Below are 72,089 nucleotides of genomic sequence, written 5' to 3'. Positions count from 1 at the left end.
TGAGTCATAATCTAAATTAGACTCATTGAACACATGAATCAACTTGAGTCCAACTCAATTAGCCCAATTAGGATTACTTTTAATCCAATTTGATTCATCACATGAATCTAATCCTCTTGGTTCATCATATGAACTTAATCTTCATCTAATTGTCCTTAGTGTGTGACCCTATAGGTTCTTGTAACGTTGGCAATGCCCCTGAACCCATTTAGGAGAATAAGTAATGAGCGATATCTAGCAACACATCATTACTACCCAAGTTACAAGAATGTTGAGATCCAACATCACCTTGTGACTACTAATTGTGACTCCTCACAAAATATGACAAGTGTCATTCTATCCTAGACATCTAGATTGATCAATGTGAGGCATAGACCGTGTTATCCTCTGACCAATTTAAATCTTGATCACCAAGTAGACTCACTAAATCAAATGAGCTCAATATCTCATATTGACTCATTTGGGCATGACCATGCACTTCGTGGTCTCACTCTATCAAGAATATCGATGTCGCTCCCGTCATATAGGAGGGATAGATCCCATCTACATCACTCACATCCCTCTGCATAATTCGTTACATACCCAGTAATCGCCTTTATAGTCCACCCAGTTACGGGTGACGTTTGACGAAACCAAAGTACATAACTTCTTATGTAGGGAACCATGGTGACTTTAGGTTCAAGGACTAGTAGTCATACTAATAGCCACATGAGAAAGTATATGACACTCATATAACGATCCATGATACTTTCTCATGGCGGGTCATTCAGTATACATTCTCCAATGCATACCCATGTGTCAACTTGATATCTCTATATCCATGACTTGTGAGATCAAGTCATCGAGTTGACCTACATGCTAGTCTCATCACATTAACATTGTCCCTGAATGTTAATACTCGACTAAGAATGATTAAGAGTAGTGTTCCCTATATCATCTCACTATCGGTTCAACTAACCGATTGATATAGGTGAGAACCTTCTACTCAAGGACGCTATTATACGTAGTTTATTTGGCACCAATACAAGTAAGTATAATAACCAAAACAAATGCCTTTATTTATATATAAGAATATGATATAATAAGTTCATAATACAATCATCAAATGATTGGCTCTAGGGCTCTAACTAACAATCTCCCACTAGCAATAATGTCAATCAGTGTAGGCTCTAAGCCCCAATGACCTAGTATGACCATCATGCTTCCTCTGTGCCAAAGCCTTTGTCAAGGGATCTGCGATGTTAGCCTCTGTAGGTACTCTGCATATCTTCACATCTCCTCTCTCGATAATCTCTCGAATGAGATGGAAGCGCCGTAGTATGTGTTTGGTCCGCTGATGTGAGCGAGGCTCTTTCGCCTGTGCTATAGCTCCATTGTTGTCACAATAGAGCTCAATAGGGTCAGCGATACTGGGAACCACCCCAAGTTTAGTGATGAACTTGCAGATCCAAACTGCCTCCTTTGCTGCCTCTGATGCAGCAATGTACTCGGCCTCTGTCGTAGAATCAGCTACTGTGTCCTGCTTCAAACTCTTCCAGCTCACAACACCACCATTAATGCAAAATACGAACCCTGACTACGATCGATAATCATCCTGATCGGTCTGAAAACTAGCATCACTGTAACCCTTTATTGCTAGCTCGTCATCGCCTCCATATATCAAGAAATATTCTTTAGTCCTACTTAAGTACTTAAGAATATTCTTGACCGCTATCCAGTGACTTTCACCTGAATCTGACTGGTATCTGCTCGTCATGCTCAAAGCATACGAGACATCAGGTCGAGTACATAGCATGGCGTACATGATAGATCCTATGGCTGAGGCATAAGAGATCTGATCCATGCGGTCTCTCTCCTCTCTAGAAGAGGGACCTTGAGTCTTCGAAAGACTCACGCTATGTGACATCGGCAGAAATCCCTTCTTGGAGTTCTGCATGGCAAACCGAAGGAGTACCTTGTCAATATATGTACTCTGACTTAGGCCAAGCAATCTCTTAGATCTATTTCTATAGATCTGTATTCCTAGAATACGGGATGCCTCACCTAAGTCCTTCATTGAGAAGCAACTTCCTAGACAGGTCTTGATAGATTGAAGCAAAGGGATGTCCTTCCCAATGAGTAGTATGTCATCCACATACAATATGAGGAAGACAACTATATCCCCTACAACTTTCTTGTAGACACAAGACTCATCTTCATTCTTGATGAAACCAAACTGTTTAATTGCATCATCGAATCGAAGATTCCAGCTCCAAGAAGCTTGCTTTAGTCCATAAATGGACCTATGCAGCTTGCATACTCTGCTAGTATGCTGTGGATCTACAAAACCCTCAGGTTGTGTCATGTACACATCCTCGAGTAGGTTTCACTTCAGAAATGCGATTTTGACATCCATCTGCCATATCTCATAGTCATGGTAAGCTGCAATAGCAAGCATGATCCGAATGGACTTAAACATCGCTACTGGAGAAAATGTTTCATCATAGTCAATACCATGAATCTGCTTGAAACCTTTAGCTACCAACCGACCCTTATAGATAAGTTCATCCATGTCAGTCTTTCTCTTAAAGACCCACTTACACCCTATGGGTTTTACCCCTTCAGGTGGATCAACAAAAGTCCATACTTGGTTGGTGTACATGGATTCTATTTCGGATCTCATGGCCTCTAGCCATTTCTCAGAATCTGGTCTCATCACAGCTTCTTGATAGGTGGTAGGTTCATCATCTATGAGCACAACGTCATTATGGTCAGACAAGAGAAATGAGTATCTCTCAGGCTGACGACGTACCCTATCAGACCTGCGAAGAGGTATGCCTACTTGAATTGGTTGTTGTTCCTCAACTCTTTGTGGAACAACATCATCCACAATACTTTATTGTTCCAGTTCAACTTCCATCGAGGCTTCAGTGCTATGATCCGCATCTTGAACTTCTTCAAGATTGAACGTACCCTCACTAGTCTTTCTAGAAACAAAGTCCCTTTCTAGAAAGACCCCAGTCTTTGCCACAACTACCTTGTGCTGACTGGGAATGTAGAAGTAATATCCCTTAGTTTCCTTGGGATATCCAATGAAATAGCACTTGTCGGATTTGAGTCCTAATTTGTCTGAGACTTGACGTCTAATGTAAGCTTCACAACCCCAAATCCTCATGAAAGACACCTGGGCATCTCTCCCAGTCCATATCCTATATGGTGTCTTTATCACGGCCTTGGATGGAACTCGGTTGAGTATAAAAGCTGTCGTGTCTAGAGCATAGCCCCAAAGGAATGTCGGAAGATCTGTGTGACTCATCATAGATCGTACCATATCTAATAGGGTACATTTCCTCTTTTCGGATACATCATTCCACTGTGGTGTTCCAGGAGGAGTGAGTTGGGATAGGATCCCACACTCAGCTAGATAGTCACGAAACTCATGGCTAAGGTATTCTCCACCTCGATCTGATCGAAGTATCTTAATACTCTTGCCAAGCTGGTTCTGTACTTCATTCTTGAATTCTTTAAACTTTTCAAAGGATTCTGACTTATGTGTCATTAAGTACACATAACAATATCTACTGAAGTCATCAGTAAATTTGATGAAGTACTTATAACCGCCTCTAGCAGCGACATTGAAAGGGCCACATACATCACTATGTATAAGACCTAACAAGTCAGTCGCTCTCTCACTGTACCCACTAAAGGGAGTCTTGGTCATCTTGCCTAGTAAGCATGACTCGCATGTCTCATAAGATTCAAAATCAAATGAGTCCAGCAAACCATCCTTATGGAGCTGGGATAAGCGCTTGTCATTTATATGACCTAAGCGACAGTGCCAGAGATAGGTTTGATTCAAGTCATTTGACTTGAACCTCTTGGTATTTATGTTATAGATAGGGCTTTCAAGGTCTAGAATGTAGAGTCTGTTCATCAGAGGTGCACTACAATAGAACATATCTTTTAAATAAACAGAACAAGATTTGTCCTTAATTATAAAAGAGAAACCTTTCTTGTCCAAACAAGAAACTGAAATTATGTTCTTAGTTAATGCAGGCACATAACAACAATCATCTAACTCTAATACAAGCCCAGAGGGTATAGATAGAAAATAAGTCCCTACAACAACAGCAGCAACCCGTGCTCTATTGCCTACGCATAGGTCCACCTCGCCCTTCGCCAATGCCCTGCTATTTCTCAACGCCTGCACATTAGTACAAATGTGAGAATCACATCCGGTATCTAATACCCATGATGAAGAAATAGATAGATTGACTTCTATAACATATATACCTGAAGTGGAAGTCTCACTTCGCTTCTTCTTAAGATCTTCCAGGTACACCTTGTAGTTCCTCTTCCCGTGCCCGGTCTGACCGTAATGGAAGCAGGTAGCATCCTTGGTGACCCCTACTTTAGGCTTCAGTGCCTTGCCTTTGCCCTTGGCTTGGGACTTTCCTTTGCCTTTGGGCTTACCCTTGCCCTTGTGTTTCTGAACCATCAGAACAGAGTGGGGCTTTGCCTTCTTAAGGTTTAGCTCAGCAGTTCTTAACATGCTAAGCAGCTCGGGTAGTGACTTGTCAATTTCGTTCATATTGTAGTTTAGAACGAACTAACTATAGCTATCCGGCAAGGATTGCAAGATCAGGTCAGTGGCCAGCTCTTGGCCAAGCGGGAATCCCAACCTCTGTAGGTTTTCTATGTACCCAATCATTTTGAGTACATATGGGCCTACGGGAGCCCCATCTGACATCGTGCACTGAAACAGTGCCCTTGAGATATCAAATCTCTCATGTCTCGCTTGTCCTTGATACAGTTGATGAAGATATTCAACCATATCGTAAGCGCCCATTAACTCGTGTTGCTTCTGAAGCTCAGAGTTCATGGTCGCGAGCATTAGACAGGACACATCTAATGCGTCATCTTGATGCTTCTTGTAAGCATCTTTATCAGCTCGCGGGGCATTGGCAGGAGGAGCCTCCGGAATGGGCTGCTCCAAAACATACAGTTTACGTTCCTGGGTGAGAACTATTCTCAAGTTCCTGTACCAATTCAGGAAATTTGCTCCGTTGAGCTTGTCCTTCTCAAGGACAGAACGCAGGGAGAAGGAGTTCGTATTCGACGTCATGGTTATCTACAACAGAAAAATGCAGAAAATAAATATCATATTCTTTTAAATCATTTAATTAGACCTTTAACTAAATGATGCTCCCACTGAATTCTATAATTCATGTGGGGCAAGATCCACATCATACTAACCCTTGAGTTAGCTTTGGCTAATACGCCCAAGATTTAGTATGATCGGTAGGTAACGATTTACCAATTACATCTCTATGCAACTCTTGTTTATAGGATCATTATCCGCAGTTATATTAAAACTTGAGTTAGCTTTGGCTAATACGCCCAAGAATTAATATAAATGTGATTTATGTCCTATCTTTCCAACCATTGGAAGAATGCCTATAGTTGTACTCGATCCAACCAAGTTAACTAGGAATACTCAATCTAATTGAGTTTGTATTCGCCCATGCGTTGATAAGCGGGACCAAGATTGTCCCTCCGTACTCTACCAAGATAATATGTGTTGCTCTGCTTTGGCAGATTCAACAACACATGTGATCGAGGTAGTGATAGGTATCACGGCACCGTAGGCATTAGAGTTAACGCGATTTAGATCTAATCTAATCGTCGATGTGTATCAAATACATGATAGATCTAATCTACTAGAAAGGGTGCATCATGTACACGATTTAGATCTAATTTAATCGTTATGCACTAATTAATTATTAATCATGCATCACATACACATAAGCAATTAATTAAATTAATTTGTGATTAGTCATGGCCCTACTACGATCTTCTCAAGCCAATGAGAAGATCGGATGGTCAACCTAGGGTCAACAGCTTCTCAAGCTCCTCCCTTTGACCACCTTGTGTTGCTCGCGCCCTCCTCATAACTCCGTCTCGAGTGGACCTTCCACGGCTCCAATTTTGTACATTACAATTTTGAAACTCGAGTTACATTCGAGTCTAAACTAATTTACAACAAGAATATATAATAGCGAAAGGCACGACGCGCAGGTCGCGAATTAAATGTACAACACGCACAACACAAATGACGGCGCGCAGGCCGTAATATGAATTACAACACAAATCCAATCAGATTGGGTCTTTTTGGGCCATGACTATCACAAATTATACATAATTCTAAATTATGTAATTTCCATAAATTTCTGTAATTTTAATACTAATTTTTTACAATTTTTACGAGTAAAATTTTCCGGCGGTCCCGTTTAGCGGTTTTCGGGAGCAATCGTGGAACGAATCCCCTTGCGGGGCTAGGGGCAGCGCCCCTACCCGCGATCTAACCATCGCAAGTGTCCCTTAGCGATCCAATAACGCCTTAGCCCGCTGTCCCAAAAAGATTTGGGGCGAAACCTTGCCGTTTTGGAAAAAACTTCTCGGTAGTCGAAGCCTACAAGTGTCGAGACACTTGTGCTTCGCTTCTACGAGAAAAATACCCATAAAAACTCTAAAAATCATAAAATTACAGAATATCGCAGAACCTATGTTTTTCATAAAAAATCAAATTTATCTCGTACAAGTCTTCGCACGTGGCTCTGATACCACTGTTGGATTTTTCGGGCCACGAAAATCGTTTTTCGCGTCGCGGAAACCCCGAAAGCCCCGCCACCGGATCCGTGCGAAGAATAAAACTTCGAAAACATTACGAGTACGAGTTTACAAACTCTATATCTACTTTAGAATATGAGTTTTACCCTTGATGCGTGCCTTTCGCGAATCCCGCTCGTCCAATGGTGCCGGATCTCAAGATTGTCAAAGTAGACAACCTTCTAGAAGTATCCACACGAACACAAGAAGGAGATGACCAAACTAAAGTATGCTAGCACCTTAGTAGGGTTCGGCAAGATGAGGAGAGGAAGAGCAAGAAGAGAGAGCACTAGGAGGAAGAAGATGAGAGTTACACTTGCAAAATGAAACTTATTCATCCAATAAAGTGGCCGGCCACACTTATGTGGTTTGTAACCTCCATGGGATACCAAGAGTCATAACTCTTGGTAACTCCCATGAGGTGGCACTTCACTTAAGTAACCATGATGATGTGGAGCATCATCATTGGTCCACTTAATTCCAACTCACCAATGAGGTGGCATAAAGTCAAGTCAAACTTGACTCTTCATCTTCCTCTCAAGTCAAGTCAAACTTGACTTAATCTCTCTCATGGTTGATCTAATCCAACCATATAATTCAAGCCAATTTAATATAATGAATCTAATTCATTTAATTAAATTGATTCAATGAGTCATAATCTAAATTAGACTCATTGAACACATGAATCAACTTGAGTCCAACTCAATTAGCCCAATTAGGATTACTCTTAATCCAATTTGATTCATCACATGAATCTAATCCTCTTGGTTCATCATATGAACTTAATCTCCATCTAATTGTCCTTAGTGTGTGACCCTATAGGTTCTTATAACGTTGGCAATGCCCCTAAACCCATTTAGGAGTATAAGTAATGAGCGATATCTGGCACCATATCATTACTACCCAAGTTACAAGAATGTTGAGATCCAACATCACCTTGTGACTACTAATTGTGACTCCTCACAAAATATGACAAGTTTCCTTCTATCCTATGTTGATACAGTCTGACCTGGATGTTGTTTTGCTGTTAACACTGATTTAAGTTTGTATCAGATATTTAACTCAGATTGATTACTAATCTAGGTTGACTTGGTTGACCTGATTGACGAAGTCCTAACTGGGATGTTAGGCAGTTGGAAAGTCCTGGTGAGTGAAGCCAGGCAGATTGGAAATCCTGGTGAGTGAAGCCAGGTGAAAACCCTAGTGAGTGAAGCTAGGTGCAAGTCCTGGTGAGTGAAGCCAGGCAAGGGAAAATCCAGATGGATCAAGGGTGATCGGACATCTGGTATTGAAAAGTCCAAGAAGGAAACTTGGCATGCGAAGTCAGAGAGGGCTCGGTAGCTCGTTCTCTGGACCTGATGGACTCGGAGAGGGCACGGTAGCTCGTTCTCCGGATTAGGTCAGAGAGGGTCCTAAGTGGACATTCCATGGCACATTGGATCGGTCGGTAGACCGATCCAGTGACACATGAATCAGTGGATCGGTCGGCAGACCGATCCAGTGAAACTGAGTTCCATGGATCGGTCTGATGACCGATCAGATGACACTCAGTAGCACACTGAGTGAAATCTGATCGGTCTGCAGACCGATCAGAAAACACTCAGTAGCACACTGAGTGCAATCTGATCGGTCAGGGAGACCGATCAGGAGAAGAGCCTGCAGAAGAGAGAAAGGGGTGGATCGGTCTGTGGACCGATCCACACTCAATCTGATCGGTCCCTACGACCGATCAGAATGACCTCAGACCGATCAGGCTGTTGCCTGATCGGTCCAAGGCACTGAGATCGGTCTGGTGACCGATCCACACACTCTGATTTGTTCGCTGTATCAGCGATTCCTTCACTGCTTTTGATATACCTCATTCATTTATGTGATATAATCCTCTGTGCTGTTAGCTTTTGAGTTTGCAGGTTAACAGGTATCATTCCAAGCCTAATTTCAAATTAAGTTCATAAGAGGAATGCGACAAATGGTCTTTCTGCTGGCTTCAGCGGCGCATGGTGCATTTCAGGCATCAACGGATACTGCTGTGATCTGGCTGCGATCTGCTTGACTCCTGGGGATTGGTTCGAGCTCAGAAGACGCCAGTGATGACTGTGATATCATTGGTGTGAGTTCAGAGAACCAGGTAAGGAGGAAGAGGGATTGGCTGCAGCGCTGATTTGCGCAGCTTTTGACCAGATCGGTGACAGCAGAGATCAGGTTTGAGAAGCAGTAAAAACAGTGAGAGAAGAGAAGAACAATAACAAGAAAGCTTGAAAGAAAAGTGTGTGTTGTTGTGCGAAGTTCTTGAGCTCTCGGGTGAACTGCGATCTCTGTTTCCTTCACTGTTCCTCGCGTGGTTGTAAGCATTTTTCATTCTTCTCTGCCACCGAGCTTTTGTAAGTCTTGTGCTTTAACTTAGATATTTCTTGAGACTTTGTGGGAAGGTTACTCCACCTAGAAGGAGGATCTTTAGCCGGAAGTTATCCGGGGTGCGATCTACCGAAGATCAAGGAGTCGTCCACCTTACGGACACGCCGAGGAGTTGGGGCAAGTTATCCCCGAACCTCGTAAATCCTAGTGTTAGTGTGCTTGTGTTTTTCTTTCCTTTAGTTGTCTAATTCCGCTGTGCTAACAATTATCTGTGTAGAAGTTTTGTTTAAGTTTTTAAAGGGCTATTCACCCCCCCCCCTCTAGCCATCTAAGATCCCAACAAGTGGTATCAGAGCGAGGGGCTCTTTGATTCGGATTAACACCCAAAAGAGCAAACAAGGATGGCTATGAAGGAAGGTTTTAGCACAAATCGACCACCCTACTTCGAAGGAGCAGATTTTCAATATTGGAAGGGTCGCATGGAGTATTACCTCAAGACCGACATTGCCATGTGGTTCTCAGTCAAGGAAGGTTTCACACCACCAAAGGATGAAGAAGGTAAGAAACTCGATTCGTCAAGGTGGTCTACCGAACAACTCCGCAAAGCACAAGCCGATGCCAAGGCTATGGTCACCTTGCAATGTGGAATCGCCAAGGACCAACTCATCAAGGTAGGTCCGTTCTCGAGTGCAAGAGACCTATGGAACAAACTCATCGAGCTCCAAGAGGGAACTCGAGATTCTCGGATTGCCAAGAGGGACCTATTCTTGAATCAGCTCCAAAATCTAACCATGAAGGACAATGAAACGGTAAGTGAACTTCATGGAAGATTCAAGGAGATCATCAACAGTCTACAATCTGTGGACGAACGAGTGGAGAATCGCGATCTAGTAAGGTACGCTCTTAAATCTTTTCCTAGGAATGCCTTGTGGTCATCTATGGTAAATGCCTACAAGGTATCCAAGGATCTTTCCATTGTTAAACTAGATGAATTTTTCTGTGAGATGGAACTTCATGAGCTTGCTAACAAAGGTCAAAAAGAGAAGGGTATTGCTTTATTTGTAGGACCAAAGAGCAAGGATGGAAGAAGGAAGAAGGAAAAGGAGATTTCCTCATCCACCTCTTCCTCCGAATCCGATGATGAAAGTGGATCATCATCAAGTGAGATGGCGAACTTCGTAAGAAGGATTATGAGAAGAAGCCGAAGATACAAAGGAAAAGGTAAAACTAATGATCAAAATTTTGATAAATCTAATGTTATATGTTATGAGTGTAGCAAGAAAGTACACATTCGGAGCGAGTGTCCGAAATTAAAGAGGAAGGAGGAACGAGCCAAAAAGAAGGAGGAAAGAGTCAAGAAGAAGAAGGCTCTCAAGGCCACTTGGGATGAGTCCTCATCAAGCTCATCGGAGGAAGAAGAGAAGATGGAAAAGAGCACACGACAATTAGCACTCATGGCAAGGGAGGTTTCGGACTCCGGAAGTGAGGGAGATTCGAGCGACGCTTCAACCGCGGCTTCATCATCGTCGGATGATGAAGAGGTAACCTCTTCTCATATAGAAAAGTGTTATAAGACTATCACTCACTTATCTACATTGCTTAAAAAGTCAAAAACAGAAAATAAATTGTTAAAAGAAGAAGTAAAAACCTTAAGGACCCTTAGGGAAGATGAGGTCGATGACCTACATCTAGAAGTCCTTGAGGATGAGAACAAGACTTTAAAGGGTGAGGTTGAGAAACTCAAGAAAATGCTTGAGAAGTTCTCAACTAGCTCTAAGACTCTAGACATGATTCTAAATGCCCAAAGGGCAGTCTACAACAAGGCCGGGCTAGGGTATCAACCCAAGGAGTCGAGTTTCATTTCTCTAATGTCTAGAACTCAAAATAGTAGATCACATGTTTCTAGGGCTCATGGAACTAGGAAAGGTATGACCAAGGCATGGGTTCTTAGGTCTTTCATTGTAGAAGCATTAGGTCCCAAGATTTGGGTACCTAAAACCTCTATCTTCCGTGTCTTGTAGGCATTGGTCGAGGGGGAGCATCTATCAACTTGGTTTGTTGATAGTGGATGCTCCAAGCACATGACCGGGGACAAATCACTGTTTACAACCATTCAAAACAAAAGTAGAGGTAATGTGTCTTTTGGTAATAATGGTAGCCTTAAGGTTGTAGGAGTTGGAGACATTCATATATCCGAATGTTTCCATATCAAGAATGTCCTTCTAGTCAAGGGGATGACTTTTAATCTCCTAAGTGTCAGTCAATTGTGTGATACGGGTTACACAATTGAATTTCATTCAAGTCAATGTTTGGTTAAACACATTGACACACTTGACACGGTACTAGTAGGCACAAGGGTTGATAATATTTATCAAGTATCGTTTAAAAGTGATACTAATGCTTTGATTAAGTGTTTCATGTCGAAAGAAGAAGAGTCTTGGCTATGGCATAGAAGGTTGGCACATGTAAACATGAAGAACATCCGGAAGTTGGCCAACCAAGGATTAGTGCGAGACTTACCCAGCATCAAGTACCACAAGACCAAACTATGTGATGCATGTCAAAAGGGTAAGCAAACAAAAGGTGTTCATAAAGGTAAAAGCATTGTAAGTACATCTACTGCTTTAGATTTATTGCACATGGACCTATTTGATTGCAGTAGTGTAATATCATTGAATGGAAGTAGATATTGCTTGGTAATCGTTAATGATTTTACTAGATACACATGGACTTTCTTCTTGAAACATAAGGACCAAACTATAGATATTTTTATCTCTTTTTGTAGAAGAACTGAAAATGAAAAATCGACAACAATTAAAACCATTAGAAGTGATCATGGTGGGGAATTTCAAAATCATAGGTTTTTAGAGTTTTGTCAAGAAAAGGGATATAGGCATGAGTTCTCTACTCCAAGGACCCCACAGCAAAATGGGGTTGTGGAGAGAAAGAACCGAGTCCTACAAGAGGCTGCACGAAGCATGCTCAATGAGTACTCACTACCGAGCTACTTATGGGCTGAAGCTGTGAATACAGCTTGCTATGTGCAAAATCGAGTTTTAATACATAGGTTTTTAGGAAAGACTCCCCATGAACTTTGGTTTGGGAAACCGCCTACAATTAAACATCTTAGGGTGTTTGGTTGTAAGGTGTTTATCTTGAACACCAAGGATCATCTTGGGAAGTTCACGGCTAAGGCTGATCAAGGGATACTGGTCGGGTACTCTCTTACCAGCAAAGCCTATCGAGTCTACAACAATAGGACTAAATTGATTGAAGAGTCCTCTGATGTAGCTTTTGAAGAAATCCCTAACTTAAAGGATCAATCAAAGGTTGTAGGAGAAATTCAATTTGAACTTAGAAATCTAAGTTTGAATGATCAAAATGAAGAACGAGTCGAAGTTGACTCTGATGTTGATGAGCAAAGGCAACAAAGAACTCAATCTGATCCTTTGCCTGATATTGAGTCCTTGCCTGTGCCGAGTGAGACCACTCATGAGGCACCGCCAACACCAAGGCAGTCTAGGTTAGCCACTAGTCATCCCCAAGACCAAATTGTGGGAGACATCCAACAAGGGGTTAGGACTAGGTCATTCTTTAGAAATGAGTCTAATGAAGTCGCATTGATTTCAGAGATTGAACCAAAAATAGTTGATGAGGCATTGCACGATCCTGATTGGATCTTAGCTATGCAAGATGAGTTAGGTCAATTTGAAAGGAGCCAAGTGTGGGACTTAGTTCCTAGACCTAAGAAGACCACCATTATTGGAACTAAATGGGTCTTCAAAAATAAGTTAAATCAAAAGGGGGAAGTTGTAAGAAACAAGGCAAGACTTGTAGCCAAGGGCTATAGTCAAGTCGAAGGTCTCGATTATGATGAGACTTATGCTCCCGTGGCCCGATTAGAGTCCATTCGTTTGATGCTAGCTTTTGCTGCACATAGAGGTTTCAAGCTCTATCAAATGGACGTTAAATCGGCCTTCTTAAACGGATTCATCAAAGAAGAGGTCTATGTTGAACAACCACCGGGGTTGTGAATACCGAAATTCCAAACCACGTGTACAAGCTCAAGAAGGCTCTTTATGGGCTTAAACAAGCACCTTGAGCATGGTACGAAAGGTTGTCAACTTACCTATTAGAAAAGGGCTTTGTAAGAGGCCAAATAGACCCAACACTATTTCTGCGTAGAGATGGTGAAAACATTTTTGTAGCCCAAGTGTATGTCGATGACATAATTTGTGGCTCAAATAACAAGGGCTATTTGAATGAATTCATTTCTCACATGGAAAGTGAGTTTGAGATGAGTCTAGTAGGAGAGTTGACATTCTTCCTCGGACTTGAAATCAAACAAACTCGAGATGGAATTTATGTCCATCAGACAAAATACACTCAAGAGATGCTTAGAAAATTCAATATGAGTGACTCTAAGGAAGTGTCCACTCCAATGGCGACAAACACTCGCCTTGACAATGATGAGAGTGGAAAACCAATTGATCTAACGCAATATAGAAGCATGATTGGTAGTCTTCTATATCTCACAGCTAGTCGACCGGACATACTCTTTGCTGTGGGCATGTGCGCTAGGTATCAAGTCTGTGCCAAGGAATCTCACTTGATTGCAGTTAAGAGAATTCTGAGATACCTTAAAGGCACAATTAGAGTAGGTCTTTGGTACCCACGTACTGAGTCTTTTGACTTGATAGGTTATACCGACTCCGATTATGCTGGGTGCAAATTGGATCGGAAAAATACTAGTGGGGGCTGCCAATTTTTAGGTTCATCTTTAGTTAGTTGGTCGAGTCGGAAGCAACATTGTGTTGCTTTCTCCATGACCGAGGCCGAATATATTGCCATGGGAGAGAGTGTATCACAGTTGTTGTGGATGATACACACCCTAGAGGATTATGGACTTTCTTATAAGGGTGTACAAGTGCTATGTGACAACATTAGCACGATCAACCTAACTAAAAATCCAGTCCATCATTCGAGGACCAAACACATTGAAGTGCGTCATCACTTCATAAGAGATCACGTAGCTAGGGGAGATATTGCACTCACATATGTTGAGTCAAAGTCAAATATAGCTGATATTTTCACCAAACCCCTTCCGGAGAATGAATTTAGTCATTTAAGGAGGGAGTTGGGAATGTGTTTGGCTCCTTAGGTCCTTAGGACTTCATCATGATCAATAAGGACAAATTAAAATGACAAGAGAAATTGGGAATGATTTTGGACAACTTGGGAACATCTCACACAAACTATAAGGTTTAACAAAATATTTTTGTTTGCTAGAAATGGGGTGAGATGCTAGGATCAACCAAATTATTCAAAATGTATCATGCATCCCTTGAATAATTAGGTTGAAGAGATATAGATTGAGTATGGGGAAGACCTTTACACAATTCATGTGTAATTGGTTCCTAGATCTTACTCATATATTCCAACCAAGGAATCTTGGTTGGACCTATGTCTAGAAATTCTCTAACCTTGTTGTGTTGATTGATACCATTGCTTGATACCTTCCTGTTTGAATTTAGGACAAGTTGGTAAAATAAAAAAAATATTTTGACAAACTTGGAACTACTCATAACAAGGAGATATTTTGAACCGATAGCCTGGGTACTTGTTTCACTATAAATCATAGTTTCAACAAACAAGCAAACAAAGTAAACTTATTCAGCACATCTGTTATGATGTGTCTGAAAAAGTTTCGAGCCCTAATAATTCCAAACCATTAGAGCTCATCATTAGAAAATATTCATTGGTATCACTGAATCTGTTCTGTGGGCTCTCCGGATCCTAGGTTCTGAACTTGGAAGCTGTTAAACCAAAATTTCAGAGCTTTTGATAAGAATTTCAGAGGCTGAAATCGTTGACAATCAGACACTGATCGGTCCAGGGACCGATCAGGATGATATCTGATCGGTCTCTACGACCGATCAGGGGTTACTGATCGACCTCTGATCGGTCCAGGGACCGATCAGGAGGCTCCCTGATCGGTCTCCACGACCGATCAGGAGGATATGGCACGCGAGGCTCCCTGATCGGTCTCAACGACCGATCCGGGAATTCCCTGACCGATCAGGACGTTCCCTGATCGGTCAGGATTTCTCCTGATCGGACAGCCGTCCGATTTTCTGATCTTCTGACCCTCTTTTTTTTTAACTTCTCCCCATCCCTCACTCTCTCATTTCACGCCGAAACCCTAGCCGAACCCCTCCTCAGTCCCGACTCTTCTCTTCATCCTCTCCGAAAACCTCAAATGGCGCCCAGGTAACTCTCCTTCTTCCCGAGATTTGTTCATTCTTAGCATTTTAGCTTCTTTTCACAGTTTCTCTATGTGTGTTGTCTCGGTTCTCTCTGTGTGGCTCCCGTGGACTCCCATTTGCCCCGACCGTGTCCAAATCTTTATCTATTTAGGAAGAAAGCAGCCGGTGAGGGTTCTTCTAAGTCCCCAGCTGAGAAATCCAAGTCCCGTGCACCCTCTCGACCCCAACCAGCTAGTTCCAGTAGATTCCCAAACCGCCAGTTTGAGCTAGCATTTCAACAGAGGACATTCAAGCTGCTTCCATGTCGATCTGTGGATCGAAAGTGGATGGATGAATTTTGTCCCTCTGTATCCGAAACCCTAGCCTATTATAAACTTGATTCGGTAGTCTGCCTAGAAAGGGACATCAATCTTGACCTAATATCTGAATTCTATAACAACCTTCATCAAAACCATGATGGTGTTTATAACACTCGAGTCGCTAAAAGAAGTATCGATTTCTCCATCAGAGAATTCTTTGGGTATCTAGGTTGCTGTATGTGTTCAGGAGATCCTTTTCCCTTGTATCCTGATTTACCAGAGTCACTACCTCCTCCACTTGATGTATCACCTGATGATATTTATGAGTACTTCTTCAGGCAGCCTAGACCGGATGGACTAGATGAGCTAGATGTTGACTTCCCTACTTTTGCAGCCTTGAGATTATCTCCTCAAGACTACATTCTTTTTAAGATTGTCACGAACTGCCTTCTACCTATCACATCTAAACCATTATCTGAGATCCGATCATATCATTGTCTTATGCTTTATGGTTTGAGTCGACGTCTCGATTTTGAAATCATGTCGAGCATCTACTCCTCGATCATATCATATTCTAGGCCTAACGGCTCCACTATTTATATGCCTTATGGGCATATAATTACTGATTAGCTCGAGACCCTTCAGGTTGATGTCTCTAAGGGCAGAATAGTCAAAATGGTCAAGCAGGATTGCCGACTTGGGAAACGGGCATTTTCCAAGTCTGGCATCATAGGGCAAAATGGGGATGTTCGGTGGAAGGATGGGAGAGCACTGGGTGAGTTACCACGGGGACCTCCACGACAGGTTGCTCCTGTTGCTGCTCCTCCTGCTGCTGACGATGGAGAGGCCGATCCTGATCTGCGCTGGCAGATCGCCGAGCTGGAGAGCCGCTTTGATCAGCACGATGCGATGATATCTGCTGAGCTGGATGGCCTGCGTATTCGGATAGACCAGCGCTACGATGACCTGCGCGGACAGATTGACCAGCGCTTCGATGATATGCGCAGTCATCAGGTGGTGACACAGCAATTGCTACTCGGATGGATGGCACGCTACCCGCCTCCGCAGTCTTACCCAGGCTATCCATCCTCCAGCATGCCGCCTCAGGATTTCACCCCTCCTGTCGATGATGGTGATGTTCCTCAGTGTGAGGATATTGATTGATACAGTTTGTTTGTTGACTGTATGTATTTTGGATGTTATTTATTAGTCTTTATGTCTGACCTGGATGTTTGCACTTCTGATGCTACTCATGTATTTATGCTACTCAGTTTTATATTTGCTTGCTCTTTATTATGTTTCATTTTCTATCCGTTATTAATATGCTGTTCACTTGCATGTCTTGTTTGTCCTTTATTTCCTTCTTACTGTCTTATAATACACTTAGAGAGAATTCTAAGTGCTTTAAGAAACAGACAGTAAGGGTTAAGGGGGAGTTCTTTAAGTTATCTTACCTTATTCGCACCTTTTCAGTGTTTGACAAAGGGGGAGAGGATACCTAAGTTTAGAAATGTATGAAAGCTTGATTTTAGGGGAGAGGATAACGGGAAGGATCTTGATTCCCGTCATTGACTTGGTGGTGTATCCGTCTTAGGGGGAGGATCCTGATTTCCCTAAAAATTATGGGTATATGAGCATTTCTGATCTAAACTTAAATCGTGTTGTCAAACAACAAAAAGGGGGAGATTGTTGATACAGTCTGACCTGGATGTTGTTTTGCTGTTAATACTGATTTAAGTTTGTATCAGATATTTAACTCAGATTGATTACTAATCTAGGTTGACTTGGTTGACCTGATTGAGGAAGTCCTAACTGGGATGTTAGGCAGTTGGAAAGTCCTGGTGAGTGAAGCCAGGCAGATTGGAAATCCTGGTGAGTGAAGCCAGGTGAAAACCCTAGTGAGTGAAGCTAGGTGCAAGTCTTGGTGAGTGAAGTCAGGCAAGGGAAAATCCAGATGGATCAAGGGTGATCGGACATCTGGTATTGAAAAGTCCAAGAAGGAAACTTGGCATGCGAAGTCAGAGAGGGCTCGGTAGCTCGTTCTCTGGACCTGATGGACTCGGAGAGGGCACGGTAGCTCGTTCTCCGGATTAGGTCAGAGAGGGTCCTAAGTGGACATTCCATGGCACATTGGATCGGTCGGTAGACCGATCCAGTGACACATGAATCAGTGGATCGGTCGGCAGACCGATCTAGTGAAACTGAGTTCCATGGATCGGTCGGCAGACCGATCCAGTGAAACTGAGTTCCATGGATCGGTCTGATGACCGATCAGATGACACTCAGTAGCACACTGAGTGCAATCTGATCGGTCAGGGAGACCGATCAGGAGAAGAGTCTGCAGAAGAGAAAAAGGGGTGGATCGGTCTGTGGACCGATCCACACTCAATCTGATCGGTCCCTACGATCGATCAGAATGGCCTCAGACCGATCAGGCTGTTGCCTGATCGGTCCAAGGCACTGTGATCGGTCTGGTGACCGATCCACACACTCTGATTTGTTCGCTGTATCAGCGATTCCTTCACTGCTTTTGATATACCTCATTCATTTATGTGATATAATCCTCTGTGCTGTTAGCTTTTGAGTTTGCAGGTTAACAGGTATCATTCCAAGCCTAATTTCAAATTAAGTTCATAAGAGGAATGCGACAAATGGTCTTTCTGCTGGTTTCAGCGGCGCATGGTGCATTTCAGGCATCAACGGATACTGCTGTGATCTGGCTGCGATCTGCTTGACTCCTGGGGATTGGTTTGAGCTCAGAAGATGCCAGTGATGACTGTGATATCATTGGTGTGAGTTCAGAGAACCAGGTAAGGAGGAAGAGGGATTGGCTGCAGTGCTGATTTGCGCAGTTTTGGACCAGATCGGTGACAGCAGAGATCAGGTTTGAGAAGCAATAAAAACAGCGAGAGGAGAGAACAGAATAACAACAAGAAAGCTTGAAAGAAAAGTCTGTGCTGTTGTACGAAGTTCTTGAGCTCTCGGGTGAACTGCGATCTCTGTTCTGCTACTGATCCTCGCGTGGTTGTAAGCATTTTTATTCTCCTTTGCCACCGAGTTTCTGTAAGTCTCGTGCTTTAACTTAGATATTTCTTGAGACGTTGTGGGGAGGTTACTCCACCGAGAAGGAGGATTTGTAGCCGGAAGTTATCCGGGGTGCGATCTACCGAAGATCAAGGAGTCGTCCACCTTACGGACACGCCGAGGAGTAGGGGCAAGTTATCCCCGAACCTCGTAAATCCTAGTGTTAGTGTGCTTGTGTTTTTCTTTCCTTTAGTTATCTAATTCCGCTGTGCTAACAATTATCTGTGTAGAAGTTTTGTTTAAGTTTTTAAAGGGCTATTCACCCCCCCCCCCCTCTAGCCATCTAAGATCCCAACATCCTAGACATCTAGATTGATCAATGTGAGGCATAGACCGTGTCATCCTCTGACCAATCTAAATCTTGATCACCAAGTAGACTCACTAAATCAAATGAGCTCAATATCTCGTATTGACTCATTTGGGCATGGCCATGCACTTCGTGGTCTCACTCTATCAAGAATATTGATGTCGCTCCCGTCATATAGGAGTGATAGATCCCATCTACATCACTCACATCCCTCTGCATAATTCGTTACATACCCAGTAATCGCCTTTATAGTCCACCCAGTTACGGGTGACGTTTGACGAAACCAAAGTACATAACTCCTTATGTAGGGAACCATGGTGACTTCAGGTTCAAGGACTAGTAGTCATACTAATAGCCACATGAGAAAGTATATGACACTCATATAACGATCCATGATATTTTCTCATGGCGGGTCATTCAGTATACATTCTCCAATGCATACCTATGTGTCAACTTGATATCTCTATATCCATGACTTGTTAGATCAAGTCATCGAGTTGACCTACATGCTAGTCTCATCACATTAACATTGTCCCTGAATGTTAATACTCGACTAGGAATGATTAAGAGTAGTGTTTCCTATATCATCTCACTATCGGTTCAACTAACCGATTGATATAGGTGAGAACCTTCTACTCAAGGACGCTATTATATTTAGTTTATTTGGCACCAATACAAGTAAGTATAATAACCAAAACAAATGCCTTTATTTATATATAAGAATATGATACAATAAGTCCATAATACAATCATCAAATGATTGGCTCTAGGGCTCTAACTAACATATAAAGCAACACAGTGTTACTTTCTACTGGACTAGCTTACTAGGCACTGTCCTAGAAATTGACAGCTTCCACTTGTACTTTTTTTTTTATCTAATTTACACTTAGCATAGTCTGAGTCAGAGTACCCAACTAAGTTAAATGTGCTAGTCCTAGGGTACCAAAGTCCTACATTTAGGGTTGTAAGGAACTGGGGCACTAAACATGCGAAAGCACAGCGAAAAACTTCTAGTTCCTTTATCCAATTTATCCATGCGAAGGGAAGAAACATTGCTTAAAATAATCTATACTAAGTTGCATGATAGTGGTTATACCTTTGATGCATGCTCACAAACTCCAGACAACTTGGATCTTAGCACGATCACACGTTCGCGCCTCTACGGTATCCACATGAACAAGCCTTGCCTTCATTTGTCTCACAAACTCACAAGAAAGAGATGGAAACCACCTAAGGTTATGCTAGCTGTAACGACCCACCTTCTACTGACTAGACTGTAAGGCCGGGAGTTACATTATGCTAAACTAAACTATAAAATGCGGAAAGTTGTACTAATTAAAATCTCTGCTATTTGCCATAAAATCTAGAATCTAAACTTCTCTTATAGTCTAGGAGCTAAAATTAGCTGTTTCCAGCTGAAATCAGACTTCCCCAATCGATTGAGTTGGGACTTAATCGATTGAAAAGTCTTTAATCGATCCACTAATTGATTCAACGTGCTTCTGTGCACAGAAGAACCTTCTGGATCGATCGGCTGATCGATCCAGCCTAGTCAATCGATCCAATAATCGATTCAGTAACGTTCTGTACGTGGGGAGTTCTCCCAATCGATTGGCTGATCGATTGAGAAACCTCAATCGATCAGCTGATCGATTCAACAGCTCACTGTACGCAAAAGTCGTGTTTCAATCGATCGGCTGATCGATCGAGGACTTCTCAATTGATCAGCTGATCGATTTAGTTGCTCTCTGTTCATGGGGAATTACTTCCCAATCGATCGATTGATCGATTGAGGACTTCTCAATCGATCGGCTGATCGATTGGGTTTCTGATTTCACTGAAACCCCACACGAACTCATACAGAACTTTCAGAATTCAACTAAAACATAAAACAATACTACTAGGCATGTTATTACTCATACCTTGCTATCTAATATCAAGACAATTAGCAGTCTAAGCATGGCATAATACATAGTTTCACAATTCATGATACCTAACATCCTAAAAGTGCATAAAAGCAACAACATAAGGAAATACTAAGTTTTTAAATTTGCTAGTTCCCAAAAATCTTTATTCCAGGTTCCTTCTCACACACATCTTATCGCATTGCCCTCCAGCCTCCGCTAAACCATCTTCCCTTTACCTTTATCTGCAGTATAAGGAAAAGGAAACTATAAGCTTGGGAGCTTAGTAAGAACCATCTACCTCACAAAACATGCATTCGATGAATCATGCTTTTAAAAGATGCTATTAGAAATACATGCTGATGATCATATTGGAAATGTTAAAAACATGGCATATGGACATGTAAGTCATGACAATCAAATACTGAACATAAAACTAATTGTTGTATCATTAAGGAAACTAAACCGATACATAAGCTAAGCTAAAACTTATATTAGGTTAATGCTGAAGCTGAACTGTATTCACCTAACTGTGTTATGAAGCTTTGAAAACTACTTTCATAATAGATAAAAATAATAATCATGATGCCGATGGGCCCGACAACTGTACTTGCTATGCGCGCATCCCTAACTAGACCCGAGGTAGCTAGTCCCAAATCCAATAGGGTTTACTAGGTTATCTAAACCTAGGGACGACTATGAGAGTCCAACCCAAGGACAACTGAGAGTCCAGTATAGTGTCACTGATAAAAGTAAAATATTGTTCATAAACTGATTTATCTTATCTTGCTCTTACTAGGTTATCTAAACCTAGAGCTAGGTTATCTGAACCTAGAGGTGACTAGGGGAGCCCACCCATTGGACCGTAGTCCCATATAAATGAAGCAAGACTATATATGCTATTTAAAATGCAACTATGGCATTTAACTGAGCTAATAAAATGTCTACTGTAGCATATAACTGTACTAGTCATTTTATCGAGCACCTGGTGTGCTCTAACTCTGCATATGACTGCACTAAGAACATAAAAGCGAACTAAGAACATAAAAGCATACGATTAGCTACTTATACTGCAGGTGAGGGGTTACTTACATCCTGCGCTAAGTTTTCTTACAATTCGATCGCTAGGTTTCCGAAGAAGAAGATCTCTTCGGCGATCCTCTTACGTCTACGCGTTCTTCTCGCGGAGGGGAGCGTCCTCGTGCCGGAGTTGTCGCCGGAAGGTGCTCCTACGACCCTAGGGATGGAACCCTAGGTCTCTTGAGGTTGGCGTGCCGAGAAGGTGCTGGAGAAGAGAGAGGGCGGCGTGTGAGGGTGAGGGTGAGGGTGAGGAAAGTTGTCGATCAAAATAATAAATCCCCACTTAAATTCCCTATTTATATTAAGTGATTAATACGACCCAACTAAATCATAAATATAATTTCTCTCCTCTTCTTTCAGCACACCCCTGCTGGGGCCCCTTGGTTACTAAGGTCATCTATAAATCGTAGGGTCTTATAGGTCTCGGGTTCAATTCCCTCTTAGGCTATTTTACGTTTTTATTTAATTTTGCTACTTCTGCTACTCTAAAAATTCCATAAAAATATTCTAAAATTCCAGAAAAATAATAGAATATTTCTAAAATTTATTTTTAGAATTTTCGGGCGTTACACTAGCAATCACACAAGGGGGTTCCGCCAAGAGAGGGAAGGAGGAAGAAGAAGAAGATTAAAGGTTTTCACTTAATGAAAATATCATCCAAAATGATATATATACCCATCTCATAAATACCAAAGGGTTTTACCCTTTCATCTTCCAATCCAATGGCTTAAACCATTTCATCTTCCAATCCAATGGCTCAAAATTGATCATTCAATCCAATGGTTCAATTTTGATCATTCAACTTCCTTGGTGAACTCAAGTTCACCCAATGAGTCTAACTCCTTGATTCTCATGCAATTTTGAATTCAATGAATCACCATTCCAATCATTCGAATTGATTCAATGAGTCTAGTTTGAATTGGAGGCAATCAATTAAGGAAAAATTTTAAATTAAAATCTCTCTTTTAAACTATTGTGGATGGCTACAAAAAAGGAAATATTTTAAAATTAAAATATCTCTTTTAAATCCCTTTGTAGATAGCTATAAAAGGAAAGTTTTAAAAAGTAAAATATCTCTTTTAAATCCCTTGGAGGATGACTATAAAAGGAAAGATTTTAAAATTAAAATATCTCTTTTAAATCCCTTGGATGATGACTATAAAAGGAAAGATTTTAAAAAATTAAAACTCTCTTTTAATTCCTTGTGGCCGACCCCTTGCTTGGGCACCAAGCAAGGTTTGGGCGACCACCTCTTGTGCTCCAAGCAAAGCTTGGTCGGCCCTTGCTTGGGCACCAAGCAAGGATGTGGCCGACCCTTACTTGGGCATCAAGCAAGGATGTGGTCGGCCCATTACTTGGGTAAGAAGTGGACTTGGTTGGATACAAGGCTTTATACATAGAGGTTACAACAGAGACCTAGAGGAGGAATTGGTTTTGGCCTCCTGATGAGCTTGAGCTTCCTGTATTCGACCCAAACACCCAACTTAAGTTCATCAATAATAACTCATACCGCTAAAGAGTTATTATTGAATTACCGTATCAATCCCATATTACATTATGGGCTCCTTATTACCATGAGTGTGTTAATATCCCTGTGTTTAAGATATCGAATGCCCATTAATTAAATGAGTTACTGACAACTCACTTAATTAACATCTAGCTCCAAGAGTAGTACCACTCAACTTCTTTGTCATGTCGGAACTAAGTCCACCTGCAGGGTTTACATGACAGTCCTTATGAGCTCCTCAAGGGGACATCATCATCCTAATAAATAGGACACAGTTTCCTTCTATAATCAACAACACATCATATAAATAATATTATTTCTCAACTTATTGTTGGGTTTTTCGGGCCGCGAAAACCGCTTTTCGCGTCGTGGAAACCCCGAAACCCCCAGCCACGGATCCGTGCGAAGTAAAAACTTTCGAAAACAAAATTACGAGTACGAGTTTACCTACCTATAGATCTACACTAGAACTATATGTTAAGAGATTTTTACCCTTGATGAGTGCCTTTCGCGAATCCCGCTCGTCCAAGGTGCCGGATCTCAAGTTGTCAAGGTAGACAACTCTCTATGCGTATCCACACGAACACAATAGGTGGAGAAGCCAAACAGAGGTGTGCTAGCACCTAGAGTGTTCGGCCAAGAAAGGAGGAGAGGGAGAGAGGAATTGGAGCAAGGAAGAAGATGAAGGAATGAATGAGAATTACTCACAAAATGAAACTTATTCATTCATTGATGTGGCCGGCCACATTAAGAGATGTAGTAACCTCCATGGAATGCCAAGAGTCACAACTCTTGGTAACTCCCATGAGGTGGCATCCCTCTTAAGCAACCATGATGATGTGTAGCATCATCATTGGCCCACTCAATGCCAACTCACCAATGAGGTGGCATAAAGTCAAGTCAAACTTGACTCTTCATCTTCCTCTCAAGTCAAGTCAAACTTGACTTAATCTCTCTCATGGTTGATCTAATCCAACCATTTAATTCAAGCCAATTTAATATAATGAATCTAATTCATTTAATTAAATTGATTCAATGAGTCATAATCTAAATTAGACTCATTGAACACATGAATCAACATGAGTTCAACTCAATTAGCCCAATTAGGATTACTCTTAATCCAATTTGATTCATCAAATGAATCTAATCCTCTTGGTTCATCATATGAACCTAATCTCCATCTAATTATCTTTAGTGTGTGACCCTATAGGTTCTTGTAACGTTGGCAATGACCCTAAACCCATTTAAAAGCATAAGTAATGAGCGGTATCTAGCAACACATCATTACTACCTAAGTTACAAGAATGTTGAGATCCAACATCACCTTGTGACTACTAATTGTGACTCCTCACAATATATGACAAGTGTCCTTCTATCCTAGACATCTAGATTGATCAATGTGAGGCATAGACCGTGTCATCCTCTGACCAATCTAAATCTTAAACTCCAAGTAGACTCACTAAATCAAATGAGCTCAATATCTTATATTGACTCATTTGGGCATAGCCATGCACATCGTGGTCTCACTCTATCAAGAATATTGATGTCGCTCCCGTCATATAGGAGGGATAGATCCCATCTACATCACTCACATCCCTTTGCATAATTCGTTACATACCCAGTAATCGCCTTTATAGTCCACCCAGTTACGGGTGATGTTTGACGAAACCAAAGTACATAACTCCTTATGTAGGGATCCATGGTGACTTCAGGTCTAAGGACTAGTAGTCATACTAATAGCCACAACAAGAAACAAGTTTTTGTAGCTTTGTCAACTATGGAAGCTGAATATGTGGCATGTTCAACGGCTGTGTAAGAAGTAGTTTGGTTGAGAAGGTTCCTGAAACATCTAAAGATTTCTGAGGATAGTGGGAGTCTAGTAACTGTCTACTTTGACAGTCAAGCTTCAATAGCTTTTTCCAAGGATCTCAAATATCACAATAAAGGTAAGCATATAGCTATAAAATTTAACTTATGAGGGATATTGTGGCTAAAAAAGTAATTCTTGAGTATATCCCTATATATGCTTACAGATCATTTTACTAAGCCAATGACTAGAGAGTCATTTAAAGAACATGTAAAGTCTTTGAGATTTCATAGAATATAATAATATTATAATAACAATCAGATATTGTGATTTAATTGTGTGATTTACCATAATTTATTCAGTGCATATGTTGTTTTTGTTACATTCATATAAGATTTCGGTGAGTATGTGACAAGTTGAGATTGGTTCACTCGCATGGACAAATCATCTCTATTTGTTAAATATAAATAGAGGTAAGACCCTTACTTATATAACAACTTACGTAACTATGAATAGAGATGGATCCATAAGTTAAGGTTGTCTTAATAATTGTGTCAAATTGAAATATCTGTTTGTTAATAATGATCGAAGTAAATGAATCCACCATTTACTAAACCTGTTGAAAACCATATTGGAATTCATATGTTGGATTCAGGATTAGATATTAGGTATATCTATATCAAAATTTGTACGATGTTAAATTTTAGAAAAACATGTACTCTTTTTAGTAAAGAGAATAACATCGTAGCATGTGATTCATACTACATGTGCTATTGCGGCAATAAAGGTAGTAGGAGAATGGATCACTGTTTCTCTATTATGTGAGACCTTTGAGTTTATAGGTTAATCTCAGGTTTGTCCTAAGTGATTATTTAGCTGTTTACTTGAAGTTTTAATTAGTGATTGATACTTTAGCATGTATCTTATGACTATGATTGATTCAGTCTACGGAGTATAACTAGGAAAGCGACTAATTAAAATGAATATATTCTAGCTAAAAAGGAAGATTAAATAGATTTACATCTTTTGATGTTATTCACTAGTCGACCCATTTCTGTTATGTATAGAAATGATTGTGAATATTGAACATGGAACATACTCTTGACATAATAGTCATTATAAGAGATTAGAGATATTCATATTGATGTAAATGAAGATTATTTAATTTGGATAAATATCAAGACATGGATATCTCCAAGATAATGGTTGTGTGCCATTGGAAAATTGGATGTTTCTTGGATAAAGGCTATGTGCTACTAGGAGAGAGAGGCTATGTGCCATTATGAGAATGTCTCTAATTCATTTGGAAGAACAGTTAAATAAAGTATAACAATTTTGTTAGCATTGATTGTTTAGAGAGCGGCTATGTAAGGTGTAACAATCTTTTTAGCAACTATCGCTCAGTGTGCTTGCTGTCATACAATTTATTTTTCCTAATATATGAAATGAATATTCTTCTATAGTTTTTGTGACTTGATGACGTTTGGGGATTGATTTGGACGAGTGGAAGATGTTGGACGTGTGCAGTTACTATACACATTGCCAAGTGAAAGACATACATTATCGAGAGAGTGGGCAAGTGGTGTTCACTCTTCTCCCTATAAGAGCGTCCAAGTAAATCAAAGGGATAAGGGAGTTTATTCAAGAGAAATAAGGGATTTAGTTTGTGGAATCGTCAAGAAGCGTTCGTCATCAAAACCTTCTTACAGATGGCAAGAGACGACTCCATCCAACGTTCTTTCTTCTTCAAATTTCACTACAACAAGGTATAATTTATCATTTCGTACAGTAAATTTCAATAATAATTCCTTCAAGGTAAACATTTGATTATTATTATTATACTATTACCGTTTATATTTTGACTTATGATTAAGCAAACATATTAAGGTTTAAATTAGATTTTGTTTAAAAAATTTATCCAGATTAATTTTTAGGATGATCCATTCAATTTAGAAGACGCCCATCATTGCACTTGGGGGAGCTAAAGTTGATGAAAACTTTGATTTTCTTGTTTATATGTACTTTTATGAGCTCGGATCCTCTGGATCACTTTTTGTGGTTCAGGGGATGACCCCCTAAATATACATTGATGGGATACATGATCCCCACTTATAAAATATGTGGGGACCATTCATCCCCACCAATACATATTTAGGGACCATCCTCTGGACCGCAAAAAACGGTACAGAGGATCCGCCCTCGTACTTTTATTGGATTTTATTATTTGTAACTTAAATTGATATTATATTTATTGAATATAGATATAAATAATTATAATTTGATAATATGAACTTTTTGTATTTTTATGCTTGATCATTTATTTAAGTGAGCAAAAATTATCATGAAATTACGAAGATTAATATATATTAAACTTGGACGACGTATTTCAAGTGAGCATTATAATATTACGAGAAAGTAATATTATCAACTGTCATCAATCAAATAGCATACAGGGAAGATAATCATTCAGACGACTATTTCACTTGGGCCACGTGTGTTTTTATTTTCTTACGAACCAGCAGCGATCGTTGATGACACATCGTGTTTGTCATTTGACAGCTAATCGTCACCGATGGCAGCGACATTTTTTTCCCTTTAAAATTTTAGTTTCGGACACAAATTAATGGGCGAAAGATCCAAAGGTTTCCTTCTCTTTGATTTTTTTCCCCCAACCATTTTTCCTTTTGTTCATCTCTCGCCGAGGTAGATTCGTTTCAGAGGAAGAGCGAGGGAATTGTACTCGCCGGGACGAGGATATCCTGCTAGGGTTCCGATTGGAGGCGGAGAGGAGAAGAAATGAGCGCGAATTCGGTCCCGGCGTCCAGCTCCCATGACAACCTCGACGAGCAGATCGAGCAGCTTATGCAGTGCAAACCGCTGTCGGAACAGGAGGTTAGCTCTTACTCTCTTCTTCGATTTCTCTAAGATATCGTTTAAATGCTTGATCATTTTTGGTGGTTGCTCCTTGTTCCTGCCTCGGACAGAGTCGATTCCGCGTGGATCTCGATGAATCAAAGTTGATTTTTTAGTTTTTTGTTGAATATATGATCTCTACAGGATGCCCAGTAATCTAAAGGATTTAGGGATCTCTTATTTGATCAGGGTTATGATTTCCTACATGTTTAGATTTATTTCTATACTTATGCTGGATTCGTACTGCCACATTAGCGCCACTGCCCACACCATAGAGAGAGAGAGAGAGAGAGAGAGAGAGAGTTCAGGAACCCAAATTGGCAAGTGCACGGGCTGCCCTGCAGAGGTGATGAAATCCTCTGTTGAGTTTTGACCCCCTGACCAGTCATTATCTCATGCACTTACCAACAGAGAGAGAGAGAGAGAGAGAGAGTTCAGGAACCCAAATTGGCAAGTGCATGGGCTGCCCTGCAGAGGTGATGAAATCCTCTGTTGAGTTTTGACCCCCTGACCAGTCATTATCTCATGCACTTACCAACTGAGCCAGCCCTGGGCACCGCTGGATCCGAAATAAGCTTCCTATTTTCTGTTGTTGTAAATAATCGGTTTAGCTATATACGTGTTATGGTTGGAAGCCGATGGTATCAGAGTTTCAATTATAAGTTGACGTGTCTGTTTATTTTCTTTTGTCATAGGTTGGGTATTATTTATATTTTACATAAGGGTCCCAAAATGTTATTATAATTGTCAACGCTAACTATTATTCAACAAAAGATTGCTTATTAGCCTAAGATTGGTTTCACTCATTCATTCCAAAGACTACTTCCTCATATGCATATCACCTCAGTACATACACATATACTGTTACATACTTTTCAGGTCATTAATGGATTCAGCTGTTAAAATGTAATCTATTAGCTAAATCCACTTAATGTTTTGTAGAATAAATTAGCAATGAGATGATGAATTTAGAAGGGGAGCTTTGGCGCAATGGTAAAGTTGTTGCCGTGTGACTTAGAAATCACGAGTTCGAGTCTCGGAAATAACCTCTTGCAAAGTAGGGTAAGACTGCGTACAATAGATCCTCCTCAGGACCCGCATCGGCAGGAGCTTCGTGCATCGGGCTGTCCTTTTTAGATGATGGATTTGGTGCATATTTAACTTAATTTGAATACAAAGAACTGATGAACAAGAAGGGAAGCTATCACTTATGTCATGTTTCATACTCATGGCACTTGAAGCAATGAGATTTTTTTTTTAGCAAATTACAGTTTAATTAGTTCAAAGAATAAGTACTATAGTATGCTTAGTTTTAATAAATCACCCTTATTTGTAATTTCACTTCAGAAAATGACCAATTGTTTAAATAGGAAGAATTATTGTGGTAGTGGTTTTTACGAACTAAGTTTACTTAGTTTTAAAAAAAACAGCCCTTATTTGTATTTTAACCTAAACTGGTTTCTTATATACTTCAATAGTTTTAAATAGGAAGAATGATTGTGTTAATATATTTTTATGAACTAAGTTTATAGGTGCAGGTTGGTGGTTCTTGATGTAATAGTTGTATATTTATAGGTAAGTATTGGACTAGGTTCAAATGGGAGGAGTTTTTATGTGAGACAAAAGTGTAGAAAAAGAAATGATAGAAGGTGCATTACATGAATTTGGACACAAAATTTTCTATCTCCTAGTATTGTATAATGTATATAGACTAGAGATCTGGCAGTCTCTCACATCCAATGCTAGGACATCTTATGTTATTAGTTATCTTCTTCACAGATGAGCTCCTCTATATATTTAACCATGGACAATTATCTGCAGCCATAACACTTATTGAAAAAGGATGGAAGGAATGATTATTTATGGGTAGTACAAAATAAGATACCATTGGGGTCGAGCTTGGTAGTAGATTTAGTTGCTAAAACATCTAGAGATAATTAGTTATTTCAACCAAGAAACATCTGAGGAAGAGAGTGAGATTTTGTATAAACAAAAAAAGAAGTTTTTTTTGTCTAATGAGTGATTTAGGATTGTATGAACTGTGCCTATACGGATGCATTTAAAGCTCTAAGTATATTGTTTTATTTCCTTTAGTTAATCCCCTTGTTTCTAACTCACTTTATTCTGTTTGCACTAACAACCAAGAAAAGTTTCCTAGATATGCTTGGTAAATAAATTCTATTTCAATTATGTTTATACACAGCTATCTGCATTCTGTAGCTTTTACCAAGTGATCATTTCAATTCTTGTAAAACATTGTTGGCTTATTCTTCAACTTTGGTATTGCTATTGCCATATAGGTTAGAGTCTTGTGTCAGAAAGCCAAAGAGGTGTTGATGCAAGAAAGCAATGTCCAGGTGAGGAATACTTCTAGGCAACATCATGGATCACATGCTTCTTTTTTTTCTATATATCTTTGAATAGATTTAAGTCTGCATATTTGGCTTTTAGCTTCTGACAGTACCTTCAGCTTTCACAAGTTTTATCTTCTCTAAAATAAATCCATCTTTTTTTTTTAATTTTCTTTGATAGCAATAGTATTGTATTTCTATGTAGATTAAGAAAATTCTGATAATGCCTAAATGCAAACTAAAATTTATATACCTTTGGTATTACTTTTTTTTTGCATGGGAAGCTGTTTGTAATGGTTGGGAAAATTGTTATTCCTCATGATAATTGGTCAAATTATCTGTTCTTTGTAATATCATATGATCAGAACTTGGTTAGATCATGTTTTGGTCTCATTGGTTAGGCAAATCTTACATGGTGCTAAGAGTAGTAATGAGTTGTATGCTTGTTGTTTTTCTTGTATCCTAAATTGCTTCTTCTAATGTATTTCTATGTGTTTCTAAATGTATCCTAAATTCCAAATTGCTATAGACCAGGGCATTAGTTTGTTTTGTTGCACGCCAACATTTTATTTAACATGTGATGTCCTACTGTTAAGAAGTTATGATATTGTAACTGAATGTCGGATTACTCTATTAGAAGATATAAAACACAGATCTCAAAAATCTGTTCATCGGAGTTACTAGTGTGCAGAAAGGATTCATCTCCACAGCCTTGGTTTTGCCAGCAAAAAAACAGTTAGCCAAAGTTGACACATAGGAGCAAACATACTCATCAACTAGACAACTCTATCACTGTTTTGTTAATTTTCAACCCAATTGAAAATGAGGCATTATAATAAAAGCTGCCATATTTAATTGAAATTATATTCTAGTTTGATTTGTTTGAGGAAACAATTGCTTGCCTCTAGTATGTCATGAGAGCACTACTACCCTAACCATTTAGCATCTATCCTTTGTCATGTAGGCTCTGGACAAGCAATTAACTTTATTGTTGTATAGAAATGTTTCATGAATGCTATGATAACTAGAGACTCCTTTTAATTTATATGGTGGCTTTTATTTAAGGATTTTGATTTGGATGGATCAATGATGCATCATTATAGGAATGATACTCTCTCGCTAGACTATTGTTCTGCTTGGGCGGTCTTTTGACTGTGGAGAACATTCATGCAACATTGGTAGAATATTGATTATCAGTTTTTCTTATACAAGGAAACTGATGTGCAAATTGCAGAGTATAAATTTGTGCTAGCCTATCAATTAAAGTTGGTTTCTTTTCCTACACATTGCACCTTGAATTGGTTATGTTTTCAACTTAGGAATATATGCAATTGTTTGGATCATCTTAACACGATCCTTTATTGCAAAACTATGGTTTGTAAATGCAACTATACTTTTTTGCCACTGTTCTATGATTTGCTCAAATGCTATGTTTTCAGCATCCCGCTCAGACGATTATATAAATCAACATAATGGGGTAAAGGTTTGCTTGTGTTAGATCGCTTGGTTTCCATCATTTAGGCATCCTCTCAACATGGTCAATGATTTTTGATTCATAATGATTTTTGAAGTGGCTCTATTGATTTAAGCCCCCTCGCACTTTCGCTTGCCTCATGGCCGGCTATTGTTGTGATGGACTCTATTTTTGGAAGATATGTGAAGGGGAGTCTTGGCGCAACGGTAAAGTTATTACTTTGTGACCAAAAGGTCACGGGTTCGAATTCTGGAAACAACCTCTTGCAAAAAGCAAGGTAATGCTGCGTACAATGGATCCTTCCCTGGACCTCGCATAGTGGGAGGTTCGTGCACCGGACTGCCCTTTTTAATGATTTTTGATAACTGTTACAATGCAGATGAATATGAAGAATTCTTAATTCATATTTAGTCATGTTTGTCTTTTGTATGACAATTTTATATACCTTTCTATTGATCTTGATTGTGGTTTTTTGATTCCCTTAACAAATAAGTTGTACCTTTTTCTACTTCTAATATACTCAATGGAAAAGATTAGGTCCATTTAGTTAACCTCAATGGTTGGGGCACAAAGCTTATTTTGTTGTGTAGTCAACATAATAGAACTATGTAGGAATCGCTGCTAACATAGCGAATTAATCTTATTGCAGCCAGTGAAGAGCCCTGTGACAATTTGTGGTGACATTCATGGGCAATTTCATGATCTGGCAGAACTGTTTCGAATTGGAGGCAAGGTACTATTTCTTTCCTTGACATTTGATGAACAATGACCATAAATCATTTCATTGGTTAAGCCTTCTCGTATTCTTGGGTTAAAAATTGGGATAAAAACAAGACGGAATGAGTTTCTCTCATTTACTTGGAAGCAAATTAAAAAGACGATGGAGAAGTTGAGGGGAAACATTTAGTTTATTTGGACACTTTGTCTAATGATCCTCTTGACTTTATGTTCCCATTTGGTAATTAGATTTATTCTACACCTAGATCTGTATCAATACTTTGAGTTCAGGTTTCCTAGTAAAATATTGGTGAGTTTTTGTTCAAACTTGTCTACCCAGTTTTTAGGGAAAAGGGCAGGAAATCCTTGTTGATCTTTTTACATCCCAAGCTAACTCTCTAGCATTCTGTCAACCATTGTTAGGACATGAGGTTCAGTGCATCCAGGATGGGGAGATGTTAAGCTGGAACATACTATCCGTCAACCATTTTGAGGATGATGAGCTGCTACTAAATTGAACCTTATAGTTCTTAGTGCATGGCTGTCTCCTCCTACAACCCACGGCCTGTCACGCCTCAAAATGTGGAGGCATAATTGCATGTCCTTACAAACTTATTATTTTTTCTATTTTTTCATTCAAACTTCATTTTGGAATGTACACCGTTACAGTGACTAAGAACTTGCTAACATGCCAATCAACTGACATTAACTAAGTAATCATTAGTATTTAATGTTGTATTTTGCAAAGTAGCATACAACAACAACAACCAAGGTTTAAAATCTCGACACATACCGAGGTTTCGGTTCAGACTAGAACAATATAGTTTCGATACTGTATCGTGCCGTGCTGATACGGTTTCGATATATATATATACCAAAAGAAAGGATAGATATTCTAAAGCATTTCCTAGGCATAAAGATCAGACATTCATATCAACAAAAATATATATTTCATATGTGATCCCATCTAAATTGGTAATGTCTGGAATGCCAGTGAGCTGGCTGTAATCTAGACCAAGTCGCCATGACAAAGAGGAAGAAGGGGATGAGCTTTTTTCTAAGTTGACTGAATCACTGGACCTCTAAGAAAAAACCAAGAACAGGGAGTCAAGAATCTCCAAAAGTCCCTGGTTAACAATGCCTACAAGACTTTTAGCAGACAAGCAAAGGGGGAAATAAAGTGTTAGAGGAGTGATTGAGGGTGCCCCCGACCTTCCACTTTGACGCTCAAGTTAGATTTTCGACGATGAAAATGAAGAAGATAAACAATACAGTAAAGTAATATGTATCTCTATAGACGCGTAAGAGTGTAATCGAGCTGAGCCGAGCTGAACTCTTGAATGTTTGAGTTTGACTCGTTTATGATCGAGCCGAGCTCGAGCTTTATTTAACGAATATATTCATGGCTCACAAGCTTATTCGAGCTTTTATCGAGCCTAAACGGGCTTAATAAATATAAATTATAAATTTAAATATTCATTAAAAACTAAATTATATATTTAAAGAAAATTATAATATTCTTAATAAAATTTATAATTTTATTCTAATAAATATAGTTAATATATTTGTCTATATTTCCATAAGTGTAAAATCTATAAATTCAGTATCAAAACTATTATTTTTTCATTTAAAAGTTGATTCATGAGCTTACTATCGAACATGTTCACGAGCTAACGAGTCGCTTATTGTGAAGCTTGAGCTTGGTTTATTTATCTTAATAAGTCTCATTAAATGAGCTCAAACGAGCTTTTATCGAATTGAGCTTCGAATAGCTCATGAGCGGCTTGGTTTATTTATACCCCTATAGACGTGCGTGTATATAAGTAAATGTGTGCCCATATCTTAGCCTGCGGGGGTGAGACTTTTTATAATCTGAAAGAGAGAGATGCCACATCCGCGGTTGTGAGAGGGGATGGTGTGCTTCTGACAAGATGTATCATAAGAAAGATATCCCATTGCCATATCAGAAGGTCTCATTAATCATATTTGGCATTGTAGAAGATCTCGTGAGATCACGCTACGTCTGCTATACTATTCCATGTGTCATGTCAGTCCATGTGCCAAAATGTAGGGATATTTGGGCCTTGGAGAGGCGTCGGGTCTGAGTGGAGGTGAGCCAAAGCATCTGAGTGGCAGGGCCGATCAGATGTGAATTGGATATCTGATCGGGGAGCTAGGCCCTGGAGTATCCGAGTAGGGAGCTGGCCCCTGGAATATTCGATCGGGGAGCTAGGCCCTTGGAGAATCTGATTGGGGAGTTGGGCCCTTGGAGGATTTGGTCGAGGAGCTGGGCTCTATCGGGGAGATGAATAGAGTGCTAATCTGTAGGTTAGTAGTGCTAGTGAGGGCTTGGAGGCTCGATTGACAGTGGAGGCGGAGTACAACGAGGGCTCAGAGGCCCGATCGACGACGGAGGCTCAGAAGCCGAAGATGGGTTCGATCGGCGAGGCTGAGTGGAATATTGGATTGGTGGAACAAACGTCGGGCTGCGGCGGATATGTGGCGGATCAACGTTAGAAGTATACGACAGTATGGATCAAAAGCCAGATCATCGTCGTCGACAACCAAGGATCTACGCCAGGCACGACGGTATCAACGATAAGAGGCGAGGGCAGCGAAGAGGGGCTCTTGGATGATGTGATGAGGGTGCCTGTCCTCTACGGTGGTGACTACTACGAGCTTATGGAGGCGTGTGAGGGCGAGGAGGCACGTGGCCGTAGTGGCCGGTGACAGGCAGAGAAAAGAAACGATGTCTGACGGAGGTGACGGTGCAATTTGTGGGCAACTATGGCAATGCGGTCGACCAGGCCGGTAGCGGTAGTGAGGGTTCGACGACAGCCGCTCCAAAGAAAGGGAAGATAAGTCCCTTGTGGCGGCGTGCGTGAGTGTGAGAGGTCATGAGTGAGGATGATGACATTCTAGCAGGCGTCGACGAGGAGGGGATGATGATGCTTGAGTGCAATAATGCGTGTTCGAGAGGAAAAAGAGAGGGCTCCCTTTTCCTTCGTCAAAAACCTGCCCTAAAAGGGGCAACTCAATGAAATCCCCAAAATACCCCTCTTGCTCACATGACTCCACATCCATCTCACATCAATATGCTTAGAAAGCAAGAATTTAAAAGTAGATAGCTAAGTATGTTAATATTCATGATTTTAAATCTCAAATTGTTTCTAAGATTAAAAAATTATTATCTATAATAATTATATAAATTAATCCTAATTTATATATAATAATTATATAAATTATTTATTTATTTAATTAATTATTAATTTATATAATATATATTTATAAATATTCTAAAAAATATATATATATATAATTTAGAATATTTATAAATATATATTATATAAATTAATAACTCCGGCCATGACGAACTAGTCATGGTCGGTCCCAAGCTCGGATAAAGGAGGAGGGTTGCGTTTGGTTGCTAGCCAACATTAAAACTATAACAAATGTTCAATGAATAGATTCATTAAACTATTGTACTAATACTAGGTTGTTCCTCGGAAGGAACATGTTGCAGGGTCCGACTGTAACTTCTCAGCAAGGACTGCTACATTCCTAGACCTCGGGTGAAGTACTAAATATGCAAGAATTCACGTTACATGATCTGATTGTAACGTATCGGCAAGGACCGAACTTGGATGCAGTGTTAAATAGGCAAGAGTTCCCACGCTATAGGTTTGATAATAACAAATATGATAGGAAAATTAATAGTCTAAGATTTGAAACATGGAACATAGGAATAAGAATCCTCACTAAATCAATGGAGGTAGTAGATACGATGATTAGGAGAAGAATTAGTTATGGCAAAGATGATAGAGAACTTGAGTTTTAAGTTATGGTACACAGGAAAGAATAAAGCATGACATGGAGTGAGTATTGTTGTAGATTGTTCGTTAAAGGATGAAGTTGTAGGAGTAGTTAGAAAAGATAATCGAATTATAACTCTTAAGATAATAATGACGAAAGAAATTATGAACATAATTAGTGTATATGCACTGCAAATAGGATTAGATGAAGTTACTAAATCAAGGTTTTGAGACGATTTAGATGAAGTATTACAAAATATTTCGCCAAATGAAATGATTGTAATAGGAGGTGATCTAAATGGACATGCCGGATTGAAAAATGAGGAATATGAGAGGGTATATGGGGATTATGTGTTTGGAACGAGAAATGAAGAAGGGAAAACTATATTAGATTTTGCGATAGCATATGATCTTATGGTAACTAATACATTTTTTTCAGAAAAGAGAACACTTAATCACGTTCAAAAGTGGAATAATAAATCGCAAATTGATTTTCTTATGCTTAGGAACCTTAGAGAAAGCTTAATTATCCAATATAGGTTAGTAGTGTTGGATATATGCCTCAAGTATAATATCAATAAAAAGAAAATATATATAACTCTTAAAATTAAGTGGTGGAAGCTAAAGGATAGGAAGCAAAATATATTTAAGGAGAAGGTAAAAGTACAAGTATTAGGTGAAATATATGGTGACTCTAATACAACATGGGATAAGATGGTATCAAAGTTGAAAATAGTAGTTGTACTCGGTGAGTCAAAGGGACGTGCACCATTAAATAAGGAATCTTGGTGGTGGGATGAGAAAGTACACGAGAAAGTGAAGGAAAAAATGAACAATTTATAAAAAATTATATATTTGTAAGAACAAGGAAAATTTTAAAAAATATATAATAGCCAAGAAAGACACTAAAAAAGTAGTAAATGAAACAAATAATGAAATTTTTAACGATTATATAAAAAATTAGATACAAAATAAGGGGAAAGAGACTAAGGGTGTCAATTCGGATGGGTCGAGTCGGGTTGGGTCGGGTTGAGTTTTTTTTAACCGAACTCGAACCCGACCCAAACCTGAGTTCAACCCAAAACACGTAAACCCGAACTCGAACCCGACCAACCCGATCAACCCGAACCTGACCTAGATAACCCAAAAATCTGATTCAAAATGACGTTTTTGGGCTAATTTTCCTATAATTCTTCACTTTTATCTCAATACTCCATCATTATCATACAAACATGATATTAATATACATAAAAATATCTTAATTTTCAAAATGAAATTAGATTTAACCCCAAAAAAATCTACTAAAACCTATATTTAGGTCAACCCGGGTCAACCAGAACCCGACCCAACCCAAATATTTTTTAACTCTCCAACCCTTCAACTCAAATCCGACCCGAACCTGAACCCGAAAATGCCCAACCCGAACCTGATTTTTTTCGGGTTGACTCGGGTTGGGTCGTCGTGTTGGATTCATTTTTGACACCTCTAAAAAAGACATTTATAGAATAGTTAACGTGAGAGAAAGGAAGACAAGAAATCTTATTTAAATAAAATGTATTAAAGATGATTGTAATAGGGTACTAGTAAATGATGGAGAAATGAAAGAGTGGTGGAAGAGGTATTTTTATCAACTTTTTAATGAATGTTTAGGCGACCAACTTAACTTAGGTAATTTAAGTAGGTCAAATGAATATAGAAATTTAAATTTTTATCGTAAAATTTAAACTTCAGAAATAGAATAAGCTTTAAATGAGATGTATAATGGAAAAGTCGTTGACATATTTCGATAGAGGTATGGAAGTGCCTAGGAAAATAAGGTATTAAATGACTTATAAAATTATTTAATATGATATTGAAAACGAAAAAAATATCTGATCAATGAAGGATAAGTACTCTAGTTTCCTTATATAAAAATAAGAGAGACGTACAAAATTATGCAAAAGAGGTATTAAACTAATGAGTTATACCATTAAACTTTAGGAAAAAGTAATAAAAAAAATTAAGGAGACTACGGTGACCGAAAATTAATTTAGATTCATGCATGGAAAGTCAACAATAGAAGCTATACATCTTCTTAGACAACTAATTGAAAAATATCAGGAGCAAAAACAAGATTTACTTATGATATTGAACTAACAAGATCTATACTTAGAAAAAGATTATGATAGAGTTTCAAGAGAAATTATATGAAAAATTCTAAAAAAGAGCTAATATATATTGAACTAATTAAGAATATGTACGAGGATATAATGACCAGAGTAAAGACTTCAGGCGGAGTAACTGAAGTATTTTCAATAAAGATAGAGTTATATCAAGGATCAACTCTAAGTCTCTATTAATTATAGACGAACTCACTATACACATTCTAGACACAGTATCATGATGCATGTTGTTTGTAGATGAAACATGTGTAGGAGTAAATATTAAATTATAATCTTGGCGGAAAATACTATAGGAAAAGGTTTTATGCTTAGTAGAATAAAGACAGAATATATTGAATTTAAGTTTAGCAATATTAGACGTAACGAGACAATTGTTAAGATAGGAGATGATGAGTTATCCGGAACCGAGAGTTTTAAATATTTAAGATTATTTTTGTAAAATGATGGAGGGATTTAGAGAGATACCTTACATAGAATACAAGCAAGATGATTGAAATAGAGGAGAGCGTCAGGTGTTTTATTTAATCATAAAATACTTCTAAAACTTTAAGGAAAGTTCTACAAAACCGCAGTTATACTTGCTATGTTATATAAAGCTGAATGTTGAAATATGACTAGAGCACATGAGCAGAAAATAAGAGTTGTAGAGATAAGGATATTAAGGTATGAGCATGTATTTAGATGACCAATAAATACTTCAGTTATGCGATGTGAAACTATGACAAACACACATATCAAATGATGAAGAGGAAGATAAAAAAAGACTTGGTTAACAACAATAAAACAAGCTAAAATTTATTTAAGTATATATAATGATATAGTAGGAGATAGAGTTCAATGACGTAAAAGGATCCATATAGCCGACCCCATTTAGTGGGATATGGTTTGGTTGTTTTGTGTGTGTGTGTGTGTGTGTGTGTATATATATATATATATATATAGTCATGATATCCTGCGCAACGCACACAGTACGCGACTGTGCGCGTCGCGTAGGATATCAATACTTTTTTTTTTTCTTTATAATTTTTTTTTAAATTTTGAATTAAAAAAATAATTAAAATATTTTTTAAAAATTTTATTTCTAGGGTTCATGTTTCCCAATTGGGTTATAGGATTTAAGGCGCAAGATTTTTTTTTAAAATTTTACCTCTAGGGTTCAGATTTCCTAATTGGGTTATAGTATTTAGTAAAAAGAAAAATTAAAAATAAAATAAATTTAAGTATTTATGGAGTATTGTAATGTGTTTAGGGGATATATTCATGGATTAGGGATTTATATATGAGGAATTATTGATTTTTTAAAATTCAAAATCGAAATAATAGATATCGTATGCTATCATTTATTATTATTATTTTTTAAAATTTTGAATTAAAAAAATTAATTAAAATATTTTTTAAGATTTTATTTTAGGGTTCATGCTTCCCAATTGGGTTATAATTTCAAGTTTTTTTTTTTTTTTAAGATTTTACCTCTAGGGTTCTGGCATCCTAATTGGATTATAGTGTTTAGTAAAAAGAAAAATTAAAAATGAAATAAATTTAAATATTTATGGAGTATTATAATATGTTTAGGGGATATATTTATATATTAGGAATTTATATATAAAATTATTGATTTTTTTAATTCAAATTTAAAAAAAAATTAGAAAAGTGATATGCTGCGCGCGCAGTCGCGCACTGTGCGACGCACAGCATATCACAACTCTATATATATATATATATATATATATATATATTTTGTATTCTGAAATCAAATTTATTTAAAAAATTTATATTTTTATATATATTTTTAAATTTTTAACAATTATTTTTTTAGAATTATTTATAAAATTTCAAAATTATTTTAAATATTTTTATAAAATTTTAATCTATTTTTAATTTATAAAAATAATTTAAAGTTTAATTTTAAAATTATTTTAAATTATATAACTATATATTATATAAATTATCTATTTTTACTTTATTTTTTTATATTTTAATTTAAAATAATAAAATTATATATTATAATTATATTAATTAATTAACTATTTATCTAATTGATTATTAATTTATATAATTATAATTATATGATAATTAATTAGAAATTATATATATAATTTAACGGTTTTAATTAAAACTTTTAAAAAATCCTACTTTTGCTCTTTTCCTCGCGTATTTCCCGATTTCGCCTTCTCCCCCTTGCGCCTCATGATTCTTCTGCCTCCTCCCCTTCCCTATGATTTTTTTCTTGCCTTGTCGTTGCCTCACCGATGGCCTCGCCTAGCTAATTTTTCGTCGATGCTTGATTCCTTCTTCTTTTCTTTTGTTGTCCGTGTGTGACACATGGGATGATGCACACGAAATTGTTGTGTGTGCTGTGTCGATCCTGTGTCGGAACGTTAAAAACCTTTCGTTAATGATCCATGCGAAATTGTTGTGTGTGCTTTGCCCGTCTCATGTCGGAACGGTAAAAACCGTTCGTTTCTAGTGACATGGTTCGAGATTTCAATCCTTGACAACAACAACTAAGCCTTATCCCACTAGGTGGGGTCGGCTATATCGATCCTTCTACACGTGTTCTATCCCCCTACTATATCATCATTTATATATAAATAAATTTTATCTTATTTTATTGTTGCTAACAAAGTTTGTTTTTTGTTTTCCTCTTTCTAATTTGATATGCACATTTGTCATAGTTTCGTATCGCCTAAATAGAGCATTTATTGGTCGTCTAAGTACATATCCGCACTATCTTAAACGTGTATAAATTTCATTATGTATTTCATAATAAATTGGTTTTATGATGAGGGAAATTCTAATTGATATTAGGATCATTAAGTAATATAAGATAAACATAGGAATCACTATCAAAGATGTGAGGGATAAGATTGTATTATTGGTTAAAAAAAAATTATTACACCCACTTATACGATTCCAATAATCAAATATTTTGAATAAAAACTATAAACTCGCATACATCTATTAATTCTAAGAATTCCCCTTGAGTTGCAATATAGGTGTGAGGTATTGATTGATGGCTAGCTTATTACACTGTGTCACAAATAGAAAACTAAATTGATATGATATTGAGATGAAATTACAAAGACAACAAAGACATAATCGATTGTGTAACTTGAGTGGCTTCGATGATGTAATACTCTGAATTGTATCTGGTCGTATTCTTTGAAAGAGAGTTTGTTGAGTTAATCTGATCTTTAAAAGATTCAATATGATAGTCTTAATTCTTAATCAAATTGATGATACCACTAGACTTTGGAGTTTGCAATGATGAAGCCCACAATTGTCAAGGATGGCAAGGAAACAAATATAAGGAGACACATAAGCTTGATATTACTCTGAGAAAAAGGAGAAGATGTCAGATGTAACATTTACTCAAGAGGAGAAAGAGGTACTAGAAGAGATAAAACAATAACTTTTGAGATTGCAATTTATAAAGAATTGCCAACAAAATTAGATTGAATTTTGGTCATTTTATTCTGATTTATGAAAAAGATTCCATGAGAGAGTAAAAATTTGACATTAGAGTGCACTCCTAAATGAAATAGTTGAAGAAACAAACTAGAATTTGGCTAAAAGAGGAGAAACAAAAACTTGACAAAGATTGTGAAAACAAATGTGTCATAACTATCATATTTTTTTTTTTGTTTTTTTCTTCTAAATTTGGTCTCCTAGCTTTGACTTTTTAACATTTGTTAACCTCCCTTTTTTCTATAGTTTGTTTTTTTTAATAACTTTTATTAATAGCTTCACTTTTGTGCTATATTAGCATTTGTCATGCATTTATGTTTGTTCCTTTTTCCATCTTTGATGTATAACAACTTGGTTCAGTTGCCTCGATGTCGTGACCACAATTTGTAGGATCGGTAAGGGGTCCATCGAGGAAGGGGAGAGAGTGACTTTACAGTGAACAAGGGAGGCAAAACACTCTCATGAGAGCATAAAGGAGGAAAGACTAGAGGTAGAGGGTGAAGTTCTGGTGGAGTAAGAAGGCTCAATGTCCCAGGAGGCTTAATCTCGGTCATCGCATTGCTTGTGCCCTAGTGTCTCTCAATTGAGCCTCCCCCCTCCCTTCTTCATTTGCTAATTGCTGGGATTGATGATAGAAGCCTCCATAAAGTGAGTTGGGTCTTGTTGTAGGAGCACTTGAGTAGGTTCGGCAATGATAATATGTATCTTTTCTTAGGTTGCATCTAAATCTACAAAATATAGTGATTGCAAGATTCGTAAAGACAGTGAACAAATATAAAAAGGCAAGGAAGGCAAGGGAGGGAGGTCACATCAGATTCGTGGTCCTCTCAGGGGATTGAAAAGAATAATTACTCAGGATTTGGTTGGCTCGAACACTAAGTTGAGAGGAATATGTTGGTATCTTATTTTGACAAAAGGGAAATTGTTACACCCATATACATGATCCCATTATTATTTGGCATACAATCAGTAAAAATTAATTTAATTTTATTGATCACATTATATTCCTTTTGAAACTCCGCCCATGATGACCGGTCATGGCCGGTCCCAAGCCCGGATAAAGGAGGAGGGTTGCGTTAGGTTGCCAGCCAGCGTCAAACTATGACAAATATTCAATGAATGATCTAGCCGACCCCACCTAGTGGGAAAAGGCTTGGTTGTTGTTGGTTGTTGTTATTATATTCCTTTTGAAAATTGTAATATTTGTAGTTAATATATGAAATTTGAATTTTTTTTGCAATTGCAAATACACAAAATTTAAACATTCAAAGGGGACAATGTAATTTTCAGCTTTCAAAGGGACAACGTGACTAGGGTAGGATGAGGGTTGTGGAGAGGATTTGACCACCACTCAGACCGCCTGATATGTCATACTCTACATAGAATTTTACACTTGTTGTATTTATTTATATAAATATTTTTCCTGTCTTGCCCTACTGAATCACATAATGCCCTAGAGATCATTATGTGACCCAACTACCTTGCCCCACCCAACTGCTAATTCAGGGCAAGGACAAAAATTCATATCCACCCTAATGGGTGGCCCACGACACATTATTTCCAAACCTAAATGAGCCAAACTTTGTAATATGAACACGGTAAATTTAATTTTAATTTTAATAAATATGCCCTAGAGATCATTACGTAAATTTAATTTTAATTTTAATAAATTTGTATAAATTTAAATTAAAATGTATAAAATAATAGACATATATTTATGAATTATATGCATTAATTTTATATTAAATTATCAATTGATAAACATTGTGAAAGTCATCACGGGTCAATCTACAGAACTGCAATAAGATCTACTCAATTACAAGCCATAAACGGTTTACTTAAAACCTAAATTTACAGATTTATGGGGCAATCACGTTGTGTGGAAGAGTTGTGTCATTCTTTTCTACACCTACTCTAACATGCTCCATTGTCATACCGATTGTGATGCCTTGATGAATAGGGCTCTTAATGATTTCATTCAATTAAGCCCCCCAATCCCTGAGTGCATATATCTCGATGATCAACTGCTCAAGTCAAACTTTATTGACTGATTATATTAAGTCTATAAATATGCTATTATACACCACACACTTAAATTTAATTACTGATGTATTTAAATATGATGATATATTTTTTTTAATATCTGATTGATTTATTTCTTTCCAATTTTGCTAGTGTCCAGATACAAATTACTTATTTATGGGTGATTATGTGGACCGTGGGTACTATTCTGTTGAAACTGTAACGGTAAGAAATCTCTACATTTGTTTTACTATACATCATACTGATTTTTCTCTCTACACACTACTATTTTTCTCCTCTAGATTTCGGTAAGATTATAATATCCATGGGGCATTCAATTTGTGTATAATGCATATATCACTTTCTAGGTTTATCATATAACAACATCTTCATATTAATTAAGCTTTGTCAGTCCTAACTATTCAAGGTTGCTGGATATTTCTTATCCTTCAATTGTGATTCTATGCAAGGTTATTTTTTTAAACATTAATCCATCAAAAAGGCAATTTTTTTCCCTCTAGTTGTTGGGAGGATAATGATGAAGGGTTCATATGATGGATATTTATGTCTGTCTATTATTCCTCATCAAAGGGTAAGAATGATTCAGCTGCAACTCCATGTGTATGTGCATGTGAAGAGATCATGATACTTATGTTGCAACTTAAAAGTCAATATTGTTTAAAGTGCTATATGGACTGAGAGATTTGCTGGGAAAGAAGGCAGAGGGAGAGGAAGGATTTGGAATTTCTTGCTTGGCAAACTAAATTTAGAGTGCAAGGGAAGTCTGCTTCCTTTTCTTTCATTCTTGGATGTTTTTTATTCCTCAAATATTGAAGGGATTCCGTTTGCCATTCATTTTCCTTCTTTTCTCCCCTCTTTCCTTCCTCTCTCCTTTTCTTCTGACTTTTTCTCAAGTTTTCAGAAAAGAACTTGATAATTTACTCTTCAGTCAAACACCAGTTGTTGCTATGGAGCTGCATATAATAGGTACCCCATTGACATGGTCATTTCTCAGGAGAAGTACAGGAGAGATATGTTTAAGGTGAAAGGAAGAAAGAGAGAGCCAAAAAAAAATGTTTATTCAGACCATTTCAGAAGCATTAACTTACTTTGGTACATGTCTAGAAAGCGATAAGCCTAGGGTCATTATGTGGTTTGCAAATGATGGTGCCCATCAGAATTAGATATATGAGCAAAATGATTTATTGAGCCCCTTGACTCCCTACTGTACAAGTTAACAACTACTTGAGACGTGCAACATTACATGGCTTGCTTACTTTTAGGTATGTATTTTCCCCCTAAAGAAAACCCCCTATTCATTTTCTTGGAAAAAAAGCTTGTTTCTGTAGCATGACTCTCATGTTTGATACTGACAATCTGTAATCATTCTCATTACTAATTAATTTCATGATGAGCATGTTGAATTATTGTTTGTCAAATCCTTAAATATGTTGCATGACATTTATGTTCGCTGGTTTTTATCAACTTGAACAAGCTACAGCTCTGCATTTCCTTTTTTTGGCCTTTCATGTTATGTCTGATTTTGCTATGTCTCATGGGTCACTTGTCGGCTTCACCCTAGGGAGTATCATTTTAAAAAAGTTAGTCGTGTGAGTTTTTGTCGGTTGTTTTTCTTCTGCCTGAAACCTGCTTCTTTCTATGATTGTCCATGCTGTTGTATGGCCACTGGTTATGCTAGTCATCCACCACGGTAGGTAACTGGAAATGCAAGTTGAATCGTCTAATGTCTTGGTAATCATTATATTTTGCCATATCAATTGTATATTGCATTGTTTAACATGACTCACTACATTGAACTCAAAGTAGCACCAACAACAACAACCAAGCTTTATTACCTTTCTACGCCATTGGGCTCTATTCTCTACGCTATATCATCATTTCTATTTAAGAATTTTTTCTTGTTTTATTGTTGCTAACCAAGTATTTTTATTATTTGAACTCAAAGCAAATGATGTTTTATTGCAATGATATAATTTTCCTATTGTTCCCTTTGGGACATTATATTTTTTAATTGTTCTAAAATTCAACACACTCAGATGAGTATATAATGTATTGCACTAACCTGTTGGCATTTAAGCTTTTGGTGGCCCTCAAGGTTCGATATCCTCAAAGAATTACCATTCTCAGAGGAAATCATGAAAGTCGTCAGGTATGCAACACTTCTCTGAAAGAACTCTTTTTTTTTACTGACAGAAGGACTATATATTAACATGTTTATAAAGTAAAGAAATTGACTAATGACAAATTACTATTGTGGATTTTTTTATGCAAACTGAATCTAGTGTCACATTGCAGATTACTCAAGTTTATGGATTTTATGATGAATGCTTAAGAAAGTAAGTATTCACTTTTATCCGTGGTTTCATCTTCATCAATATCACATTTTTACTTATTTATCCTATAGTGACAATTTCTAGCATTTATTTGTTTGCTGATTTTCCATCAGATTTGGTGTTAACTTGTTGATTTGTGTGTAATTCAAATTAAATGTGGATTACTTATGCACTTGTTCCATTTTGAGCATTAAAATATACTTCATTAACTTAATATATGTTGGTGCAATCATGTCCTTAACTGGTTTTAATGTTTGGACAAAGGGTGAAGCTTAGAAAATATTGTCTTTATTAGTGAGGCGTGCCAACTGTCCAAGTGTAGGATTCTTGTGTAGGTGTAGGATTCTTGAGACACAAGTATAAACAATAGAGGAAGTCTTGACACATCAAGAGTCATCAGATGCGTGGCAAATGGAAGTCCAGGTCAAGGGTTACTATGTTTGACAAAAGAGGAAAATTCAGAAGCAAAACATTTTGGCATATGAAGTTTTGGAAGAGTATACTCTTGGTATTTTTATTTCGCACAAAGTTGAGTGTGAGTGATTTTTAAAAAGGTTTACCGTGGGCTAGATTACACATGAATTAACCATAGAAATGACCTTAGTGATACCGTTGAGTGAAGCTTGATTCAGAGTCGACTCAGGTTAAATGAAAAGGGAACAAAATGTTGTTGCTTGCTTCTGTTTATAAGGTAGACGACAAGGTTGACTTGTCAACAAACATACAGTCAATTGATGTCAGTTTGAGTCGATGAAAGAAACAATTTCAACTGATGGAAGATTAAGTTGACTAAGGATAGTTCGGTGTAAGAAGCTTTCACTAATGCGGGGTCCCGGGGAAGATTACGTTGACTAATGAACAATTATAGGGTTACAACGGAATAGATAATGTCACGCCCCAGAGGAGCCTCCTTGTACGGGTGACAATCTGAAACAATAAATACACATAATACATCTATATAACCATCAGCCCACACGGCTGAACATACATAAAATAGAAACAACATAACACGCAGTTTAATAATCTCAGCCTACCCGGCTGGACAAAAATGAATAAAACAACCACGCAGTATAATAAGCCCACACGGCTAAAAGTAAACACAACCATACAGTCTGATAACAGCCCACATGGCTGAACGTAAACGTAGCAGAAAATCATAAAATAATACGAATGTAAAACCAACAAAGTCACTAACCGAAAATACTTGCGATCACCACACTAGACTCCAAAATCCACATCGACTTATTGAAAAATAAAATGCGCAGTATCACTATACTACCAAATAGAAATACGATTGAAAAGTAACTGTCTTCGAGTGTAATGTGGGACTGGCAGCCGGGACTCTCCAAGCAACTTCTCAATCATCTACCTGTTACTTGGCGAAGGAAAACCAATTTGCGAGGTGGTGAGTATTGGAACTCAGCGGGTAAGGAAAGATAGTGCATGAACATAATAAACAAATAGAGCGTGCCAAAAGGAATACAGTCTCATAAGGGAGGTAGCAGATACTAAAATAAAACCATAATAAATACTCATACCTGAAACCATATCCTAGGCTAGTAAGAGAAGGTCGGAAGTAGTACTAATCTGCTACAGTACTGCTCATAGCTACAGAGGTAACATGTAAGGTATATAAACATTTCTAATAAATAAATCAATGTCTAACCACCTACCATGATAGCATATCTTAACATAAGGAAACATATCAGCACAAGTAAACCATAACAAGTAAGCAATAACAGCATATGTAAACAGCAACAGCTAAAGCAAGTATAATAACAGCGTATGCACGGATGGTCACTCCCGCCCACCTCTCTGCACCATGACCCCTGTATGGTCGAGAGGCCGGGTCAATGACAGACTGTACACCACTCCAGCTACCACTCTCACGAGTGGCCGAGGGGACAGTTGCATAGTAGCTAACTAGCTACATCTGCGACGGGGGCCCTTGCTGCTCGTACTCCAGCTACCACTATCCATGAGTGGCCGAGTGCGACACGACAGGACAAGCGGCATCAACTCCAGCTACCACTCTCTCGAGTGGCCGAGGATGTGGCCCTGGTCAACGACTCTCTCGACTGCAAGGGAGAATTGGTCGTTGACATGTATGCCATGATATGATGCGCCAAATGCAACAATCATCATACAAATATAAGCAGAAATTAGGTATGCTACATGAAGCCAGCATGCTCAATATAGTACATAAATAAACAACAGTCAAAGCATACAAACATGGTATCTAGTACCTGCTACTTATCATGGACAACAACAAGAGACGGTATAGATATGGAAATGAATATCTCAAAGATCACGTGGAAGTATCAAGCGCAGGAAAAATAAGAGTGGAGTCAAGGAAAATAGTCCTTATCCAAAAATAGTTCATGCACCAAGTTCAAAGAACTATAGAGTTAAAGTAAGAAGTACCCGCTTTTATCTGCCGATCGTGATAAGTAATCTTACGTCGATACGCTCATCTCAAATCAACGTCCTGCAAATAATATGATATATGGTTTAGCTAATCACATATACATCAACTAGCTAAACCCCAAAATCCAATCCTAATTCGATTAGGTAATTATAAATCAAATACGATCCTCGATTAACCATATAAATCAGAATTAAATTGGTTTAACCCTAATTAATCCATCTCGACTTCAAATAGACAACTCAAATCAGAAATTCCAAATCTGACCCAACACCAAGCTACTTTGCAGAAATGAAAATGACATTCCGAATCGACTCACAACCTTTGAAATCTGTCCACCAAATCTGCAGCCAATACAAGAAGCGAAAACCCACGTGAAAAAGAGTTCACCTTCAAATCTGTTCTGAAATTTCTGCAGCCAGAGCAAGGAGAATATGCAAATGAAATCAATACAACGCCTTCAAATTTGTCCAAACAAATCTGGAACCAACAAAGAACCGAAAAGCCCATTGAAAACACATTCCCACCAACTAAATCTATTCGCCAAAGGCCACAGCCACCCTATCCCATTCAATCATCAATGGAAGAAACCTTTGAAAAGAGTAACTCCAGAAACCTAAAACCATTTACAAGCTCTCAAATCTGTTCATCTAAATACATGTGGCAGATTCATTTGGAGCATGCCCAGTTTAAGCTTCCTACAGAAACAATTGAAATCGTGCCAAACTATTCATACTAACAACGGAAACCGAAATCCCAAAACCATCATCAATTAAGCATACAAATCCGCAACGAGATTCTAAATTCAGAATTCATAATTCAGATTTAACTAGCTACCACACCTCAAGAATAAGTTACCAACAATCAGTTGTACTCCACACAACTCCCACACTAAAATTTCGGACTAAACAACTCAAGAAACCAAGATCACAACAGTACTGCATCATCACAAAGAATCAAATCACATAGAAAACTCGCAACCTAACATCCCTACACTCAGAATCCCAAAACTGTCCATAAAGGTAGTACTATGCTAAAACATTGATCCAACACTAATATGGAAACTTAAATCCAGATCCAAAGATAAGGTGAGCATAGAAACGAGAGTAATCCTTCAAGATTGCGAAACAACAAGAAGAAATGTGAAACCTCTGTCAAGTTCTTCTGTAGCACACGAACTAAAGAAAAATAAAACCAGTACCCGAAAGCAACGCCGGATCTGAAGAAAACGATCGCTTGAAACAAAAACCTCATCGCCGCACCATCGATCCCCAAAAACTTCAGACTCAGCCTAACCGATTAGCCCTACACCGTAACTACCTAGAAGAGATACTTGCCGGATCCATTGGGGGCACAGCATGGAGAGAGGTCGGTTGGTGCCCGCGTGAGGGAAAGAAGATCGCCGGCTGCTTCGTTGCTTGCGCGCGAGGAAGAAAGATCGGTTGCTGTGCTCGCACATGAGGGAGAGATCGCCGGCTGGAGGGGGCGACATCGCGAGGTGAGGCTTGGGGGAAGAAGTCGGTGATGAAGAGGGGGGAGAAGGTATCGGGAAGGGGGCGTCGGCGTGAGAAGGAGGGGAAGAAGATTAGATTTTTATATAAACATATATAACTTAGGTTTAATAAATCAAAACCTAAGTTTATTCCTCAATCAACTCCCACCTCCGGGTATCCCAAACAGACTTTTCTCGGGCCCATGAATGCATCCCCTCTAAATACGCCATATGAGCTCCGATTAAATTCTAGAAAATTTCTAAAAATTCCTGAAAATTTCAATAAAAATATTTCCTCAAATAACCTTATTATTTATTTATTATTTGGGGTGTCGTATTTTACAGATAATTTGGTACAACGACGATATTCTAGAAGTTTTAGCAAGATGATTTTAGATAACCGAAGTAATTGGTAAAGCTGTTGTGGAGGAAAAAATAGTAGATTGGTAGGATGAAACAATCAACGGAACAAATGGAAAGATATTATGAAGGCTAAATGAGGACTTGATCAAGGACTATAAATAGGGGTTAAAGAGCTAGGAAATGACTTAATCAAAGTGCTTATATATTGCTAATTCTCAAACCTTTTCACTCTATTTCTCTTGCCCTGTAATTCTTCTCTTGTACCAAAAGTTCTATTTGTAACAAAAGGTTATCTGGGAGGAGAAAGCTAGTGGATTTCATGGAATGATTTGCCAAGGGTCATTGGCCATGGAATAGGAGCCGAGGGTTCCGAACCATATAAAAACTCTTGTTTGAATGTCTTGTTTATTTGCTTTCATATTTGTGTTTTGTTGTTTCTTGATTATTGTGCACTAATCTTTTGTAGAAGTTAAACCGTTGGTTATTCACCCATTCACCCACCAACCTCCTCCCTTCAATCCAACAAGATCTCATGTCCCCTTAGTAGTTTTGAAGAAAGTGATACTTGTGAAATTGTTTAGTGTTTTAGTAAGTAATTCACTTCCTTCTCTAGATGATTTTCACCTTTTTTTCAATGACTAGGTGGTTGGATTAATACAAATTACAAAAACAACAACTAATGAGTATTAAGTTTATATTATTTGTACTTATTACTCCATTGAACTCATTAGGTGGTTCTGATTAATCCAGATTAAGTGATACTTAATGTACTTTTTGGAGTGACACATTTTGTACCAAGTTTCCTTGGAACAATGTGTTGTTCTTTGCGGGTGATAATATTAGGATGAATGTTTAGCTTTAACACTTCCCATTTTGGGGCAAGATAACAAGCATTGGTTTAGAAGGTGCAGATGCAAGGTCTCATCTTTCTCGTCGTTGTTGAGTTTGTAAAGCATTTCTATTTTATTACCTTTCACAGTCATTAAGCATCAAAGTCAAATATATAATCCATCCTCCTTACTGGTTTTGCATATATTTTTGGTTCTACAGAAAACAAAACCATGAAACTTCTTGATTTGCACTCCGATTGTACTGTAAACTTCAGGCATATCAATTTCAACTTGGTCTAGTTTTCACAGTATTCGTTGTTCTTTAGTTCCTTAGAATGTTTTCTTTCATTATTTGATGACAGATATGGCAGTGCAAATGTATGGAAGACCTTCACTGATTTATTTGATTATTTCCCATTGACAGCCTTGGTTAGTACTCTAAACATTGCATATCTGTTTGTCTTCTCTATTTAAATATTATTTTAATTTTGATCGCCTAACTTTTAACTACCGTCTAGGCACTAAGCTGTGGGTTGACCGCTTATTGCATGTAACCACCTTTTAATACCTTGGAGATGATATAAACATTAGCCAATGCAATAAAGTAGACTTGATTTGTATATAGCCGTGATAGCTTTACATGAAGCGCAATGGAGGGATAAAATTTATGTAGTTGACCTCAAATAGTTGGGACAAATATGGTTCATTGATGTGGATCATGAATGTCTCTGGTTTGTCGATCCTATAATGAGAACCTCTTTGTTGTCTTTTCAGGTCGAATCAGAAATATTTTGCCTGCATGGTGGGCTATCTCCATCTGTTGAAACCCTTGATGGCATACGGAACTTTGATCGTGTTCAAGAAGTTCCACACGAGGGAGCTATGTGTGATCTTTTATGGTCTGATCCTGATGACAGATGTGGTTGGGGTATTTCTCCTCGTGGTGCTGGATATACATTTGGCCAAGTAAAATGTTATGCTTTTGTTTCATTATGATTGTGGTTACTTGTCTTTACTTAGCAACCTTGGGTAATTTCAATCTCAGGATATATCTGAACAATTCAATCATACTAATAACCTTAAGCTGATAGCCAGAGCACATCAATTAGTCATGGAAGGATACAACTGGGGACATGTACTTAGCTATTTTTATCCTTTTCAGTGTTTTCTGCTCAAAATTTTAAAGCCCTGATTCTTATAGTTGGTTTTGTTTCCAAATAGGACCAAAAGGTGGTTACCATATTCAGTGCCCCAAATTATTGCTATAGGTGTGGAAATATGGCCTCCATCTTGGAAGTTGATGACTGTAAAGGTCATACATTCATTCAGGTAACTCTCTTTCTCTCTCATGCATCTCTATTCTGTGTTGGTGTGTTAAAATTGATAATTCTCCGTGATTTATATATTATTTCATCTGGATGTTTTGATTGTAATATTTGATAGGTATACAGTCAACACTGTCAAAACATTTGGGCATTTAGATTAAGATACAAATTGATGCCACAAAAATTTTGCAATATAAACATATTTTGCTTCTTTTTTATTTGGTATAAATACTAACTTCAACATAAGTTACTCTGGTTGCTAGAAATTATCAATTTGTACTTTCTCTAACTAGGAAGTTGTGTATATTGTTCTCTCCTGGAAGGAGCTACTTGTTCTTAGTCTAGATAAAATTCCTAAACATCATGCTCCACCTATTGTGTTAAGGGTGAGTGACAACTGACGGGTACATTTGCCAGCTCTCTGCGGCACTTTCTTTTTTCTTCCTTTTTAAGGTCAAGTAATCATGGTGCAAAGAATTACTGCCTTGTGGATTTTTCCCATAAAATTTTTCAGACATCTTTAGTGATCTAGTTTGGTTTTGTAAATGGATAATAAACAATTTTCATAATCAATGTGATTGTTCTATTGCAGTTTGAGCCGGCACCCAGGAGAGGAGAGCCAGATGTGACTCGCAGAACACCCGATTACTTTCTCTGAGTCCGCTAATTACTAGTTATATTCTTGATTTCTCACAGCAATTACTGCTAGCTAATTTGCCTTTTGGTTGCTGACATCTTAGATCCTAGGATCAGCTTGACATTCGTATTCCAAACTGCTAGAGTTTGGTAGTTTCATGCATAATCATGTTGAAAGCGGCAAGTGGTGGTCATTAATCTGTAAGGGGGTTTCATCATGGTTGGGGATGGCGGGGGTAACCATGCAGCTCTAGGAGAGCAGCCTTTGTTATTCCGAAGTGTCGTGATATTCATTCCCATTTCCCTTCTCTCTCTTTATTTATTTTTCAGTTTCTAAATTCTGTAGAGGGTTCATTTCAACTTGCACACTGCTTTAGCAAATTCATAGATTCAGCTAACCTTTCAGTTCTTGTTCTTTAATTTCTGTATATTTGTTGTCCTAATATTGATTCATCTTGGTAGAACAACTTCAGGTTATAGATTAGCTTTGTTTTCCTGCTATTTAATCTAAGCACAAAGAGGAAATTCCTGCAGTGAAAGTGACTGATTTCATTATACAAAGAAATCAAAGCCTATAAATATTTTCTGATGCTTGTTGGTTGATTACGTTGAAACAATGCTAATGTCAATTGCAATCCAATTAAGAGAGTTTGGAACTTTGGATCCCACACCTTTGCTCAATGTGTGTTAATATTGGTGGAGGGTTGGAAGAACTGTGTAGTTTGATATGATATTAGATTGCCTGGATGGGTGTGACTGGTCTTAAATTTGAACGGGTGATACTTGCTTATGGAAAACATAGATAGTTCGGCAAATTACTAAACCACAACTTAGTTGTTGAATATTCAAATCACATAGACAAGTTTCATGTATTCAATTCTGTTTTTAGGCCTCTGTATTCGCTAGTGTCTATCCTAATTGATTGTTACAGTATAGTAATCTATTCAGGACATTATTGTGTTGATGAATAGTGTTGAATCAATTGTTATAATATAATATTCAATTAAAATTTTTAATTCGTGTTTAAAAAATTATTACTCTTAATACGACATATGGAAATGATGTTTAAGGGTATGAATATAATTAAGAGAACTAGATGAACATATAGAATTTTGTTTCATGTCATTTTGAGCTTTTTAGTCCATCAATTTGATTTTGGTCAAAATCAGTTGATGAAGTTCGGAATGACATGGAATTATGTCTGATGTGTTCGTCTAATTTTTCTTATTATATTTATATTCTTAAATATTATTTTTATACGTCATATTAAAAGTAGTAATTTTTTGAATACAAATATGATTCATTTGAATTTAAAAAAAGTGCTATTTTTAATATAATGTATACAATTGATTATATTTATACTTTCAAATATCATTTTCATACATCATATTAATATTAGTTATTTTTTAAACACGAATGTATGCGAATTGATTGATTCATTTTTAAAAAATTGATGCTTTTAATATAATATAACGTATGAAAATAATGTTTGTAGGTATTGTTAAAAAAAATTAGATAAGTACATTAGATATGAGATTTCTGAATAATATGAAATTAAATTTTATATGTTTGTCTAATTTTTTTAATTATATCTATGTCCTCAAATAATAGTTTTTTAAATATGAATCAATATTTTTAATTATAACAATTGATTCAGAATATTATCGTGTTGATGAATAGTATTTGAATCGATTGCTACACTATATTAGTTGATTGGGATAGGTGAGTGAATGTGGAGGGATAAAATTAGAATTGAGTATGTTTAAAATTTATGCATGTGATTTGAATATTCGATAATTTTAACTATGTGGTTCGGTAGTTAATTTGAAAGATTTCTTTAAAAGGTTGGAGATCCAGACTCAGGCTATAAATTACAGAAAGTTCGAGCGTAGCAAATCAACACGTTTTATTGGAACTCATATCTATAAATATAAAAAAAAAAAAAAAAAATTAAAAAAATTAGTATAAGACCGACCCTGGTCTTGATGTTACATGGCATCTGTTATTACTATTGAATAATAAATTTATCTAATCAATCTAAATAGAAATTAAATTAAATAAAATTTATTGCTCCAAACGCTCGGATCAATCTAATCTACACAACGCATTGTTACTAATACTTGACCTTAAATTGGTCATTATATGAATAACGACATCATTAAACAAGGTGACTCTGGTGACCAACGACGGTAGATGTCCTCCCGCAGGGGATGGCAGTGATCGACTCTAGCAACAAAAAATGATGGTGACGCTCAATGAATGAACAACAAGATGATAACGTTTATCCATTTTTTTTTTTTTCATGCAATAACAAGTGGTATGGTGAGTATTAAATTTGTCATGAGTAAAAAGGTTAAAATGACATGCTGAGTTGGGTTATAAAGTTAAGAGAGGTCATTGATTATCTTGAGCTGATTGACAGTATTTCAGGTTGATTTAAATCAGAGCCGACCGACAATATTCAAGGACAGACCCAGACTAGAGCCAAGAGCCAACTTGTAGTATTTCAGGACCGATCCAGACTAGAGCAGATCGGTAGTAATCTAAGCAGACCTAGACCAGAGTCGACCAAGGTTGACCCAGTCCAGAGTCGACCGGCAATCTTCTGGGAAAATCTAGACCAGAGTCGACCGATAGTATTCTAAGGCCGACCTAGACTAGAGTCGACTGACAGTCTTTTGGGCAGAGCAGAGTATCCGACTCGTTAGTTTTCCAGACCGAACAGATACACTAGTTTGCCTGGTAGAGTATATAGCAAGCAAACCGCTGGGCTCATCAGTCATTTTTATCTTATATATTGACACAAAAACAGGGGTAACATGACCTCTGATAGCTTTGTCTAGACAGGACCTTCTGATACCTAGACAAGGGTATCATGACCTTTTGACATTTTTTATCTTGACATAACCCTCCTATAAAAAAATCCTGCCCCCGCAATCTAAAAGATAGGAGGAAGAAGAGGGAAGGAAGAGACTCCTTACTACATACATTGTTCATCTTCTTTATTCCAAACATCACCGGAAATTGATTTAAGAGTTAGAGTGGATGATGGAGGTAGCTCGGTCGTCGTTCTAACTCCTCTTTTATTCTTTTACTTTTCACAGATTCTTCGAGTGACGAAGATAGCTTATCTCCTTCTTCTCTTAATTTTTAACTCGAAATCTTCCTTCAGTCCACCTCCAAACCAACTCACAGACAATTTCACTCCTCTCAACTTGAGAACGGGGTCAACAAGCAATCAATTATTTTGTTCTACGGCACAGAATTGTTTTAGAGTTTGTTATGCTAAATTGGTTAGCTATTGGATATGAATAATGCCGGTTTTTTTTTAAAAAAAAAAAAAAATTTTTGGTCAACGACATAGTCGTCCAAAATGACCAGCTTGACTTGATTCAGGTTAATTTGGCGATCAAAGAGAATTTTAAAGAATTTCCTTCATGGTAGAATTGGAGAGAAGGCTACACTACTTTTATTTTTCACTTATTGTGTCGTGATGTGATGGAAGGTTTCTAAGTGTGAGTCATAGCAATAGACCTGCGGGTGATACTCTTTGCTGGTAAAAAGATGGGGTGACATTTGTTCGCTTCTCCCGCTACGGGAAAAAGTCGAGATTGGGGAAAAAAACTAAAGTAAAAAAAAATCTTTATAACGCTATATTTACAAAATAAGATAAAAATACACCTCATTTATTTCATTTTTCAAACATACGTCTTTAATTATTTTAGCTAGTGCTCGATAATTGTTCTCCCTTTCTCTGTCTCTAGGTCGATTTCCTATTTCCCTTTCTTTTTCATCATTATCCTTTTTTATCTTTCTCTTGCTCTCTGTATCCACTCAGCATGTTTTGGACATCTCCAATAATTAAAATTTTAAATAATTTTTTTTTATGATCCAATATGTTATATCAATTATTAAAATATTTTTATTTGTTAGAACTTTAAATGATTTTTTTTATCTAATTTATAGCATGAGTTTTAATAACTTTTGATATATTATAAACTTTAAACCTCATCGTTATAATAGTTCAAAAAATTTTATTCAACATTTTAAATTTTATAAATTTTTCGTAAATCTTCCATTGAAGTTGCCCTTGACTCATGGGAATTGCCGTAATGACATGTATGCTGCTTCAAGTCACATCTTGAGTGCATGGCGATGCAAGGTGCATGGCCCCTTCTACCTGCTGGAGTTAAGTAAAGTAGATGAAAAAATACCCTTTTTTTTAATATTTTTTAATCTATTTAATTCCTCTATTAATAAAGGGAGAAGAAAAAAAAATCATCTTTCTCTAATATATCCAAGTCAAAAAAGAAAAGGAGAATTTTGCAGGAGCTTACTATGTGCAAGGTTTGTACAAAATCAGAAAGAAAGGGTTTTGTCCCATATGTGAAAGGTCTCTGTGCAAAGCTTGTTCGTGTGCATAAGATTGTAAGAGGAGAACATCCATTAGAGAAGGATTTGGCTCGTGAAATCTTAAAGTACTTTCCGATTTGTTCATGATCATTCTTCCGACAGCAAGTTATTCTTCGATATCTTCTCCGATCTCCTTCTCTGAGCATGACTATGAATTTTTCGTTTTGTACGAAAAGCGAAGATCAAGATCTACTACGGGAGATCACTGTGAGTTTTATCGTTTTTGTATTTATGTATTTTACATGCTTTAGAACTATCAACAATGGTATCAGAGCATTGCCTTAGTTCTAAGAATGCATGATGGATCTTTTTGCTTGCATGATTTGTTACTGTGATAAGCCAAGATCACAAATATAGATCTGTGCATGTAGACAGTATATATGTAGATTTGTTATATTGCAATGCCTAAAATGATAAGCCAAGAGATCTGTGCAAATATATCTTTAGATTTGTTTGAATGGTATGTACATGTTCATCATTAAAGAAATCGCCGACGGAGCTGTCATCGAAAGCGAAATCGTGACAGTGTCACGATCTACCACCATTGTCGGGTGCTGGGAAATACAAGTCGCCTCGGAGAAAAAGAACCGACACCGATCACGTGTTTGTTACGTAGAAATGGTCGTAAAACACTGGCGACCAAGTCGAGAGGATAACCATAGGTGTCCTTGGTCGGCTAGCATTAGAAACGACACTGGAAGATCGACAGTTGATTGTAGTAGTTGGCAAACTCGCTACTGCATGGGGCGGCAGAAACGACATTGGCGTGCTCATGGGCGTGGCTTCGGCGGAAGAAGCGGACATGCTTTGGCGTTGGACAGAAGACATGGTTTCATGAAAAACAAAATAACGTTTGTTATTAATCTATGTTAAATGCATATTAATAAAACATAATTTGTTTTTATTGCATTGGATGACATATCAATTAATTAATTAATTAAGCCTATATTTAATTAATTAGTTGGGTTTGACTTAAAATGAATCTAGTTTACTGAATAAAACTAAATTGGTTTGAACCACTTTGATTCAAATTAGACCCATGTTTGGTTCAAATTATTAGTTGGTTTAACCAGATTAGATTGGTCCAATCATACCCAAATTTGATTTAAATTATTGATTGATTTAAACAGACCATAATGGTTCAATTAGACCCCAGTCTTGTTCAAACCATTAGTTGATTTAACTGAACTAGTTTAATCCAAACCAGAATCGATTTAGGTTGATTTAATAGGACTTGGACCAAATATGATCAAATGACCAGATTTATTTTATGGGTCAAATTCGATCAAATAGATTATATTTGTTCTAATGGGTCAAACTTAATCCAATGGACATTGGGATGATCAAACAGACTTGAGTTTGATTAATAAGTTTGAGATTGACTTAAATGAACTTTGATTAAACAATAACAGGACATAGGTATAGAAGATCCCTGTCCAATTAGATTAGTTCTAACGAGGACATTGGATAGAGCTCAGGATCTAGATTCCCGATCGATTGATCAAATGAGTTAGTCGATTTAGACTCCTAAAAATCAAGAACATTTTTTTCTTGATTAATAATGTTGGTTCTATGCTTATAAAAATTGACTTAAGCCAGTTTTGTACTGGTTAGTTGGTTTTGTAATGACTTATTTAATTTCAATTTATAGATGGCATGGATGATTACAAGTCCTGGAAACTTGAAAAAGAAGAGTTCCTAATCCTGGATAATTATAGGATCTTGCCCTTGATTCGTTCACTATCAAAGAATCCAAAGGTGGTAGCACACCATATATGGAGGCTCTCTGAAGGGAGAATCTTATATGCATAGTTGTGTGTGGAACTACTTCACTATGAGTTCCTAGAGGAAGATCTTGAAGAATTTGAGAAGGATCCAGAGGAGGATCTTGAAGAATCTAAGGAGGATTCTAAAGAAGGTTCGATGATAGAAATTGAAAATCTTGAAGTTAGTCTATCTGAGATTATGTTGGCCACTGCACTAGTGTCTGTCCTAGTGGGAGTGGTGTTAGTCTGTCTAGTTTGTTAGAGTTCTGTTATTGTTACTATCATTATGTATGAACAATATTAGTTTATTTAGTTCATGTCAGTTTGTTATATGTTAATAATATGCAATATGTTTATGTGAATGATATGTTCATTCATATGCTGATTACTCTACATGATACATGATACATGATAAATGATTAGTTCATTTAATTAAAGAAATCATGATAGAATGATGATTAGTTCATTTGTTGAGATGTATGTAATAGTATTGATCAATGTTAATTTGATTGGTCATACGAATGATGAGTGAAAACATAGTTATCACTTGATTTTGTAAACCAACTCAAATTAATATTGAGTCAATCATAAATTGCATGCATATGAATTACACTGAATACTAAATAATATGTTTATTTATGTTAGATCATGATAAATAAGAACATCATAGCAAACTCAATAACAGACAGAAATTATATGAAGATAACTACAAAATCTGGCAGCTCAAGATACAATATGTTATTGAGGAAAAAGAAATTCTTGAGGCTATAAAACAGGTTATGAAAGGACTTGTATATGGTCCCACTACACAAAACAGATGAGATCTTGATGCCTATAAGGCATGGAAGAAGGACTTCACTGCTAAGGGAATATTGATTAGTTTAATAATAGATGACCTAGTTTTTGAATATAAGTCGTATCTTATGATTTATGTAGTCTGGGTAGCCCTTAAGGAGAAATACAGTGGAGTAAGTCTGAGCAAGTTTCGACAACTGACGATTAAGTTTGACAACTATAAGAAGCGTCTGAATCTTTCAATGGTTCAACACCTCAGGGAGATATCGAACATGATTCGGGAGCTTAAAACTACTGGTCATGAGTTGACTGATGAACAACAGGTTCAAGCAGTTATTCATTCCCTTCCAGATTCTTGGGAGACTATGTAGCAGACCGTAACTCATAGTGAGAGTATTAAGACTTTCATTGACATCTCATGTCATGTAGAATTGGAGGCAAAGAGAGTTGAATCCGTAAGGATTTTTGGACTAACCTATGTGGCTATTGGTTTTGTTGGATCATCTAGATCCAAGAAAAAGAAATAATTCAAGAAGGGGAAGGGAAGGAAGAAAGAAACTGCTGCTGTGGGACAGGGCCCAATCAAGAAGCAAGGAAAATCTATGTGTGTCTTCTTTTCCTGATCATTTTGTTGCTAGTTCAGTGTTGTTATCTGATTCTTATCCATTTTGGATTATAGATTCGAGAGTAATCAACCATGTAGCTCGGGAGTGAGTTACATTTGTAGAGTATCGATGGGTACTAGCTAGTAACAAATGGATCTATGTAGGAAACAATGCAAGAGTTGAAGTTAAAGGAGTCAATGTTGGTGCAACATTCCTCAGGTCAAGGTTGACCTGGTTGACCAAGCTTGAGTCTTGGTTTGGATTTCGATGTTTGACAATGCAAGATTGATTGAAGAAGAGTCAAGTAGGTCAAGGATGACCGGATACTTGACTGGGAAGTCCTAACTGGGATGTTAGGCAGGAGAAAAATCCTGGTGAGTGAAGCCAGGTGAAAGACCTAGTGAGTAAAGCTAGGCAATTGGGGAAGTCCTAGTGAGTGAAGCTAGGCAGGAGAAAAATCCTGGTGAGTGAAGCCAGGTGAAAGACCTAGTGAGTAAAGCTAGGCAATTGGGAAAGTCCTGGTGAGTGAAGCCAGGCAAGAGAAATCCAGATGGGTCAAGGTTGACCAGACATCTGGTGAGAGTCCAAGTAGGTCAAAGGGATTGACCAGATACTTGGCACGAGGAAGAAAAGTCCAAGTAGGTCTTAGGGAGTGACCGGATAATTGGCAAGAAGAGAAAAGTCCAAGTGGGTCAAAGGGATTGACCAGACACTTGGTGAGAGAGTCCTAGCTGGTCAAGGGTGACCGGATGCTAGGTCTTATGTACCAACAAGTCATGGTTGACTAGATGTTGGTTTAGGGGGCTTTGGGCTTGGTTTTGGGCAAAAACCAAGATCTGGATTGATCAGCCGATTGATCCAGCAGGTTTGGATTGATCCGTGGATTGATCCAGCAGGTTTGGATCGATCCGTGGATCGATCCAGCAGATCTGGATCGATCAGTGGATCGATCCAGAAGATCTGGATCGATCCACCGATCGATCCGGTGAGTCCCCGCGAACAGAACCCCTCTGGATCGATCGGTGGATCGATCCAGAGGTCCCAATCGATCAGTGGATCGATTGGGACGCTGCTGCTTCGCGCGATAAGCGCTGGATCGATCTGTGGATCGATCCAGAAGTTTTTCCAGAGCACAGAGGCGCTCTGGATCGATCCGTGGATCGATCCAAAGCCTCCCCGATCGATTGGGAGCATTCCAATCGATCGGGATTTGACCGTTAGTGTCGATTTACGCCGCAGGCGTTCATTTCCTTCAGGAGAACTTCACCGATTCATTCCAGATTCATCACAGCTCCTCCCCAGCACTCTCTAAGCTCCTCACCGCCAGTTCTTGAAGGTTCTTGGAGGTTCATCCAAGTCAAGAGGCGAGTTGCAACGAGAAGAAGAAGAAGCTAGGGTTTTTACTGCATCTCTTGTAAGCTTTTGCTTATTCTTTACTACCCTTTCTTCTACTTGTATTGAGAGTCTTGTAGGGCTTCTCCGCCTTCGGTAGTTACCGAAAATGAGTGTTTATTAGTGGAGGTGTGTGTGTGTGCGTGGATCCTTGGACTAGTCACCTCTTGTGAGGTGGATACCAAGTAAAATCCTATTGTTAGCATTGTTGTAGTTTGTTTCTTTGTATTCCGCTGCGCATCACTTTGAAGAAACAAGCAACGAAGCACGACGAGCACACGCGAAGCTATTCACCCCCCCCTCTAGCTACTTTTCGGTCCTAACAAGTGGTATCAGAGCAAGACCGCTCTTCACCGGAATCATTGCCGGAAGGGTCAAGCATAACAAGAAAAGCTAGAGGGTGAAGAAGTTGGAGAAAATTCTTCAAGTTCAAGATTTTATCAAGCTCAACTTCAAGATGCAATTCCAAGATGGACTTGGATTTGATACAAGGGTGGCTCCACCATACACATCCACAAGCTTCGATTCTTGGAAATCAAGAATCGAAAATTTTCTTATGATGGAGATAGAGCAATGGTTTGCTCTTATGGAAGGCTTCAAGGCTCCAACAAACTCCAAGGGCAAGCTTCTCAAGAAAAGCAAATGGAGCTCGGAGCAAGTCCAAAGGTGCGAGGCCAATGACAAAGTGACCAAGCTTTTGGAAAATTTATTGCCAAGCACCATCCTTTGCAAAATTGGATAATTTGAAGATGCAAAGGATTTATGGAGCAAATTGGCCAAGCTTCATGAAGAGATCCCCTCCACTGTACAAGAGCAAGAAGTATCCAGAGAGGGTGACTCTTTGGAGCAAGACCAAGAGGAGGACTCCAAGGTTGAGAAATGCTCAACCTACGAAGAAGAAGTCCAAGAAGAAGCTTCATCCTCAAGGGAATGCATCGAAGGGAACAAGGAGGGACCATACTCCTTGTTTCATATTCAAGATGATGAAGCCTCCACCTCTAGGATTGAGGGGGAGCGATCCTTGGTGATGCCGGATCAAGAAGAAGGAGAAGCCTCTACATCCGGGTCAAGAGACGAAGAGGAGGAAGAAGATTCTACCTCCACAAGTCAAGAAAAATCAAATGGAGGGGAATCAAGGTCCGATCAAAAGGAAGCTTCCACCTCCGGATCCAAAGGAAAAGATGCCACCCCTACAAGCAAAGGTATAAATATTTTAATTAATAATAAAAATCATATTATATGCTTTGAATGTAGGGAAAGTGGGCACTACAAGAGCAAGTGTCCCAACTTGGCCAAGAAAAAGGGTCAAGTGACACAAAAGGGCAAGGAGAAGCCCAAGGAGACCAACCCCGGGACAAAGAAGAGCAAGGAGCACATTGTGTGCTTCTTGTGTCAACAAAAAGGGCATTACCGAAGTCAATGCCCCAAGGGGAAGAAGATGGTCAAGGCTCAAGGAGGCACTAGTCAAGGGGGAGCCTCCAAGGTAAAGAGGAAGGTAACTTTTATTGAGCCTACCTCTTTACATCATGGTAAAAAGCATGCTAGTTCTAATTTTTATCATTTTAATGCAATTTACCATAAGAATAGAAAGCATGAGGGCTTTAAGGAAAAGCATGTGGCCCTACATGCCAAAACTACCCAACCTAAGGTTAGGAAGGTAGATAGACACTTGGGCGGGAATACAGGATAATAGATACAAGCCCAAGAACAAAAATGCTCATGGGAAACCAAAAACTAAGGACTTAGTGATAGAAAATCAAGTCTTGAGGTCAAGGCTTGATAAAATGGAAAAGACCCTAAAAAAGATGGAAAATATTCTAAAAGGGCAAAATGAGCATAGCCTAGGTCTAGGAGCACAAAGGTCATCTAATGGCCATAGGGGTTTGGTATACAAACCAAAGGCTAAGAAGGATGTAATCTCTTACCATAGGGTTCCATATAGTTATGGAACCAACCCTAGGTCAGTGGTCAAGTCAAAAATACAAGGGAAGTTATCCCTAAGAGTATTTTTGAAACAAATGTGACTAAGACTTCTAAGAAGTCTAATAAAGTCACAAAGAAGGTTACAAGGGAAGCAATCCCTAGAGTTGACCTAGAAAATATGACCAAGGCTTCTAAGAAGCCCAACAAGGTCACTAGGAAGGTATCTAGGGAAGTAATCCCTAGTGAGTACCTAGAGCATCCAAGGAGCACCAATAGGTGTTGGGTTCCTAGGAGCATCTTCTCTACCCCATAGATGGGTTAGAGAGTGTCAACTCCGATTAGAAGGGTAGTTAACCTAACTTTGAGGAAATTGACACTCAAGGAGCATTTTCAAGGTTTTTGTTAACCTTTGAAAATGAAATGGAATTATTATTTACTCCTTGAAAGAGTAAAATGTGCCTAATGGTGGAAAAATTGATTTTATCCTAAATGGGGATAAATTGAGAGAACCTAGAGAAATACCAAGTTGGGGTTTTGGCATTCTCTTAAGGAAATTGGGCAATCTAGGGTTTATGCTTTAGGATTAGCTAAGGGTTAAGGATACTTAGATAGATAATCTAGGTATATTTTAATTATGCTAAATCTTGCCATGTTTGGTTGCCCATTATATGCCATGACATCATGTCTATTTCTGCATTCATGTTTTATTATGAAAAATCCAAAAACACCACGTCATGACATTCATACATCATGTAGTTATAGGATATTTTCTTTTGGAAAAATTATTTCCATTTGATGTATGCCATAACATAATCATGCATTAAGTTTAATTCCTTGTAATTAAGGACAAATGACATTTAACAATACTTATTAACAAGTGACATTCTAGGTGGATGTCTAATATCTCTAAAATGCCTAGATAGATATGCATGATCCCTAGAATAGGGCAAAACCAAAATCTTACATCTCACAAAGACCTATAAGATGACTTGTATGTGTTTTGTGCACATTAGATACAAGTGAGATGCTAGGATGATGAACAAAACTCAATATGTTGATTTAGTGCATTCTTTTGAGTTTTAAATTCATCAAAACACATAGTTATGTGTGTTCCCATCATTGGGAAAGCTAATGTACAAGTCATGTGCATTAAGCCCAAGGAATATGGTGGGATATTGGTTTTGAAAATGTTTTTAAAATAATTTTGGAAAACTTTGGTGAAGGCTATCTTTTGATAGTAATCACCATTGAATAGTTAGACACGAACTTGAAGAAAACACTAAAGTTTTTGCAAGTTCTCAAGTTTGTGTCAATCTTTGAAAATTAGAAGAATTAGATTGCAAGTTCTCAAGTTCATAAATCAGAAGAATTAGATTGCTTTAATCGTTATGTGAACGAAGTTGAGAAGCAAACAGAATGTAAAGTTAAGACTTTATGTATTGATAGTAGAGGAGAATATTTGTCTGATCAGTTCAAGACAACGTGTAATGATAGAGGGATTATTAGACAACTAATAATCACAGGAACTCCACACCAAAATGAAGTTGCTGAAAAAAGAAATATAACTCTTTTATATATGGTTAGGTCTATAATGGCGTAAATATCTTATTAGGGAGATGTAATGTTAGTTGCGGCCTATATACTTAACAAAGTGCACGCCTTCAAAGTTAGTTCCATCTATCCCATATGAATGTTGGACAGACAAAAAATCAGATTAAGTAATCTGAGACCCTGGGGTCAACTGCTTATGTTCATGATAGTTCTCACAAGTATGGAAAACTGGGATCTAGGGGTAAGAAATGTATATTTATTATATATCATGAGACCTCTAAAGGTTATGTTTTCATAGGTAAGCAACAAGATGAAACCATCTCCCAAATAGATTCGAGAGATGCAACTTTTCTCGAAACAAAATTTTCAACCAGAAGTGATGTTGATAAAAGAGTTCCTCTATTTGAGGATGATGAGATATTATCAACAAGAGAGGTGTCAAAAGAGATGCCTGAATCTAATAAACCTAGTGGGAGTGATTTGCTAAGTCATAAGTTAACTTTTCAACAACCAAACTTACGAAAAAGTGTTCGTAAGATTAAACCTCAAAAATGGTTTGATATTGAGAATAAGACATTAGTAACACTCTCAGATGACATAATGAACCTCAAACGGTTGAGAAAGCATTAAGATGCTCAGTTAGAGAAAAAAAGGTAAGTTGTAATGGATGAGGAAATGGAGTTAATAAGAAAGAATCAAGTTTGGAATTTAGTCGATCTTCCTCTGGGCCGAAGGGCTATTGGAAATAAGTTGATTCTCAAAATCAAGAGGGAAGCGAATGGATTGATTAATTGATACAAAGCTCGACTAGTTGTAAAAAGATATACCTAAATGAAGGATATTATTTTTGAAGAGAAGTTGAGTACATCTTAGTGTTGATGCGGTTAGCACTAACAGTTTAACTCAAGTTTTGATGAATGAAAAAATAGGTTAAGTTAGTTTCGTTGTTGTCTAACACTCTGACCGAGTGTGCAGGAGAAGCCCAGACAGGTCGACGGGCTGACCTGATGTCTGGCACGAAGCCCAGCTGATGTGAGCCAAGAAGAGGCATTGAAGGGAATTGGGGGACCCATGACAAGGTCCAAGACTAAGAGAATGAAGCAAGCTTTGGAAGGCTTAATAATGAGGCTCAAGGAAAAGGAGGATCAATGCACAATGGAGGCAACAACTAAGTGGATCACATTCCTTCAATTTGAAAGTGAAATTGGACCAACATGAGGACCATTTTCGTGTGCATGCAAGGGGGGGGGGGGTTTTTCTAAAGTGACTTTTGATGTCCTTTGTGGGTTTTTAATGCATTTTTGAAAGTTCCTAAGCTAGTATAACAAATACCATGCCTGCATGGTTGCATTAAGCTAGTATTAGGGATTAGTGGTTGCATTAGTGGATAATAAAACTCATGCATGCAAGTATGATATTTATTGCATAATTAGTGCATAGGGGATCTTAAGGGATGTTAAATAGGAGAACTCTTGTATGACAAATCATGTAAGTTTGAATGAAAATTTGAGTTTCTCTTTTGTGAGAGCTTCCTTCTTGTTCTTAGGCAAAGAACTAATTTCGATCTTATCAAGGCAACTTGTGGCGATCAAAACTCCATGACTTATCACTCACCTTCTCATCTTGCTTGAGTGTGACGTCAATACCCTTCCCCAAGCTGAATTTCAAGGCGATCCATTTACAAGGTTTCTTTATCATTTGGTATCAGAGCCTTGGCTCCTTGATTTTCAGGTTTGTGTCTTGTTTTCATCTTTATTCTTGTCCATCTTTGTTGATCTCTTCGTCCCTTTCTATCATAAATTTCTATTCGCTATTTGGGTCCTCAACTCAAAAAAAAAAAAAAAAAAAGGAAAATTCGAAAAAAAAAACAAAAAGAAAAAAAAATCATTAGAGTCATTGATTTCTGATTAAAAAAAAAAAGAAAAAAAAGGAGGAGGATTTGTGAATTGAAAGGACTCAATATTCTTTCTTTGTGAAATCTGAATTCAAAGATATATTCCTTCCATTGCTCTTGGTCATTGCTGAATTTCTCGTTTTATCCGTTTATTTATCTTGTTCTACTCATATTTCTTTTGTTGATTTCTTATTCACTTGATTGTCTACTTGTTGTCTTGAGAAAGATATTGATAAAGTTCTTTCCTTAAGAACTTATAAAGGAAGCTGAGTGGATAAATTTGAGTGCAACCACGTGAGTAGAGTGGTGAGGTCCGTCTAACATTTCTTTTGTAATTTTCCTTGTCATCTTCTATTTTTTTTTGCAAGCATGAGTGGGGAAAAATCACCTAATTACCCTAGGCGAGATCTTAATAGGCTTCAAATAGAGGCACTTACTCAACAATTTGAGAGAATACTTCAAAGACAACTTGAAGAAATACACGAAAGGATGGACCGACTTGAAGGAGAAAAAGTTTCGAACCGTGGGGGCAATTCTAATCATGAAGAATTTCGTTAAAGTGAACCATTCTATGATTCACCAAGAGAAAGAAGGAGGCATGAAGGGGGAAGAAGACATGAAAGAGGAGGTAGAGACCATAGACGAGAAGATGATCTAGGAGGTGTGAAAGTCCAGATACCTTCCTTCCAAGGGAGGAATGATCCTGAAACATATCTTGCATGGGAGATGAAAATAGAACAAATTTTCTCATGCCACAATTACAATGATGCAAAGAAAGTAAAGGTGGCTGCCCTTGAGTTCACCGATTATGCCTTAATTTGGCGGGATCAATTGCAAAAGGAGAGAAGAAGGTATGGAGAGCATCCTATCAACACTTGGGACAAAATGAAGACTTTGATAAAAAGGAGATTTGTGCCTTCCCACTACCATATGGAATTGCACAACAAATTGCAAAGACTCACCCAAGGGAGTAGGAGTGTAGATGATTACTACAAGGAGATGGAGGTGGCTTTGATTAGGGCCAATATTGTGGAGGATAGGGAAGCTACCATGGCTCGGTTTCTCCATGGCCTAAACCGAGACATTGGAGACATTGTGGAGTTACAACATTATGTGGAGCTTGATGACTTAGTGCATCAAGCAATGAAAATAGAGCAACAATTAAAGAGAAAGGGCGTTATGAAGAAATCATCTTCTCCAAACTACTCTTCAAGTTGGAAGGACAAGCCAAAGAAGGAGGGTTCTTCTTCAAATTCTAAGGAGGCAGCAAGCACTAAGAAGCCTATTCCTACTACCTCTTCTTCCACTTCTAAGAGTAGGGATATCAAGTGTTTTAGGTGTTTGGGAAAAGGTCATATTGCATCCGAATGTCCGAATAAGAAGACTATGGTGGTGAGAGATAATGGGAGTATCTCTAGTGAAGAAATTACTTCTCATTCCTCTTCCTCAAGCGATGAGGAAAATGATGGAGCAGCCTATGCGCAAGATGGAGATCTCTTGGTGGTTAGGAGATTATTGGGAAGCCAAGCCAAGGAGCATGAGGAGGACCAAAGAGAAAATATTTTTCATACCCGTTGCCTTATTCAAGGTAAAACATGCTCTATGATCATTGATGGTGGAAATTGTACCAATGTGGCAAGTACTAGGATGATCACCAAACTCAACCTCAAGACTACACCACATGCAAGACCATATAAACTCCAATGGCTTAGTAATAGTGGTGAATTAGTAGTGAACCAGCAAGTGTTGATTAATTTCTCCATTGGCACATATGAAGATCAAGTTCTATGTGATATTGTGCCTATGGAGGCAAGCCACATTCTTCTTGGAAGACCTTGGCAGTTTGATAGGCGAGCTCACCATGATGGATTCTCCAACAAGTTCTCTTTTGTCCACAATTCTCGCAAAGTCACACTTGTACCGTTATCACCAAGGGAGGTTTGTGAGGATCAAATAAAAATGAGAGAGAAAAGAGAAAAAGAAGAGCGAGAGCTTAAGAAAAAGAAAGAGTGTGTGAAAAAGAAAATACTTGATTTTGAGGACAAAATTCAAAAGAAAAGAGAGAATGAGGAAAAGAAAGAGAGAAAAATAGAAAATTTGTTTACAAGAGGAAGTGAGGTGAAGAAAGCTTATTTGACAAGGCAACCTATATTTCTTCTTTTGAGCAAGGAAACTTGCTTGGAATCTAACCCTAACTCCTTGCCTAGTGATGTTGTTGTTATTTTACAGGATTTTGAGGATGTGTTTCCCAAGGAAGTACCTCACAGTTTGCCACCAATGAGGGGGATTGAACACCAAATAGACCTTATTCCTGGCGCTTCTCTGCCCAATAGGCCAGCTTATAGGAGCAATCCTCAAGAAACAAAGGAGATACAAAATCAAGTGGAGGAGTTATTGCAAAAAGAATGGGTTAGAGAAAGTTTAAGTCCTTGTGTTGTACTCGTAATTTTGGTGCCTAAAAAGGATGGATCATGGAGGATGTGCACTGACTATAGAGCCATCAACAACATCACAATTCGGTATAGACATCCTATCCCTAGACTTGATGATTTGCTTGATGAATTGCATAGTGCTTGCTTATTTTCTAAAATTGATTTGAAAAGTGGGTACCATCAAATTAGGATAAGGGAAGGGGATGAATGGAAAACAACTTTCAAAACCAAATATGGATTGTATGAATGATTGGTAATGCCTTTTGGGTTAACTAATGCACCAAGTACTTTTATGAGACTTATGAACCATGTCTTACGAGAATTTCTTGGAAAATTTGTGGTAGTATACTTTGATGATATTTCGGTATATTCCAAGAGTTTTGTAGAGCATATTGCACATCTCCAATTTGTCTTGCATGTCCTTAGAAAGGAAAAACTATATGCTAACTTGGAAAAATGTTCTTTTTGCACTAATCATGTGGTTTTTCTTGGTTTTGTCATAAGTTCTAAAGGAGTGTAGGTTGATGAAGGAAAGTTAAGGCCATTAGAGATTGGCCAACTCCTAAAACTGTGAGTGAGGTTAGGAGCTTCCATGGGTTGGCAAGTCTCTATAGGAGGTTTGTGAAGGACTTCAGCACAGTGGCAGCACCTCTAAATGAAATTGTTAAGAAAAATATGGGTTTTAGATGGGGAGAGAATCAAGAAAAGGCATTTCAAACACTTAAGGATAAACTCACACATGCACCCATTCTTGCTTTACCTGATTTTTCCAAATCTTTTGAAATTGAATGTGATGCATCTCATGTGGGTATTGGGGCTGTTTTACTTCAAGATGGTCATCCCATTGCATATTTTAGTGAGAAACTAAGTGGCGCAACTCTTAACTATTCCACTTATGATATAGAATTGTATGCACTTGTTAGAGCATTACAAACATGGCAGCGTTATCTTTTGTCTAAAGAATTTGTCATTCATAGTTATCATGAATCTTTGAAGTATTTGAAAGGGCAAGGGAAGATCAACAAAAGGCATGCCAAATGGGTCGAATTTCTTGAACAATTTCCTTATGTGATTAAGCATAAGCAAGGAAAGGTAAACGTTGTAGCAGATGCACTTTCAAGAAGGTATAACTTGTTAGCTACACTTGAAACTAAATTGCTTGGCTTTGAACATATTAAGGAATTGTATATACATGATAATGAGTTTTCCCAATTATATGCCGCGTGTGAAAAGAAATCACAAAATGGGTTTGCTAGGCATGACAACTACTTGTTTAAGAATAATAGACTTTGTGTGCCTAGAGGATCCATGCGTAAATTGCTAGTTAGGGAAGCACATGAGGGGGGTTTAATGGGACACTTTGGGGTTCAAAAGACCTTAGAAATGCTTCTTGAACATTTTTATTGGCCACACATGAAACACGATGTGCAGAAATTTTGTGCACAGTGCATTGTGTGTAGAAAAGCAAAATCTAAGACATTACCTCATGGACTTTACACGCCTTTGCCTATTCCTAATTTTCCTTGGACTGACTTGTCTATGGATTTTGTTTTAGGGCTACCACGTACTAAAAAAGGTAAGGACTCCATTTTTGTGGTAGTTGATAGATTCTCCAAGATGGCACACTTCATACCTTGCCACAAAGTGGATGATGCAACTCATGTGGCAGATTTGTTTTTCAAAGAGGTGGTAAGACTTCATGGCATGCCTAGGAGCA

General features: G+C 37.9%; 1 protein-coding gene across 1 annotated transcript; it reads left to right on the top strand.

Moving 5' to 3' along the window:
* Positions 1 to 27,867: 27,867 nt before the first annotated feature.
* On the top strand, positions 27,868 to 54,080 carry LOC122056263 (serine/threonine-protein phosphatase PP2A catalytic subunit-like). The gene is made up of 11 exons (XM_042618136.1): positions 27,868 to 28,149; positions 30,471 to 30,527; positions 32,645 to 32,728; positions 44,330 to 44,401; positions 46,275 to 46,346; positions 46,493 to 46,533; positions 52,003 to 52,069; positions 52,415 to 52,606; positions 52,686 to 52,775; positions 52,862 to 52,969; positions 53,558 to 54,080. The coding sequence occupies exons 1-11, from the start codon at positions 28,054 to 28,056 to the stop codon at positions 53,621 to 53,623; spliced, it is 945 nt and encodes a 314-aa protein (XP_042474070.1). The 5' UTR covers positions 27,868 to 28,053; the 3' UTR covers positions 53,624 to 54,080.
* The last annotated feature ends 18,009 nt before the right edge of the window (positions 54,081 to 72,089 follow it).

The sequence above is a fragment of the Zingiber officinale genome, chromosome 3B, assembly GCF_018446385.1.
Source record: "Zingiber officinale cultivar Zhangliang chromosome 3B, Zo_v1.1, whole genome shotgun sequence".
NCBI lineage: Eukaryota > Viridiplantae > Streptophyta > Magnoliopsida > Zingiberales > Zingiberaceae > Zingiber > Zingiber officinale.
This window is presented reverse-complemented; position numbering and strand designations above follow the sequence as displayed.

Coding starts and splice junctions, on each gene's coding strand:
- LOC122056263 (XM_042618136.1), top strand. CDS start 28,054: ATGAGCGCGAATTCGGTCCCGGCGTCCAGCTCCCATGACAACCTCGAC. Junction 46,534..52,002: donor TATGATGAATGCTTAAGAAA/GTAAGTATTCAC, acceptor ATTTGATGACAG/ATATGGCAGTGCAAATGTAT. Junction 52,070..52,414: donor ATTTCCCATTGACAGCCTTG/GTTAGTACTCTA, acceptor TTGTCTTTTCAG/GTCGAATCAGAAATATTTTG.